This window comes from Hyperoodon ampullatus, assembly GCF_949752795.1.
Source record: "Hyperoodon ampullatus genome assembly, chromosome: 4".
NCBI lineage: Eukaryota > Metazoa > Chordata > Mammalia > Artiodactyla > Ziphiidae > Hyperoodon > Hyperoodon ampullatus.
The window spans coordinates 152,611,127-152,683,215 of NC_136917.1; the positions used below are offsets into that span (position 1 = coordinate 152,611,127).

General features: G+C 33.2%; 1 pseudogene across 1 annotated transcript; it reads right to left on the reverse strand.

The window, feature by feature from the left end:
* Positions 1 to 43,914: 43,914 nt before the first annotated feature.
* On the reverse strand, positions 43,915 to 44,337 carry LOC307052390 (profilin-1-like; annotated as a pseudogene). The gene has a single exon. The product of its transcript is annotated as a profilin-1-like (transcript).
* Between the last annotated feature and the right edge of the window lie 27,752 nt (positions 44,338 to 72,089).

Consider the following 72,089-nt stretch of genomic DNA (forward strand, 5'->3'; position numbering starts at 1 on the left):
TGTAGTGTGTGGAAACCTTTCTTCCTTCACGGCTCCCTCCCACTGGTGTAGGTCCCGTCCCTATCCTTTTGTCTCTGTTTATTCTTTTTTCTTTTGCCCTACCCAGGTATGTGGGGAGTTTCTTGCCTTTTGGGGGGTTTGAGGTCTTCTGTCAGCGTTCAGTAGGTGTTCTGTAGGAGTTGTTCCACGTGTAGATGAATTTCTGATGTATCTGTGGGGAGGAAGGTGATCTCCGCATCTTACTCTTCCGTCATCTTCCTCCGGGACTCCCTCAGTCCTTATTTTCATGATGGGAAATATTAGGAAATTATATATATATATATATATATATATATATATATATATATATATATATATATATATATATATAATGTATATATATACATATATATAATGTGTATATATATATACATATATTTATATATACATTGTATATATATATATATACAGATTTACCTACATAACAATTGTTTATTCCAATACTTTTTGAAATAGTGACCCTTGAAAGATTTTTGGAGATGGGTTTTGTTGTTATTTTGTTAAAATATTTTTTACTTATAAGGCAAGTTAAATAATTTTTTTAAGAAGTAAAGTTTTATCATCACAATTTCAAGCAAAACAGCTCCAATTTACTAATTACAAGCTTTTTTTGTCAGACAATATCATATGAAAAAATTTTGAACTGCATGCCATATTTTGAAAAACTGAAAAAATGTGTGTGTGTGTGTGTGCAAACTCTGAGTAAGAGTGATATTCATGTCAGGGGATTACATTAGTCAAAGTCTCTAGGAAAATATTTTTATCATGAAGGATCCCTGATTTTGGTATTGAATCTCCATGTAAAATTCAATCACCTGATTCTACCACTTTCCAGATGATGATCCTTTACATCCTTCTTCATCACCCACTACCCACTGACAACTCTTAGCTTCTTCTTTTGGCAAATCAATACACATTTGTTAAATTAAATTTTATACACCAATTTTATTTATTTTCAATTTTATGTTTATTACTTATATAAGATTTATTGTTTAAATAATACATTTTATTATCTTTGAAAATCATTTGGAATCTTGTCTTGGCATGGAAGACGTGTTTATTTTTTCCCCATTAAGTTTATTGTTCTCCACTTAGTGGCAAAGTTTACATGATTAATTTAAGTCCTTAAGAGAAAATAGAAACTACACAATATAGCTTTTTTTCTTTATTTCTTTTCTTTTACAGAAATAAGCTAAACATTTTTACTGCATATATTCATCAAGATCCTCCAGAGAAAGAGAACTAATAGCATACATACAGCTATAGATGCAATAATAAATTATTATTGTTATTATATATAACAATAAATCTCTTCAGATAGATTTATTATAAGGAACTGGGTCACAAGATTGTGAAGGCTGGCATGTCCTGAGATCTACAGGATAAGTCAGAAAGCTGGAAACCTAGGAGAGCTGAGGGTTTACTTCCCATCTGTTTCCTCAACCCTGAAACCAAGAGAGCTGATGTAGTTCCAGTTGGAAGACTGGCAGGAAGAGCTAAACTTTCAGTTCAATTCTGGGGCCAAGAAAAAAGTAATGTCCCAGTCTGAGAGCTCTCAGGAAGGAAAAATTCTCCTTTATTTGGGGGAAGGATCAGCATTTTTTTTTCTAGTTAAGCCTTTAACAGATCACATGAGGTCTGCCCACATTAGCAACAGCAATCTGCTTCTATACACTAGCCATACACTATCAGAAAGAGAAATTAAAAAAAAAATCCCATTTAAAATTGTATCAAAAAGAATAAAATACCTAGGAATAAATCTAACTAATAATCCTGCTAATTTTAAATTCTTATCAAGAGGAAATATTTGGATTTAGAGTTCAAAACAGAAGTGTTTGTGATAACCAACAAGGACCTACTGTATAACACAGGGATCTATACTCAACATTTTGTAATAACTTATAAGGGGAAAGAATCTGAAAAGGAATATATATATATATATATATATATATATATATATATATATATATATGAATAACTTTGCTATATACCTGAAATTAACACATTATAAATCAACTATACTTCAAAAAATTATAGAAATAAAAAGAAACAGAAGTACTTGTGATATAAATTTAAGAAAATCATCAGAATGTAGATGGTATTTAAAAATGTGGGTGATATTAGGTAAGATCAGCTTTGGCAACAGTAGACACAGAGGAAATTTAGAAGGAATCAAGAGCCTTATCTTTCTCACCCAATTTTAATTGGGATCTTTTCTTTCCACATGTAACTTAGATACTTTACTCTCTTCATTATGTACAATATGATGCATAACACATACCAGTTAGACAAACTCAACAAATATATATTAATAAATAAATAAATAATATGTCATTATAAAAGGAGTAAAATGGAAAAATAACATCAAAATATGTGTGGTCATGAACTGCAAAAAAAGAAACCATGGTAATTTTCCTAATGTGCCAAAGAATCAGAGTTGAAAAAGAGGTCAGAAATCACCTTTTCCAATTTGTTGGCATTTGGAAAAGAAATGTTGGAATACCCAAAATTAGTCAGCTATTTAGTGAAATGTTATTAAGGCACTAGCTCACATTTCTTGAATCCTAGGCAATGTTTCTTCTATTCCATTTAGCACAGGACAGACATCTCTAGACATAAAAGTTATTTTAAAAACAGAAAAAAAACCATTTACATTAAACTGGGAATAATTAATAATTTATTTGAAGCTTAATAACAATTGTATTTTCTATTTTATGAATATATACTTTTCATATATTTTCTTCATGGAAAAATACTTCTGAAACTCTAATAGTGAAACAAATGTGAAGATTTTTCTGAAGTATTTTAATGCTCAAAAAAAGTTCTATGTGTTGACTGCATTCTATACTGTGTATAAGTTATTCTCTTTTTAATTTTTTTCTACTTTAAATTTAATGTTAAAATTGTTCCTTAATTCTATTTCATAATTTTACTGTCGCATGCTACAGAAATATAGAATAAGCATTTTGAAAACTATGACTTTGGCATGAATATGGATGAAAACCTAATGGAAATTTTTCATATGAAAGTACTTGATGTACCAAAAACTATAAATAGAAAATAAAGTGCACAAAAATTCAGAAGAATTGAATTTATCTATGTGGGTTTTCAGCTAAATAACAAGATAATGTGACAACATCACACATAAAATATTACTAACACATTTAAACATTCCAGATTTCCACCACTGAATATATAAGTAGTGATTAAATAAACAGGTAGCATAAAGCTTCTTAATGCCAACATCTGTACAATGTTAAAACTGCTTTAGATGTGAATTTTTGAAGGTGTGTGGAGTCATACTGAAAGAAATATGCTCTAAAAGATAGTGTTACATTTATTTGGTCTTTGACCTTGTTTAGGGTAGTATTTTCCCCTGGAATAATGACACAAATAGATTTATATGTTCTGTTTTATTTCATGTTGATGGCTTAATTTGTCATTGGCTTCCTATCAATAAAATACAGAATTGGTCAAAACTTAGAAAAAGAAAATATTCAAAAATACTAGCATCTCATTCTATTTTGGTCTTAACAGTATCTCTGAAGAATTTGTCTAAGCCTCTTGACATGTACATCTCACAAAAAAGATGATGCTTACCTAATGCTATCTGCAGAGATTTAATCTTATTGTAGAAGTTATTTGATCACTACATTTTAAATATATAAAACAGACTTTAAAAAGGATATTGAATTTTTCATATAATACAGTGAATCCTTAGTGAATTACTGTACTGAATATATAAATTCTATATTCCTTAGTGTGTTAATATTTTTCCATGAACTACTGTCTTTCTAGAAAAATTTGCCATTTTTGTATTTTGTTTTGTTTTGATATTCCAGTAACACTGCTGAGACTAAAAATAACACTAGAGGAAAAATATAAATCACTTGATTTAGCAAACTGTATAAATACCTATTGATGGTAACTCATTATCTTTCTTCAGGTTTTAATTTTCACTTCAGCACATATTGTTTGAGCTATTTCTTATGTGTGTACCATAAAAGAATTGAATAAATAAATAGATAAAACTGTCATTTAAATTTTATCTAAATCTCATTATAAAAAAATCAACTAAATAGAATAAATATGTCATCTAGGAAGGTGGGGAGATTTAAAAGGTGAAAGTATGCATGTTTTAGAAAGTACTAAACAGTCTATAAGCTAAATAGTGACTCTGTATTTACACATATTTATATGTTTATATTCTGTTTTATTCTACAAAATGTATCTATTAATATGTCTTGCACTGTACATTCTCTTCAGATTTTTACACATATTATTGACCCTCAGAAATTCAGATGTTTGAGCTCTTTAATTCTACTTGTTTTGAATAATTTGCATAATTTCTATGTGGAAAATATATTTAAGACACTTGTTTGTTCAGTAACACAAATATGTTCATGGACACAAAATTATTAATATAAGCAATTATATAATAGCTATTCAGAACTCTAAAACATTAGAATGATCATTGTTCCTATTGTTAGTTGTCATTTTAAAATTTGAAAATACAATCATAGGAATGAGAATCATTTGAGATCATTTGAGTGACTTTGGCATGTGCAATATAGAAGTAGAAAACAAAAATACAAGACAAAGAGCAACCTGGAACCTGAGCTTTAGAAGTTAACAGCCATCACTTATCTAAAAAAAATATATCCTGTGACCAATAGTGAAGGTTATAGAGGTCAGTTCAAACAATTACACTTAATTTAAGTTACCTTCCATTTAAAATACATTAAAATTTATCCCAAAATGCATCCAATATTATTCTGTCAAAATGATTTTACAGAATAAAATCAAAAGTCCAAAAACAGTCAAATTTTCCTGTTCAAATTAGAATATTTCAGTGGTAGAGAAGGAGCATCAGACATTGTGAGAATCTGTAACCCTCTTCAATGATGAGTATTTCCATATTTAGAGAACATTATATCCTTAATTGTTTTACTATGGCTTAAGTCTAATTCATTCAGACTGCATTTTAGTTTTGCTCAAACATTTTTCAAAACTCCTAAATATCTCCAGCATCAGTTACCTTGTTTAAATTTAATCCAATTTTTTTCCATACCCTGGCTTTGTTAGATAATAAAAACTATCCATTTTGTTCCATTTTAATGACTCCTTTTCTACAGTTATTAACTCTAAGTATCTTGCCTTCTTACTCTCACCAAATAATTTATTCATACCCCACATATCTTCTCATGCAGGGATTTTGCATAGTGCTAAATTTCACTTTAGATACTAGTTATCATAACTGGATTAATGAATCAACCCTCTGAGTTCAAGTATTTGCTTTGACATTTTACCTGACTTTTTTGAAGAATGTAGCTTTCTTCCCTATGACCTGGAATCCTCCTTCTAAATCTGTTCCTATAATGGAATGATTGCTTCCTGATTCCAACTCATTTATGCTAGTTTCCTACGAAAATTTTTGCTTTGTTTCATTATGTCTAACGTCAAATTACTCTATATCTGGTTGTTCAAGATACAGACCACCCACCTCTCTTTTCTAGGAATCTAAGTCAGGTGGATCTTTCTTTCCTGACCACTTACTCCTCAGATTTTGTGCTCTTATATATCATATAAGCCTTGTTTTTTTATCTTTTTCAGCAAATATCCCCCTCAAGTAGATAGTTCTTGGTTCTAAAAGTCCCAGATCCTTTGATTTTTGACTTACTCTCTAAATAAACGTGTTCTTGGGTAATCAACTTTGAATAATGTGGAAGCATCACTTAAATAATTGATATATTCAATAAGCTGAAAAGCAAGTCATTAGGATTGAAGAATATAACAAGAAAACACCAGAACATATAACTTCACCATTGTGCAACTATCTGTGGGTTAGGACCTTAAAATCTTACCTCATTCCTTACTTTCCCATGTGTGAATTTATGGCAAAACATTCCTAAGTTCTAAAAAAAAAGTATTTTTAAAATTACTTTTATAACATATGTGTATATGTGTACTCCATGACTTCATTCATTATCATTTCTCTGTGTCATTCTTTTAATGACACTTTATTATTAGGGATAAAATTTTTGTTCCAGAAATCATTAATATATAAATAGAAACACAGTTTCTATCTTGCTTTTAGACATGATTCATAACTACCAAATATTTGTCCTTCTAATTTTGTATTTATGTCATTATAAATATCAAGGAAATACTTAATAAGATTAAAAACTATATATATATATATGAAATATACATATTTGCAAATTTGAGAGATCATTTGCATAATTCTATGTGGAAATTATATTTAAGACACCTGTTTGTTCAATATGACTAACATAAATATCTTCATGGACACAGAAATATAAAAGTAAGCAATTATGTAATAGTAACTTAGAACCCTAAAACATTAAAAAGAACATTGTTCTTATTCATATATATGATTTTATATATAAATATATATGAATATATATCATATATGTGCGTGTGTGTGTGTGTGTGTGTGTGTGTGTGTGTATATATATATATATATATACATATATATATATATATACATTTTTAATTCATGCCCTTCCTCAGAAGAAGATCCTGACCATAACTGATATTTAGTAAGGTTTATCACTTAACTTCCACAGTGTTGGTTAAAACTCCATTTCAGTGTCCAGCTTGAGTGTTCCATCTGGAATTCAGCTTGCTTTTCAGAACTCCTCCAGAATGTAGAGCTGCTATTTATTTGAGATTTGCTAATGTCCTCACAGAGTCAATTAAAAAAATGCTGTGTTTGTGATTTTTGAATCAGAAAACTGCTGACACTGAAAAATAAAGAACAAATCCTTGCATTCTGGCAAGCTCCTAACAACACTGAACTATTAACACTAAATCATTTTGAGCCAAACTTACTTTCCTAAGATTTGATCTCTTTCCTGAAATGATGTGGTTTGTCAAAAAAAGGCAGGTGCGTTTTTAAAGAAGGAAAGTAGATGTGAATTTTTTAAATGACCACAAGAACTTTAAGATGACTCAATACATAAAAGTAGCAAATGGTATTGCTTGCTAGAGTTAGCTTCACTGTTGTAATCTTTTGATTTCTACATTGAAATTCTGATACAGCTAAAATTAGCCTCTATTATGATGTTTTTTGCATCTGGGATGTTCTATTTTGTGCATTAAATAGAAAGCAATGTGAAGTTGTGTACTTAGTATAATCAGACACATCCCAATTCCTCAATAAAAAAAAAATTGACTAAAATAATCTGAAGAAACTTCTTTATTATGTACGTATGTGTATATATGTGTGTAAAGGTAACTTTAAACACCATTTTATCAATGCTGTGATACCATTTTAGTGCCTTATGTTCTGACTAGTCACAGAACAGCAGCCAAGTGGAAATGACAGTGACTGACAATTGCAGAAGAAATAAAATGGCTTCCAGAAGTGCACGGAGACCTGCGGACCTCAATCAATTGAACTACAAATCCATTAAATAACTTAATTTTGTGTATCCAACTGTAAGATGTATTTACCACTACACCAACAAGAACTATAGATAATAAATGCATCCTGTAATACAATTCATCTACTAGTAAGTGTGTTCCCTCTGTGGAATGATCTGTCTAAAAATCTGACACTGTTTATGGGCAAAAACTGATAACATATAGAGCTTAACAGAAAACAAAGGCTAACTAAGGTAAATGACTAATATCATCATTCGTTTAAAAAATAAGGAAAAATTCAAATTAAAAAAAGGTAATCACCGCATTAAAATGCAGGTATACCTTGTTTTATTGCACTTAGTTTTACTGCACTTCACATATATTACATTTTTTACAAATTGAGTGTTTGTGGCAACCCTGCATTGAGCAAGACTATTGGCACCGATTTTGCCACAGCTTTTGCTCTTCTGTGTCTCTGTGTCACATTTTGTTAATTCTCACAATATTTCAAACTTTTTCATTATTATGTTATCTGTGATCAGGGATCTTTGATAGAACTATTGCAAAAAGGTTACAGGTCACTGAAGGCTCAGATGATGGTTAACATTTTTAAACAATATTTTTTAGTTAAGGTATGTACATTGTGATTTTATACATAGTGCCATTGCACACTTAATAGACTACAGCAGAGTGTAAACATGACTTTTTTTGGGGGGGGGGGCCATGCTGCATGGCGCGGCATGTGTGATCACCGCCAGGGATCGATCTCACAACCTCTGCGTTGGAAGCACAGAATCTTAACCACTGGATCACCAGAGAAATCCCCTGAACTTTTATATGCACTGGGAAACTAAAAACATTTGTGTGACTCACTTTATTGCGATATTTGTTTTATTGTGGTGCTCTGGAATAAAGCCGTGCAATATCTCCAAGGTGTGCGTTTATTCTGATCAATCTAGTATTAAAAAGATATGTTGGGGGCTCCCCTGGTGGCGCAGTGGTTGGGAGTCCACCTGCCGATGCAGGGGATGCGGGTTCATGCCCCGGTCTGGGAGGATCCCGCGTGCCGCAGAGTGGCTGGGTTCGTGAGCCATGGCCACTGAGCCTGCGTGTCTGGAGCCTGTGCTCCGCAACTGGAGAGGCCACAACAGTGAGAGGCCCGCATACCGTCAAAAAAAAAAAATATATATATATATATATGTTGAATCATTTAAAATCAATGTCTGTTTTAAAATTGGCGAGGTCACAAAAGAGGAAGAGGTGGCCAGCCATTAACTTTAAATCAGGCTTACTCAAATTCCTTATGTCTTGGAGATTGGGACATATTAGAAATGTTGCATTTGTCAAAGGATACTTTCCTTAATATACTATACTATAACATATACTATAACATATAGTATATGTTTCCATAACATACACTATAATTTGTACTAAAAGCTTCCAGTTGATTATCTTATTTTCCTTTTTAAAACATTACATAGAAAATGAATTTTTCAATGATAGAACAAATCTGAATGTTCAATAGTTTATAACATAAAGAAAATCATTCATTCACTCATCCATTTATTCACTGAAAAATATTCATTGAGATATCAGAGTGTGCCAGGGATTTGTAGGAGATTCATTGTTGAAAGAATCCATGAGAATACCTCAGATGATTTTAAGAAAGTGTCTTTAAAAATGACAATGAAAGCTCATTCATTCAACAGAATAAAAAAGTTATGCCAAGGAAATTTAAACTTTAAGAGTGTATTTTTTCACAGGTATACACAACTCAAGTGGAAATAATATATATAGACGAAAACCCTGCTTAATTTTCATCAGTAATTTTTCATCAATAATTTTGTATGATGAATGAGTCTTATGCATGAGGTAATTTACTTGACTGTTTTTCCAATATGTCTGTACTAGAATTTCAGCAATTATCATCAATTTTTACCTCAAAACCTGTAAAAATATAATTTAGTTTAATTTACTTTGGCATTGTAATTGCTGACTGGGAAGCAAAATAAACAGACTGCAGCTAATGCACACATCTTCTACACTAGAAAGCAGCATATGATGATTAATTATTAGAAAAACCTTACAATAAAATGAGGTGTAACCAAAGAGATGATGGAAAATTTATCAGTGTAAAGTTTAGGAACAAATCCAAAATAAGCATAAAATGCCAGAAGACAAATGGGAATATGTGAACGCTATAGTATAAATATCTAGTTAATGACACTAAATGATTAAGTTGGAGCTGCTAAAGAAAAAATATAACATGAGCACTAAAATATTTAGTGGTCTTTCAAATAATTTGTTTAAATAATCAACTTGCATTTTCTATATATTTATAAAAATATGTTTATATATGTATATACACATACATGTATATACATTAAAACTGTATGTGTGTATGTGTTTGATAATGACAATTGATGTTATGTTATGAAAATTTTATCTGATCTTTTTAAAATATGCTTTTCCTTCTGTATGATATGTCTTCCTAGAATGTGATTGAGAACAGTAAATGAATGTTTACATAATATTTATATATTATATTATAGATTCATATTTATATAACATTCTCTGAGCACAATGTTAGGGAGATATCACATGTAGAGTTTTGTACATTTACAAATGACACTAAGAATAGAAGACTAAAAGTATTGTTGTCTATATAAAATAGTGTTTGGCCTGGAATTAAATTTGAAATCAAAACATGAATGCAACTATTGCTTTAGAAATAAAAACATAAGTGGAATTCTAAGAAAGAAGAAGCTACGTTTATTAAGCACCCACTATGGTTTGAAAGTATTACATAGTTTTACTTTCAAAAACACTTTTTTAGGGAGCTTAATACTATATTTTTATTATATAATAAAATAAAGCTGAGCCTTAAAAAAGTTAAATGACTTCCTGAATATGAAGTAGTAATTAACACAACCATTAAAAAAAATAGACATTATTGAAATCCAGTTCGACAAATCAGTATTCTATTTTTTTTTTACAGGTCTGTATCCTTTTTTTTTTTTTTTTTTTTGGCTGTGTTGGGTCTTCGTCTCTGTGCGAGGCCTTTCTCCAGTTTTGGCGAGTGGGGGGGGGCACTGTTCATCACGGTGCACGGGCCTCTCACTGTTGCGGCCTCTCCCGTTCCGGAGCATAGGCTCCAGACGAGCAGGCTCAGTAGTTGTGGCTCATGGGCTTAGTTGCTCTGCGGCATGTGGGATCTTCCCAGACCAAGGCTTGAACCCGTGTTCCCTGCATTGACAGGCAGATTCCCAACCACTGCACCACCAGGGAAGCCCCTCTTTTTTTAAATTGATGTGTAGTTGACATATACCCTTATATTAGTTTCAGGTACAAACATAATTTTGCAATATTTGTATATATTTCAAAATTATTACCATAATAGGTCTAGTTAACATCCATCACCATTTATAGCTATAATAATTTTTTTCTTGTCATGAGAACTTTTAAGATCTACTCTCTTAGCCTCTTTTAAATATGCAATACAGTATTATTAATTATAGTCAGCATGTTGTACATTATATCCTCATGACATTTATTTTATAACTGGAAGTTTGTACCTTTTGATTCCCTTCACCTATGCTTTCTGTGTTTAGCAGGATTGCTGTTCTGACTTCATGCTCTCTATCAAAGTTATGTCTGTTTTCTGCACTTCATTTCTATTATCTATTGAAGTACATTGGGAAGCAGAACAATTGAGAAATAAAAATGCAAAAACGGTTGAAGCTGTGAACCCTGTCAGCACCCATGTTCTATTACTCCTTGAAAGATTGGGTTTATTTATAGTAGCAACACCTCTCTGAGCACTTTTCCTATGTCCTGCAATGGAAACATGATGCAGAAAATATCCTATGAATAATCCTGTTTACAAAAAGTCTGCATCTACTCTTTATCTAAATTATGCATTGCCAGTGATTTTTACTCCATTGCCAATGATCTGTTTAGTACAACCTAATCACAGAAGACCAAGATAACTCATATGACAATACATGTATATCTTTAAACTTTGATCCTAGTTGGAAAATAGATTTTCGCCCTGATGCTCTAATAATCATTTTTAAAGACCTTGATTTTAATCTTTATATAAGGTATTATCTTTATAGTTAAGTTTTGTATGCATTTTTAGCATGTACACTTATATTTTATATATACAATTTAGGAATTTAGTGAAATGTTATTAAGGCACTAGCTCACATCTCTTGAATCCTAGATCAATGTTTCTTCTATTCCATTGAGCACAGGACAGACGTCTCTAGACATAAAAGTGATTTTAAAAACAGAAAAAAACCATTTACATTAAACTGGGAATAATTAATAATTTATTTGAAGCTTAAAAACAATTGTATTTTCTATTTTATGAATATATACTTTTCATATATTTTCTTCATGGAAAAATATTTCTGAAACTCTAATAGTGAAACAAATGTGAAGATTTTTCTGAAGTATTTTAATGCTCAAAAAAAGTTCTATGTGTTGACTGCATTCCATACTCTGTATAAGTTATTCTTTTTTTATTTTTTTCTACATTAAATTTAATGTTAAAATTGTTCCTTAATTCTATTTCATAATTTTACTGTCACATGCTACAGAAATATAGAATAAGCATTTTGAAAACTATGACTTTGGCATGAATATGGATGATATATACAATTTAGGAATAAGGATGTTATATATACAATTTAGGAATAATTCTATTATTTAGTGCATTCTGTAGGAAATAAACTAGTGTATTTTATTGATCATTTAATTAATATTCACAGAAATGCCTTTTGTAGTGAATTTGTTCCACATATGCTTATATATAAACAATTGACAGGGTTAAACCATATAAAATGTTATAATTAAAAATACAAATAAAACAATTTTTTTAAAAAATAGTACTGAATCCATAGTTATCTTTTATTATTATGTACTTTCCCAATACTGGCATACAAACAGGACTATACAGTAGAAGATTTTATATTAAAATAGAATCTTTATTTTAGATGAGGTTAAGCACCTCTAACAAGGCATAGTTATTTCTCAATATTAAATTAACAGGGGAGAGAAAAGATTAACTAAAATACAGCCTTAGGAAAGGATGTCAGGAAGTTACTTCATCCCAGAATTGTACATCTTAAAGAATGATTCCATTTGCTCTTTTACACATTGACATTCATATCCACTAGCACATAACTCATCTAATTAGATAATGCTAGATAAATACTGAGATTAGCACTTTCAACAAGTGTCATATATTTTCTAATCCATGAAGAACATCTTATTATATTATTAAATGACATAGCTTTCCTTTATTTCAGTAGGCTTTTATATTTTGCTGCCATTCCAGATTGTTTTGCTGGATTATATTTTAGGTTTACTGCTTCTCCATAATCCATAATGATACAGGTAAATCTTATCAAATTTCAAAGCCACATAGACAGCCATCTGTGAAGGCACACTATAAATAAATAACTCTATTCAAGTTGCTTTCATGTTTTTGTGTCAAGGCAGACCAACACTTTCTTGTCCATGTTTCTAGGGTTTATATTAGGTTAGGGACTGTTTTCATGTATTTAAACTCTTCAATAATTTATGCATTGCCAATTTGTCTCAAGGATTGGAATTTTCACATTTAAGATTTTTAAGTTTTATTTATAATTATTTCACTATGTGCAGTAATGACAGGAAAGCAAGTTATCTTGTGAATAGAATATTTTAAAGCAGGGGTCCCCAAACCCCAGGCTGCAGACTAGTGCTGGTCTGCAGACTAGTACTGGTCTGTGGCCTGTTAGGAATGGGGCTGCACAGCAGGAGGTGAGTGGCGGGTGAGTGAGCAAAGCTTCATCTGCTGCTCCCCATTGCTAGCATTACTGCCTGAACCATCCACCCCCACCTCCATCCTGGCAGCGGAAAAATTGTCTTCCACGAAACTGGTCCCTGGTGCCAAAAAGGTCAGGGACCACTGTTTTAAAGAGTTTGTTCAGAGTTTTTGTCTAAGAAAGGGAGACATAAGAGTAATGCAGGGCAGAAAAGATCACTACATATAATTTAAGTTCAATATGGAGAAGAGAAAAAAATGCACTAGAAGCAGTATTTCAACAGACAAGAGCTGATGTAAAAAATCAACCTAAGGATTCAAGAAATTCTGCAAGGACCAGGCTAGGAAATTATATAGCACACCACACCTGGATACATTATAAAAGAATAAATGAAAATCTAAAGAATAAAGAAACATATAAAAAGTGGTCAGTAGAGCAAAAACTAGACACCTTATATTATTATCTTCAAAGCAACAATACAAAGTGTGAAAGCTGGCTTCTGAACAGAAATGATGAAAAGCAGAAGACAAAGGAAGGGCATTTTTAAACAGCTAAAAATAATGTGAACAAGAAATTCTACTCCCAAACTTCCCCCGCAAATTCCTTTGAAAATAAAGTAAAAATAAAAGATCCATTCAGTTGAATAAAAAACGAACAGTATTTATTACTGCATTCAGAGAAATTTTAATCATCTTTCTAGTAGGAAAAACATCTGAGAGAGAAGTAGAGAAATACTGTATAAAATAAAAAGTAGCACAGAATATGAAAATATAGATAAGTAAAAAATGAAAATGGACTCCATTGAAAAAATAAAATAATGAAAAGTTAAAATTTGGGAGAACAATAATACCAAAGACAATAATGAGGTAAATAAAATCCAAGTGAACTAAGGCTCTAGCATTATGAATAATAAGATATAATTATTCTGCCAAAACGTAAAAAGTTAAATTATTCATGTTGTAATATCTAGGCATCCCCCCTAAAATTATTTTACAAATAAGAAATTACAAGTTAATAGAAAATGAAATAATAGGGAAAGTTTGATGAATACAAAGGAAAAAAAAGATCAAGATATTCAATACAAAATGACCGACCATTCATAAAACAAATACTAGTGTCATAGTAGATATAAACTAAAGTATGTAAGTAATTATACAAAATATGATAGAATAAATATTCAAGTAAAGGACTAAAATGATCAGTTAAAATATGAAAACCCTTGTATTTGCTTCACACAAGAGACACATGAAAGAGAAGTTGAAATGAAATGATGGAAAATAACTACACTGTCTAAACTCTAAGCAAAGAGAGCTGGTGTAAATATGTTGATATTTGACATAATAGATTTTAGTGTTAAAAATATCATACCATATTAACTGAGACAGTATGTAATTAAATTCAGCAGAAATACTTCACAATTTTAAATATGGATACATAAAACAACTTACCTTCAAATATTTTAAATTGACAGAGTTAAAGTAGATATAGAGAAATCCACTGTCTTTAAGAAATACTCTTTAAAATAACACATGGGCCAAAGAATATATCAAAATGGAAACTAAAAAATATTGTTATGTGAATGAAAATAAAAGTATATCATATCAAATGTAATTAAAGCAATGCTGAAAAGTAAGTTTACTGGTTTAAGGGTATATGTTTATATTAGTTTGGACTGCCATTACAAATCACCATAGAGTGGTGAATTAAACAACAATAATTTATTTCTCACAGTCTGGAAGCTGGGAAGCCCAATATCAAGATGTTGGTTCCCAGTGAGAGCTCCCTTCATGACTTGTGCAAGGCTGCCCTTTTGCTGGTTCCTCACATGATGTAGAGAAAGAAGAAACATGCTCTCTGGTGTCTCTTATAAGGGCACCAATCTCATCATGAGATATGTACATTCATGATCTCATCTAAACCTAATCACCTCCAAAGGTGCCATTCCAAATACCATAACTTGGGCATAGGGCTTCAACATATGAATTTTGACAGTAGACAACCAGCCACAGCAATATTAAAACAGAGGAAATTCTAAAAATTAGTGAAATAGGCTTCTATTGCATGAGTCTAGAAAAAGCACAGCAAGTCAAACTCAAATTTTAAAAGGAAATGAATAAAGAACAAAAATCAGTAAAGAGCAAATATCAATAAAAAGGAAAATAGTACACAGTACAATAAAGAATATTTTTAAAATAGAAATTTAGTTTATCTTAAAAGCTGATGAAATAATGCAAGACAGACTGGTCAGAATAAAAAAACAGAAATTAGAGTTACTTATATAAGCATGTAAAAGCTATCATGAGTAATAGTTACAATGGCAACAAAGATAAGTTGCTAAATTATGCAAAATTTTACAGTGATAACTTTGGCACTTTAGATAAAATGGTCAGACAGATTCCTAGAAAAATAGAATTTAACAGTGATATAAAAAAGAAAAAATTCCCTGTGTATTCCAATACCTATTAATTAAGAGTGTTTTGAGGAAAATTCTTGGCTCAAAAGGATTTACTCATTTAAACTTGCAGATGTTCTAAGCATTCTTCCAGGAATTTTTCTGAGGACAAATGTTGATTTGGCATCCAGACTCAGAGAGAAATTGAAAAGAGACAAAGGAGACTGAAAAAAGAGACAGATCACTCCAGATTAGTAGGTGGCAGTTTTAATTGGCAAGAGGACTTACATAGGAGGTTTTTCTTGGGCAGCCACAAGATGAGTTGATCTCTGCACCCATCCACCAGCATCTTAAACGCTTATATAGAGGACTTAACTAGTTTCAGTCACAATTACAGTCTAGATGGTCTCAACAACACATTACTCTCTCAAGGCTACATTCTTGAAATGGCTATGACAATGGTGGGTGGACCATTCATTCCAAGGACAGGGGTAGGGGTGGGAAACCTCTGATTGCCTGGATCTAGTTCACAAGTCAACCAGTGGTCACATCCTATCCACAACAGCCTCCAATAGCAAAAATACTTTTTCTATTTTCTGTATTCAAGGAAACAGGAAAATGAAACACATCTTACTTCACTCTATGAAGTGATCAAAACTTTCATACCAAAACCTAAGAAGTACATATAAGAATGGAACATATCTAATACAGACACGTGAAAAATCTTAAACAAAATATTAATAAATAATCATATAAGAAAAAGTTGTGTGTCTCCATCACCGTGCCATGAAGACTGTACTACAGGGACGTGTTATAGACTCAGGGACCATGCCTGACACCCTGGACACTCAATGGATGTAGCTGTGTGGCAGTCAGCGTCTTGGTTCTCTGGCCAGGTGTCAGGCCTGAGCTTCCGAGATGGGAAACTGAGTCCAGGACATTGGACCACCAGAGACATCCCAGTGCCACATAATATCAATTGGTGAGAGCTCTTCCAGAAATCACTGTCTCAACACTAAGACCCAACTCCACCCAATGGCAAGCAAGCTCCAGTGCTAGACGCCCCATGCCAAACAACTAGCAAAACAAGAACACAACCCCATGCATTAGCATACATGCTGCCTGAAAATCATATTAAGTTCACAGATACCCCAAAACAGCAACCAGACACAGACCTGCACACCAGAAAGACAAGATCCAGGCCAATTCACCAGAACACAGGCACCAGTCCCCTCCACCAGGAAGCCTACACAGCCCACTGAACCAACCTAACCCACTGGGGGCAGACACCAAAAACAACAGGAAATACGAACCTGCAGCTAGCAAAAAAGAGATGCCAAACACAGTATGTTAAAGAAAATGAGAAGACAGAGAAATATGCAGCAGATGAAGGAGTAAGGTAAAAATCCACCACCAAAGAAATGAAGAGGAAATAGGCAGTCTACCTGAAAAATAATTCAGAATAGTGATAGTAAAAATGATCCAAAATCTTGGAAATAGAATGGAGAAAAAATAAGAAATGTTTAACAAGGACATAGAAGAACTAAAGAATAAACAAACAAGGATAAACACACAATAAATGAAATTAAAAATTTTCTGGAAGGAATCCATAACAGAATAACTCATGCAGAAGAATGGATAAGTGACCTGGAATATAAAACAGTGGAAATAACTACTACAGAGTAGAATAAAGAAAAAAAGAATGAAAAGAATGAAAAGAATTGAGGACAGATTCAGACATATCTGCGACAACATTAAACACACCAACATTCGAATTATAAGGGGCCACAGAAGAAGAAGACAAAAAGAGAGGGTCTGAGAAAATATTTGAAGAGATTATAGTTGAAAACTTCCCTAACATGAGAAAGGAATTAGTCAATCAAGCCCAGGAAGTTCAGAGTCCCATACAGGATAAATCCAAGGAGAAACAAACCAAGACACAGATTAATCAAACTATCAAAAATTAAATACAAAGAAAAAATATTAAAAGAAGCAAGTGAAAAGCAACAAATAACATACAAGGGAATCCCCATGAGGTTAACAGCTGATCTTTCAGCAGAAACTCTGCAAGCCAGAAGGGAGTGGCAGGACATATTTAAAGTGATGAAAGGGGGAAAACTACAATGAAGATTAAGCTACCCATAAAAGATCTTATTCAGATTTGATGGAGAAATTAAATCTTTACAGACAAGCAAAAGTTGAGAGAATTCAGCACCACCAAACCAGGTCTACAACAGATGCTAAAGCAACTTCTCTAGGCAGGACATACAAGAGAAGGAAAAGACCTACAACAACAAACCCAAAACAATTAAGGAAATGGTAATAGGAACATACATATCAGTAATTACCTTAAATGTAAATGGATTAATTGCTCCAACCAAAAGACATAGACTGGCTGAATGGAAACAAAAACAGGACCCATATATATGCTGTCTACAAGAAACTCACTTCAGACTTAGGGACAAATACAGACAGAAAGTGAGGGGATGGAAAAAGATATTCCATGCAAATGGAAATCAAAAGAAAGCTGGAGTAGCAATTCTCATATCAGACAAAATAGACTTTAAAATAAGGATTATTAAAGAGACAAAGAAGATCACTACATAATGTTCAAGGGATCAATCCATGAAGAAGATATAACAAGTGTAAATATTTATGATCCAACATAAGAGTACCTCAATACATAAGGCAAATGCTAACAGCCATAAAAGGGAAAATCGACAGTAGCACAATAATAGTAGGGGACTTTAGCACTTCACTTTTACCAATGCACATATCATCCAAAATGAAAATAAATAAGGAAACATAAGCTTTAAATGACACATTAACCCAGACGGACTTAATAGATACTTATAGGGCATTCCATGCCAAAACAACAGAATACACTTTCTTCTCAAGTTCACATGGAACATTCTCCAGGATAGATCACATCTTGGGTCACAAATCAAGCCTTGGTAAATTTAAGAAAACTGACATTGTATCAAGTAGCTTTTCTGACCATAATGCTATGAGACTAGATATCAATTATAGGAAAAAAACTGTAAAAAATACAAACACATGAAGTCTAAACAATACACTACTAACTAACCAAGAGATCACTGAAGAAATCAAAAAGGAAGTCAAAAAATACTTATAAACAAATGACAATGAAAACACTACAACACAAAACCTATGGGATGCAGCAAAAGCATTTCTAGGAGGCAAGTTTAAAATACAATCCTAACTTAAGAAGTAAGAAAAATCTGAAAAAAACATCCTAATGGTACACCTAAAGCAGTTAGAGAAAGAAGAACAAAAAAATCCCAAAGTCAGCAGAAGGAAAGAAATCATAATGCTCAGATCAGAAATAAATGAAAAAATAAATGAAGGAAACAATAGCATAGTTCACAAAAGCCAAAAGCTGGTTCTTTGAGAAGATAAACAAAATTGATAAACCATTAGCCAGACTCATCAAGAAAAAAAAGGAGACTCAAATCATCACAATTAGAAATGAAAAGGGAGAAGTAACAACTTACACTGCAGAAATATAAAGGATCATGAGAGATTACTACAAGCAACTATAGCCAATAAAGTGGACAACCAAGAAGAAATGGACAAATCCTTAGAAAAACACAACCTTCCAAGACTGAACCAGGAAGAAATAGAAAATATGAACAGGCCAAACACAAGCTCTGAAATTGAAATTGTGATTAAAAAATCTTCCAACAAACAAAAAGCCCAGGACCAGATGGCTTCACAGGTGAATTCTATCAAACATTTAGAGAAGAGCTGACACCTACCCTTCTCGAACTCTTCCAAAATATAGCAGAGAGAGGAGCACTCCCAAACTCATTCTAAGGGACCACCATCACCCTGATACTAAAACCAGACAAAGATGTTACAAAAAAAGAAAACTACAAGCCAATATCACGGATGAATATACACGCGAAAATCCTCCACAAAATACTAGCAAACAGAATCCAGCAGTATATTTAAAGGATCATACACTATGATCAAGTGGGGTTTTACCCAGGAATGCAAGGATTCTTCAATATATGCAAATCAATCAATGTGATACACCATATCAACAAACTGAAGGATAAAAACCATAAGAGAATCTCAATAGATGAAGAAAAAATTTCGACAAAATTCAACACCCATTTATGATAAAAACTCTCCAGAAAGTAGGCATAGAGGGAATCTACCTCAACGTAATAAAGGCCATATATGACACACCCACAGCCAACATCATTCTCAGTGGTGGAAAAATTGTAACCATTTCCACTAAGATCAGAAACAAGACAAGGCTGCCCACTCTCACCACTATTATTCTACACAGTTTTGGAAGTTTTAGCCACAGCAATCAGAGAACAAAAGGAAATAAAAGGAATCCAAACTGGAAAAGAAGTAGTAAAGCGGTCACTGTTTGTAGAGACATGATACTATACATAGAGAATCCTAAAGATGCTACCAGAAAACTACTAGAGCTAATCAATGAATTTGGTAAAGTGGCAGCATACAAAATTAATGCACAGAAATCTCTTGCATTCTTATAAACTAATGATGAAAAATCTGAAAGAGAAATTAAGGAAACACTCCCATTTACCACTGTAACAAAAAGAATAAAATATCTAGGAATAAACCTACTAAGGAGACAAAATATCTGTATGCAGAAAACTCTGAGACACTGATAAAGAAATTAAAGATGATAAAAACAGATGGAGAGATATACCATGTTCTTGGATTGGAAGAATCAATATTGTGAAAATGACTCTACTACCCAAAGCAATCTACAGATTCAATGCAATCCCTATCAAGCTACCAATGGCATTTTTCACCAAACTAGAACAAAAAATTTCACAATTTTTATAGAAACACCAAAGCCCCTGAATAGCCAAAGCAATCTTGAGAAAGAAAAAAGGGAGCTGGAGGAATCATGTTCACTGACTTCAGACTATACTACAAAGCTACAGTAATCAAGACAGTATGGTACTGGCACAAACACAGAAATATAGATCAATGGTAAAGGATAGAAAACTGAGAGATAAACCCATGCACATAAGGTCACCTTAACTTTGATAAGGGAGGCAAGAATATACAATGGAGAAAAGACAACCTCTTCAATACATGGTGCTGGGAAAACTGGACAGCTACATGTAAAAGAATGAAATTAGATCACTCCTTAATACCATACACAAAAATAAACACGAAATGGATTAAAGCCCTAAATGTAAGGCCAGACACTATAAAACTCTTTGAGAAAAACATAGGAAAAACACACTTTGATATAAATCACAGCAACATCTTTTTTGACCCACCTCCTGGAGTAATGAAAATAAAATAAACAAATGGGACCTTATAAACTTAAAAGCTTCTACACAGTAAAAGAAACCATAAACATGATGAAAAGACAACCCTCAGAATGGGAGAAAATATTTGCAAATAAAGCAACTGACAAAGGATTAATCTCTAAAATATACAGGCAGCTCATGCAGCTCAATATCAAAAAAAAAAAACAAAAAACAAATAACCCCATCAAAACATGGCAGAAAACCTAAATAGATGTTTCTCCAAATAAGACATACAGATCTCAAGAGGCACATGAAAAGGTCCTCAAAATCCCTAATTATTAGAGAAATGCAGATCAAAACTGCATGAGATATCACCTCACACTAGTCAGAATGGCCATCATGAAAATATCTACAAACAATAAATGCTGGAAAGGGTGTGGAGAAAAGGGAACCCTCTTGCACCATTGGTGGGAATGTAAACTGATACAGCCACTATAGAGAACAGTATGGAGTTTCCTTAAAAATACTAAAAATAGAAGTACTATATAACCCAGCAATCCTACTACTGGGCACATACTCTGAGAAAACCATAATTTAAAAAGACAAGTGAACCCCAATGTTCACTGCAGCACTCTTTACAATAGCCAGGACATGGAAGCCACCTAAATATCCATCAACAGATGAATGGATAAAGAAGATGTGGTACATATATACAATGGAATATTACACAACCATTAAAACGAATGAAATTGGGTCATTTGTAGAGACTTGGATGGACCTAAAGAGTGTCATACAGAGTGAAGTATGTCAGAAAGAGAAAAACAAATATCGTATATTATCACATATATGTGGAATCTAGAAAAATGGTACAGATGAACCCATTTGCAGAGCAGGAATAGAGACGTGTACTTAGAGTATGAATGTGTGGACATTGAGGGTGTGAAGAGGGGTGGGATGAATTGGGAGACTGGGATTGACATATACACTAACATGTGTAAAACAGATAGCTAGTGGGAACCTGCTGTATAGCGAAGGGAGATCAGCTTGGTGTTGTATTGTAACCTAGATGGGTGGGATGGGGGTTGGAGGTGAAAGGGAGGTCCAAGAGGGAGGGAATATGTGTATACATATAGCTGATTCACTTCATTATACAGCAGAAACTAACACAACATTGTAAAGCAACTATACCCCAATTAAAAATAATATGTAAAAAAAAACCCAAACATCACAAGTCTACAACTGTACCACCAAGAACAAGCCCCATCTTGTCTAATCTTAGAAGCTAGGTAGGGTTGTGCCTGGTTAGTACTTGGATAGAAGGCAGTCTGGGAATACCATGTGCTGTAGGCTTTAAAAATAAAATCATAAGTATTGTTTGATAGAGCAGACATGCTTGATAGAAACAGTGACTTCCTCCATTTTCTACCTTATAAATCTCCATTCATTCTTTAAAATTCAGTACCAAAGTCTCTGTCCTTAAAGTGACCACATTTTCTTACTTCACTGGCTCCAAAAACACTTTATAAGTAAATATAAATAATTTTCTTACCTCCTGTTGTAATTAACTGCTTATGAATTTTAATTTATATCTTTTTTTCCCAGTATAGTACAAAGAAGATGGGATATAATAAATCCAGATGAATATAAGATTTTATAGGCTTACATTTCTTTATAAAAATAACTTTGAGAGAATATGTGAAATAAAAATAATTAATTCAACTGTGGTGAATTTATAAAAATATATGTGTGCATGTGTTTACTGAGCAATATAATAAGGAATGTTGTTAAATACTGGATATTTTTCAAAATAACTATTACTAAACTAACCCAATTGAATATCTTCTTCCAGAAATTAAAAACTATAAAATAGAATTAGAGAAAACTAAACCAAAATCAAATATATATAATCTATATTTACCTTTGTATACATTCCCATTTAATTATTTATTAACTGCCTGTGTACAAATACTATATTTTAGCTATATATAGATATAGATATATATAGACAGATACACACACCCTTATATACATATATAAATAGTGTGTGTGTGTGCATGTGTGTAATAAAGACACAAATATTGTGTTCCTGTGTAGTTGGACTCTCCCACCTCTGGTCAAAATTCTTTCCTTATTTCTCAAATGGATAATATCTACAATTGATTAATGCTGACTGTATAATGCTTATCAAATTCTCCCAGTAAGGCAGGTGTCTTCACTCATTAATCATTATATTGGGAAGTATAAGTATTCCTCTTTTCTTCTGAGAATTCCAATGGTTATTAAGCTGAGTGGGCCATTACGTGAGTTATGGCCATTTTTGTCCTTTATGATTTTTCACTTTATTACTCTTTCAAAGTTTGATTTTGTGTAAATGGATATTTAAAAAAATAACCTTACATATACACATTTAAAATGGGAGAATGGGAAATTTTGACAGCTGACATAAACCACTGAGACTGCATTTAAATAACCACAAAAATCCTGACTCTTTAATAGGTGGTTAGTCATTCCTGCAAATATGATTCCTTATTTTGATTCAGTACAGCAGTCCTTCCCACAAAAACCTACATTTCAGAACTTCTGATGGATTTGGCAGATCATAGAGAATTGTATTATATGAATGGAGGAAGGTAGTAAATATAGATTATATTTCATTTATTATTTTGCATAAGTAATTTTAAATAGGTGTGTATCTTTTATAGAACATGATTACATTATCAATATATGTAGTTAAATCATAATGCTTTATGAATTATTTAATAATAGAAATTGTATAATAGTTTTCAACAGCCAAAAAAATTTCCCTGTGGTTACTTAAATCAAAACCGATGGAATACATTTCCTTCAAACTTCCTGAACTATTTCATTCTAGGTTAAGAACCAGCATGATGAAGTTTATCCCCAAAGGTACTCAGTGGAAAAGCTATAAGCCATGGAAAATGGGACTTAAATTCAAAGTGCCATCTCAGAAAGCATAATAAAAATAGATTTTCAGTCTGCCCCAAACACAAATAGTAATGCCATAAAATATGAAATATTAGGAGGATGGTATTGCCATCTTTAATTTTTATAGTGGAGTTTTTCTCAGATTTTCCTCTATGCTAGAAAATAAACTTATATCCTGTGAAAGTCATCCACTTCTTTTAGCAGACCTAGAAACTTGGATGAAATTTCAAAATGTGTGAATGAAAATATGTGATGATGTTGAAGATTGGAAAACCTTGTTGCAAATTATATTACCAAAACATTTTTAATGGCAAATAATTAGAAATCATCCTTTCCATGTAGCATTCATCTGTAGGCCACACTCCCTTATGTAACCAAATTAAATTGTCTTTTAATTTCTTATGAAAGGCATCCCCCTTGTCTCACTGTTTCCCTGACACCTATTTTTATAACATATGTCATGGTGCTGTATAATTTTTCAATTAGCAAATATCAATAAATATCTAATTGCAAAACTCCCATAAAGCAATAGTGGAGAGTTTCCAAGGTTTCATTCTATAATAATCACACATGTCAATAGTAACAGCAGCTCTGACACTATTTACTACAACTAAGTTTGTAATAGAACTTATACTTAAGTTTTATTATATAAAATAGGCAAGGGTAAAAGGTAGGGGACCCTAAATCACTGGGACAACCATTTTCAATATTTCCAACATGAAGGCTAGTTACTATATGCCAGATATGAGCCCTTATAAAACACCTCTGGAATTTAAATCTAACAGGGATTATAAATGATATAAATGGGAAATATGTGTTAATGGATAATGTAACATAAAGCCCTGCCCTAGTTTTGGATGGGAAATCTGACACTTCAACTGAGGAATTGGTTGTTAAGAATGAGTAAGAATTAGACTGGAAAAAAAAATTAAAAAGCAGTGGAACTTAATAGAGATACTGAGAACAATGTGAGAAAAATCACATAGGAAATAGAAGCAGGAAGTTGCAGAGACAAAAATGTTTATGTGACTGGCCTGTGAGAAATGTAGAGAATAGTATTATATGAATGGCCCACAGAGGTAAGCAAGGCATGATTGGCAAAGTTGAGAATTTTTATCTTAACACTGATAGTAATTTGGAGTCAATTATAAGTATTTAAAACAGAGAGTGTGACTAGATAACATACTCATTTTGTTAAGATTACTTTGATTTTAACAGGAAGCAAACAGGTTTGAATAGAACAAGAGTTAACTTGGAAAAACTACTGCTGTATAGATGGGAGGTGATTATAGGTTGAATGACCAAGGCAACAGGGGAAATGTAGATGTGGATTATATACATGAATTATATTAATTAAGACTTAGTCATGATTTAGATATGAATGTTGAAGAAAGTAGGTTTTTAGGAAGACAGGTTTCTGAGAAAAGGCTGTCTTGAGATAAAATTTGGGAATGATTTGTATTTCATTGAAGTTGAAAGTGGTATAATGATTATAATAGCATAGGGAGAAAGTAGAGTGAGAGGACTAGAAGGACAGGGTGGCAGTTAGGAGCCTCCAAAGATGACAGCAGCATAAGAGAAAGGGCGTGAGGAAGAAGAATTAGGTCTAAATTTCAGCTTCTCTGTATGTACCTGATTCATGAAAGGAAATGAGACACTATGAAAGGCATATGTTCTCAAACTGCAATATAAAACAAAATCCAGCTATACCATATTCAAGTGATATAGATAAGTGTGTGATAAGGAACATAAATAACCATAAAAGGAACAATACTTTACACATGAGGAAAAAAGAGTAAAGAAGTGTCAATACTGATGTAAGTTCAGTAATACAAAAGGGGGCAAATAGGTATGTCAGAACAGATTAGTATATACAAATATACAAGCTGAGATATAAAAATCATAACTACTTATTGGGAATAAAAAAATCAATGTCTACTAAGAGAATAGAACTTAAATGTTTTCATTCACATGTTTTATATATATATATATGTATATATCTATGTATATATATAGTGTGATGGATGTTTTAATTAACTAGATGGAAAGAATCCAATAACAATGTATATGTATCAAGTCATCAACATGCACACTTAAAACATCTTACAATATTATTTGCCTACTATATATCATTGAAGCTGAAAAAGCACTTAAAAAATCTTTATTAACAGAAGTAAACTTGCTAATGACCTCTGTCTTCAAATTTTAACGAATATGTTACTATAAAGTCTTGTATTATTTAGTAGTTTCTATAAGAAAAAATGAAATCTATTTCCACATATTAATTACTGAGAAAATTTCCTATTTCTCTCCAAACATTTCTTGTATAGGTTCTCCATTCACTGTAATTTTGATTTTTAACCTGGTAATAAATCAGTAGAAATTAAGAAAACAAAACAAACAAATAAAATATATCAAATATATGAAACACAAAAGAAAAACATAAGTCAAAAGACTAAAGACAGGAGTTGTTTAGATGGAGGACCTTCAAGATGTCAGAGGAGTAAGACGTGGAGATCACCTCCCTCCCCAAAAATACATCAGAAATACATCTACATGTGAAACAACTCCTACAGAACACCTACTGAACGCTGGCAGAAGACCTCAGACTTACCAAAAGGCATGAAACTCCCCACGTATCTGGGTGGGACAAAAGAAAAAAGAAAACACGGGGACTTAATAATAGGGATGGGATCTGCAGTTCTGGGCGGGAGCTGTGAAGGAGGAAAAGTTTACACACCCCAGAAAGACCCTTCACTGGTGGAGACAGGGGGTGGGCGGGGTGCGGGGGAAGCTTTGGAGCCTTGGAGGAGAGCACAGCAACAGGGGTGCAGAGGGCAAAGCGTAGAGATTCCCACACAGAGGATAATGCTGAACAGCACTCACCAGCCCGAGAGGCTTGTCTATTCACCCGCTGGGCCAGGTGTGGGCTGGGAGCTGAGGCTTCGGCTTCGGAGGTCAGATCCCAGGGAGAGGACTGGGGTTGGCTGCGTGAACACAGCCTGAAGGGGGCTAGTGTGCCACACCTAGCCGGGAGGGAGTCTGGGAAAATGTCTGGACCTGCCAGAGAGGCAAGAGACCATTGTTTCAGGATGCATGAGGAGGGGAGATTCAGAGCACCACCTAAATGAGCTTCAGAGATGGGTGCAAGCCACGGTTATCAGCGTGGACACCAGAGATGGGCATGAAACGCTAACTCTGCTGCTGCAGCCACCAAGAATCCTGTGTGCAAGCACAGGTCACAATCCACACCACCCCTCCCGGGAGCCTGTGCAGCCCACCAGTGCCGTCCAACTTCCCTGGGAGAACACATGGCACTCCTCAGGATGTTGCAATGTCATGCTGACCTCTGCCACTGCAGGCTCGCCCCACGTTATGTACCCTCCCTCCCCATGTTATGTACCCTCCCTCCCCATAGCCCGAGAGAGCTAGAGGAAACTAATCAGCCACTCCTTTAGCCCCCTCCTGTCTGGGCAAAGAACAGATGTTAGAGGGTGACCTACATGCAGAGGCAGGGCCAGATCCAAACCTGAACCCCAGGAGTTGTGTGAACAAAGAAGAGAAAGGGAAATTTCTCCATGCAGCCTCAGGACCAGCAGAAAAATCTCTACAATCAACGTGATGTACCCTTCATCTGTGGAATACCTGAATAGACAATGAATCATCGCAAATTGAGGTGGTGGACTTTGGGAGCAACTATAGATTTGGGGATTGTTGTATGCGACTGACTAGTTTCTGATTTATATGTTTATCTTAGTACAGTTTTTAGTGCTTGTTATCATTGCTAGATTTGTCTATTGGTTTCGTTGCTCTCTTCTTTTATTATTATTATTTATTTTAACATTAATTTTTTTATTTCAATGACATTATTTTATTTTATTATATTTCTTTTTTTCCCTCCTTTTTCTTCTGAACCACGTGTTTGACAGGGTCTTGGTGCTCCAGCCAGGTGTCAGGCCTGAGCATTGGAGGTTGGAGAGTCAAGTTTAGGACACTGGATCACCAGAGACCTCCTGACCCCACGTAATATCAATCGGTGAGAGTTTTCCCAGACATCTCAGCCTCAACACTAAGACCCAGATCCACTTAATGATCAGAAAGCTCCAGTGTTGGACACCCCATGGCAAATGACTAGCAAGACAGGAACACAACGCCACCCATTAGCAGAGAGGATCCCTAAAATCATAATAAGGTCACAGACACCCCAAAACACACCACAAGATGTGATACTGCCCACTAGAAAGACAAGATCTGGCCTCATCCATCAGAACATAGTCACCAGTCCCCTTCAACAAGAAGCCTGCACAGCCCACTGAACCAACCTTACCCACTAGGGACAGACACCAAAAACAATGGGAACTACAAACCTTCAGCCTATGAAAAGGAGACCCCAAACACAATAAGTTAAGCAAATTGAAAAGACAGAGAAATACGCAGCAGATGAAGGAGCAAGGAAAAAACCCACCAGACCAAAAAAGTGAAGAAGAAATAGGCAGTCTACCTGAAAAAGAATTCAGAGTAATGATAGTAAAGATAATCCAAAATCTTGGAAATAGAATAGAGAAAATATAAGAATTGTTTAACAAGGACCTAGAAGAACTAAAGAGCAAACAAACAATGATGAACAAAACAATAAAAGAAATTAAAAATTCTCTAGAAGGAATCAATAGCAGACTAATTGAGGCAGAAGAATGGATAAGTGAACTGGAAGATAAAATAGTGGAAACAATGACCACAGAGAAGAATAAAGAAAAAAGAATGAAAAGAATTGAGGACTGTCTCAGAGACCTCTGGGACAATATTAAACACACCAACATTCGAATTATAGGGGTCCCAGAAGAAGAGGAGAAAAACATAGGGACTGAGAAATAATTGAAGAGATTATAGTTGAAAACTTCCCTAATATGGGAAAGGAAATATTCAATCAAGTCTAGGAAGCATAGACAGTCCCATACAGGATAAATCCAAGGAGAAACATGCCAAGACACAGATTAATCAAACTATCACAAATTAAATACAAAGAAAAAATATTAAAAGCGGCAAAGGAAAAACAACATATAATATTCAAGGGAATCCCCATAAGGTTAATGGCTGATTTTTCAGTAGAAACTCTGCAAGCCAGAAGGGAGACGAATGACATATTTAAAGTGATGAAAGGGAAAAACTTACAACCAAGATTACTCTACCCAGCAAGGATCTCATCCAGATTTGACAGAGAAATTAAAACCTTTACAGACAAGCAACAGCTAAGAGAATTCAGCAACACCAAACTAGCTTTACAACAAAGGCTAAAGGAACTTTTCTAGGCAGGAAACACAGGAGAAGGAAAAGACCTACAAAAACAAACCCTAAACAATTAAGAAAATGGTAATAGGAACATACATGTCAATAATTACCTTAAATGTAAATGGATTAATTGCTCCAACCAAAAGACATAGACTGGCTGAATGGATACAAGAACCATATATATGCTGTCTACAAGAGACTCACTTCAGACCTAGGGACACATACAAACTGAAAGTGAGGGGATGGAAAAAGATATTCTATGGAAATGAAAATCAAAAGAAAGCTGGAGTAGCAATTCCCATATCAGACGAAATATATTTTAAAAGAAAGACTATTAAAAGAAGAAAGGAGGGACACTACATAATGATCAAGGAATCAATCCAAGAGAAGATGTAACAATTGTAAATATTGATGTACCCAACATAGGAGCACCTTAATACATAAGGCAAATGCTATGAGCCATAAAAGGGAAAATCAACAGTAACACAATCATAGTAAAGGACTTTAACACCCCATTTTCATCAATGGACAGATCAACCAAAATGAAAATAAATAAGGAAACACAAGCTTTAAATAATACATTAACACATTAACAGTTGATAGTTATAGGACTTAATTGATATTTATAGGACATTCCATCCAAAAAACAACAGAATATACTTTCTTCTCAAGTGCTCATGGAACATTCTCCAGGATAGATCATATCTTGGGTCACAAATCAAACCTTGGTAAATTTAAGAATATTGAAATCCTATCAGGTATCTTTTCCAACCACAACACTATGGAATTAGATAACAATTACAGGCAAAAAACTGTAAAAATTACAAACACATGGAGGCTAAATTGCACACTGATAAATAACCAAGAGATCACTGAAAACATCAAAGAGGAAATAAAAAAAACCTAGAAATAAATGACAATTAAAACACAACAGCCCAAAACCTATGGGATGCAGCAAAAGCAGTTCTAAGAAGGAAGTTTATAGCAATAGAGTCCTACCTTAAAAACAAGAAAATCTCAAATAAAAAACCTAACCTTACATATAAAGCAATTAGAAAAAGAAGAACAAAGAATCCCCAAAGTTAGCAGAAGGAAAGAAATCATAAAGATCAGATCAGAAATAAAAGGGAAAAAAAATGATGGAAATGGTAGCAAAGATCAATAAAACTAAAAGCTGGTTCTTTAAGAAGATATACAAAATTGGTAAACCTTTAGCCAGATTCACTAAGAAAAAAAGGGAGAAGACTTAAATCAACATAATTAGAGATGAAAAAGGAGAAGTAACAACTGACACTGCAGAAATACAAAGGATCATGACAGATTACTACAAGCAACTATAGCCAATAAAATGGACAACCTGGAAGAAATGGACAAATTCTTAAAAAAGCAAAAACTTCTGAGACTGAACCAGGAAGAAATAGCAAATATGAATAGGCCAAACACAAGCACTGAAATTGAAACTGTGATTAAAAATCTTCCAACAGACAAAACTCAGGACCAGATAGCTTCACAGGTGAATTCTATAAAACATTTAGAGAAGAGCTAACACCTATTTTTCCCAAACTCTTCCAAAATATAGCAGAGGGAAGAACACTCCCAAACTCATTCCATGAGACCACCATCACCCTGATACCAAAACCAGAAGAATATGTCACAAAAAAAGAAAACTACAGGCCAATATCACAGAGGAACATATATGCAAAATTCCTCCACAAAATACTAGCAAACAGAATCCAGCAGTACATTAAAAGGATCATACACCATGATCAAGTGTGGTTTTTCACAGGAATGCAAGGATTCTTCAATATATGCAAATCAATCAATGTGATACACATATTAAAAAGCTGAAGGATAAATCCATACAATAATCTCAATAGATGAAGGAGAAGCTTTCCACAAATTCCAACACCCATTTATGAAAAAAAACCCTCCAGAAATTAGGCATAGAGGGAACTTACCTCAACGTAATGAAGGCCATACATAACACACCCACAGCCAACATCGTTCTCAACGATGGAAAAATTGTAACCATTTCCAATAAGATCAGAAACAAGACAAGGTTGCCCACTCTTGCCAATATTATTCAACATAGTTTTGGAAGATTTAGCCACAGCAATCAGAGAAAAAAGGGAATAAAAGGAATCCAAATTGGAAAAGAAGAAATGAAACTGTCACTGTTTGCAGATGACATGATACTATATATAGAGAATCCTAAAGATGCTACCAGAAAACTGCTAGAGCTAATCAATGAATTTGGTAAAGTAGCAGGATACAAAATTAATGCATAGCAATCTCTTTCATTCCTATACATTAATTATAAAATATCTGAAACAGAAATTAAGGAAACACTCCCATTTACCAATGTAACAAAAAGAATAAAATACCTAGGAATAAACTTACCTAAAGAGACAAAACACCTGTGTGCAGAAAACTATAAGACACTGATCAAAGAAATTAAAGATGTTACAAAGAGATGGAGAGATATACTGTGTACTTGGATTGGAAGAATCAACATTGTGAAAATGACTATACTACCCAAAGCAATCTACAGATTCAGTGCAATCCTTTTCAAACTACCAGTGGCATTTTTCACAGAACTAGAACAAAAAAATTCACAATTTGTATGGAAACACAAAAGACACTGAATAGCCAAAGCAATCTTGAGAAAGAAAATTGGAGCCGGAGGAATTAGGCTCTGACTTCAGACAATACTCCAAGCTACAGTAATCAAGACAGTATGGTACCAGCACAAACACAGAAACATAGATCAATGGAACAGGATAGAAAGCCTAGATATAAACCCATGCACATATGGTCACCTTATCTTTGATAAAGGAGGCAAGAATATACAATGGAGAAAAGACAGCCTATTCAATAAGTGGTGCTGGGAAAACTGGACAGCTACATGTAAAAGAATTAGAACACTCCTTTACACCATACACAAAAATAAACTCAAACTGGATTGAAGACCTAAATGTAAGGCCAGACACTCTAAAACTCTTAGAGGAAAACATAGGCAGAACACTCTATGACATAAATCACAGCAAGATCCTTTTTGACCCACCTCCTAGAGAAATGGAAGTAAAAACAAAAATAAACAAATGGGACCTAATGAAATTTAAAAGGTTTTGCACAGGAAATGAAACCATAAACAAGATGAAAATGCAGCCCTCAGAATGGAAGAATATATTTGCAAACAGACAACTGACAAAGGAATAATCTCCAAAATATACCAACAGCTCATGCAGCTCAATATCAAAAAGCAAACAATGCTATCCAAAAATGGGCAGAAGACCTAAATAGACATTTCTCCAAAGAAGATATACAGATCGCCAGTGAACACATGAAAGGTTACTCAACGTCACTAATCATTAGAGAAGTGCAAATTAAAACTACACTGAGGTATCACCTCACACCAGTCAGAATGGCCATCATCAAAAAATCTACAAACAATAAATGCTGGAGATGGAGTGGAGAAAAGGGAACCCTCTTGCACTGTTGGTGGGAATGTAAATTGATACAGTCTCTATGGAGAACATTATGGAGATTCTTTAAAAAGCTAAAAACAGAACTACCATATGACCCAGCAATCCCAATACTGGGCCTATACCCTGAGAAAACCATAATTCTAAAAGAGTCATGTACCACAATGTGTATTGCAGCTATTTATAATATCCAGAACATGGAAGCATCCTAATTGTCCATCGACAGATGAATGGATAAAGAAGATGTGGCACATATATACAATGGAATATTACTCAGCCTTAAAAAGAAACAAAATTGAGTTATTTGTAGTGTGGTGAATGGTCGTAGGGTCTGTCATACGGAGTGAAGTAAGTCAGAAAGAGGAAAATAAATACTGTATGCTAACACATACATATGGAATCTAAAAAAAAAAAAAAAGGTTCTGAAGAACCTAGGGGCAGGACAGGAATTAAGATGCAGATGTAGAGAATGCACCTGAGGCCATGCGGAGGGGGAAGGGTAAGATGAGAGGAAGTGAAAGTGTGGTACTGGCATATATACATTACCAACTGTAAAATAGATAGCTAGTGGGAAGCAACCACATAGCACAGGGAGATCAGCTCTGTGCTTTGTGGCCACCTTGAAGGTCAGGGTAACGAGGGTGGGAGGAAGATGCAAGAGAGATGTGATATGGTGATATATGTATACATATAGCTGATTCACTGTGTTATACAGCAGCAGCTAACACACAATATAAAGCAATTATATTCAAACAAAGATGTTTAAAAAAAAGACAGGAAAATAATAAAATAAGGTATATATAAATAATTTCTAGAATAAATAATAACAAGTAACAACCAGGTTATAATAATAGCTTATTTTACAATATTGGTTCATCTAATAAGGTCTACTTATCAGTTTAAAGTGGAAACATAAAGCATTAGGTTCATGGATTCAGCAATGTGTACAATTAAAATTTTACTGATTTTTTCATGACTGTTGGTTAGTATTCTTTCATCTTTGTCAACATGATAGAAATATATTCATTGCTTTAATTTTTATTTCTATGATTATTTACAAAGGAAATATGTTTTCATGTGTTAATAAATTATTTCTTATTACATGAATTATATGTTTTATATTTTGTTCACTTTAATCTTCATAATTAATCTGAAAGGAAACTTTTATAGTAATGTTATTAAACTTCTATTCATAACTGGTTTAGAATTATTTTTCCATGGTGATATTTTGATGGTGTTTGTAATATAAATGCTATGAAATATATTCATTTATAAATCTTCCATTAAATACAAGGCATTTTTAAAACATTCTCTTATTAACATATGTTCACCCATATTTTCTAATATTTTCCTTTTAGCTCTCTAAATTTAATATTTCAAATATAATATGGATATATAACAACTCACTGAAAAGTCCATCATTTCTTCATTCAACACAATATGTTTCTTTTCTTTTGTCCAAATTACTAGTCAATCTGCCTATTTTAAGGGAAGAAGATATCCTTTAAAATTGTAAATATAAAGAACATTTAATATCATTAATTTTTGCCTTTGCTATTTTCATATATTTATCTTACACTGTGATTTTAGAAAATCTCTGCTTATAGACATTATGCAGGAAGACAAAATAATTTAGAATTTCATTGTAAGTATAGGAAAAATTGATAACAGTTGTTTTTCATGATCAATTCATTGTAAACATCTGTAGTATAGTCTGTATAGAAATTAAAATCATAATGCTGATATTTACCAATTCCAATGATAGCTTAATATTTGTGTTATGATTTTCCTTTTAAAACATTTAATTTCTCTTAAGCACTTCCATTTTGTTCTTTTTTCTTTACATTTCAAATTTTTATGGAAAATATTGATAAAATAAAGCAAAATACAATCACTTTCCAAAGTTTCTCCCTCCATTTTTTTTGAGTTATTATGTACATTATTTGTATATCATCCATTTCAAATTCCTTCTGGGATACATTATACCTCCTTTCTTCTGAGAAAGAGGCTTGGCTTACAGCATTTGTTTTATTATGTGATACTCACTGCCCTGACCATAATTTCATTGGTTTGTTTTAGTTTCTGGTTTGTTCTGTTTTTAACAATGTTTTATAATCGAGCAATAGGTATTGAACTGAAAGGGAATCCACTTTCCTAGAGCAGGAAACATCTTCAAGATAATTTAGAAGAAATAAAATGAATTTTTAGTAAATTTGTGGGACAAGTTTACAAGTCATTGAAAACTTATGGCCAAGCAGATGAATTTAAAGAACCAAATTACAGAATGTTTGAATTTTTACCAACAGTTGGTGAGTCTAAAACATGTTTGGAATTTGAGAACATGGAGCAGGTTATCTAAAACAGAACTGGATATACCACACCTCCAGTTTCCTCAGCTATTGAACTGCTTCCTTTTAATGATAATGGTATAATTTTAAAGCTTTATGCAAATTTAGTTTGTAACAAACTATTTTCTAAGTACTTCCTCCTAAGGGCAAATCTGAGTAGGAGATTTAATTGGAATTTCACAGCAAATACTGAGATCTGCAGGAAATAATTTGGGTTAGGTACAAAGAAGTTAACTTGTATCTGTCTGCTCTGGAAATTCCAGGGATTGTAGCCTGGTTACATTATGAAGAACTGTAATTATAGTCATTGTATACAATAACTTAAATTTTTTGGATTTACACTGCCACAACCACTAGGTCTTTTGCTCTGGCTGGGTGGAAAGGAAAGTCAGTAGGGACAGATTGATGTCAACTTATTCATGGACTCATTTATCATGTACTTCAGTGTGCAAAACAGGACGTTTAAGAAATGGCATCAAGAGTTTCAGAGCCTCACACCGATTTTCTGGGTGTTTTTGTCCCTATTTCTATATATGGCCACTTACTGAGATATAGTAAAAAAAAAAAAAAATGACTTGTTTGTTTGCTTAAATAGATGTCATTTTAGGGCAGTTTTAGGTTCACAGCAAAGTTCAGCAGTAAGTATAGAGACTTCCCATAATTGGCACAGAACGGATTCTCCTCTGGATCCTCCAAAAGGAACACAGCTCTGCTGACAGCTTGGTTTTATCCCCGTTAAACCTATTTCAGACTTCTGACTACTAGACTATAAGACAGTCCATTTTTTTTTTTTTTGTCTTAAGACCCAGTGTTTGTGGTATTTTTTTGCAGGAGCAGTAGGAAAGGAATACACTAGCATATTCCACAGTCCAGTGAGATCTGTGATTTGTGTGAGTCCATTTCACAGTACAGTCCTCATTTATCAGTCATTGTATTTCCACAAAGTGCCATAGAGATTACTTACAAAAAAGAATTATTTGGTATCTTATGAAGTCTTGAAATTATATCACTTTTTAATATATTTCTTAATATGCAGAATCAAGTATATTCTGCTAGTGAGTACATGTGCCTTTTTTTTTTTGTACTTGTTTATCTTCATTTTGAAAAATAACCAGTGTCTCACTATGGTGGGGACACAATTTAAGTAATTTTATCACCATTTCTTCCAGTGTGACTTCATTTTCACAAATATTTTTCTCTTTATGGCTAACTTAAATTTCTCAGGTTACTATTTTACAAGAAGATACGGTTCTCTGTTCTGAACCTAATATATGCTGGTCAAAGATTTAAAAAGTAAGAAGAAACAAAAAATTCCATGTTTATAAAACAGATTAAATTAACTACATATATAGAGTGTTCTGTATAAAGAGTAAATTAATTTTCTCTGTTTATGACATTTTCACATAAATATTGGTCTAAAACTACCTTTTGGAGACAGACTTTGCATTTTGACATGTGGCTCTTCAAATTATTTTTATATCCAAATCCTCTATAATGTGTAAGTTGGTACTTATAGAATTATATTTATTGAAGAGAAAATTGTTGCTGGACATTTTAAATCTAAATAAATGTTTTTGAATTCTATTATATAATATGAGAAATTGTAGGAAATTTTGTAGCCTATGTAATTTAGAATTTTTCCTGTAGTGGATTTTATTGGACCACAATGTAGCAAGCTCATGTTTATATACAAAATGTAGTTCATGGTTGATTATAGATACTAAGTACACAGTCATACCATTCTTACTTTATTTGAAGCAAATAAAATTGCTTCAAAATTTTAAGTTTTTGAAATACTTGCATTTTGCGAAGAGATGTGCATTCTTCTCAGGCTTTGAGAAAAAGAGTAAATCCTATTTTTACTTTATTCCATATCTGGACATCTGAGGTAATTTTGCTTCAATGCCGCTTTGAAAGTAAGAGGTCTTGTCATTTCCTTCCATCAGCTGAAAGCAATGAAGCATTACAATTCTCTGCCCATCCTATTAATAGATTTGCAACAGAAGCAAAAGAAATACAAGGCCTTTTTTAGATCTTGGAGAATTTTACAACAGTATCACCAGCAAAAGTCAATAAAATAGCACACAGAGCAAAGCACACAAAGCAAAACATAATTTTTGATGTGATAGGAGATTTAGTGTGCTTATCAAACTGTTTAAACAGATGTAGCATTTTTCTCAAGCTAATAACATAATGTATACATTGTCTTTTACTCATATTTTTAAATTAAGAGAAAAAATTTAAATGTCAATATTAAGAGAACAAATGAACACTTTAATAATTCAAGAACATATAATTTTAAATGAATATAAATTTCCATTGGATTTCTATCCTATTGAAAAGGAGCAGGACCCTATGGACCTTCCCCCTAATGTCCTCTGCCTGCCTTTTGTCTGTGAAAAACTTCAGCCAAAGAATAAGTTTAATCAGAGAAGTGAGGAAATGCAGACACAAAGGAAAACAGTCCAACAGGACTATATAATAATAGTTTAGTCATTAAGCATAGTCAAGGAAGTTTAATTACTCCACAAGGGCTATAGATAATATTCTGAGCCATATCCTGTGAGCTGTCTCGTAGATACTGAGACCCCCACCAGGTGGAAGAAGTTAACTACATGATGACAAGACTGTAACCATGACATAAGCTGCTACAGTTCTGAGAATTGGCCTCAAGGAAATGTGAACAAACTGACCCTGGAACTGAAGATTAACTGTACTTAAAACAATCAAGGTGATGCTTGTCAGACAACCACATGACCAATTTCAAGATGACTGTCAGAGCTGACTGTGGTTTTTACATGTAGCCCCCTCCCTCCATGTATAAAAGCTCTTGCCCACTGATTGTCAGTGGCAAGGAGTCAGCCTTTGGATAGTCACCCTCACCCTGCTCCCCAGGTTGCTGGCATCCAAAATAAAGCAAACTTTCCTTTCCACCAACCTTGCCTCTTTAGTGGCTTTTGAGGTGTGAGCAGCCAGACCCTACTTTTGGTTACATCATGAATGTAGCATAATTTATTATTGTCAAAATAAAAACTTATTGGGGGGAAAATGATTATAAACAATATCAATTAGTTCTTTTTTTTACTATAATTTCTCAAATTTACATTCAATCAACCAATTCTGTGACTCTTTAACTTAATGTAATTATGGAAAGTATCTCAATATTGCATCTTGGATTGTCTTTGCAAAGATTCCAAAACTAAATCAACTGTACACTATACACTACTGAAGATGAAATAGTGACAAAAAAGAATAAATTATGTTGCCCTACTTGAACTAAGGTATTTACAAGTTGATTTTTGCCTCCTCGATAACTTTCTCTCCTACTACTGAGAAAAGTAGAGAAAGCTCTACTTTCTCACTAGCCAAACTTTAGTGTTCAGTGAGATGGGATTAAATCTGATCCACAGTTATAAGTGTGATCTCTAAAGGACTAAATCTAAACCTAAGGGGCTATTAGTCTATGCTATACAACAGAGTATTTGAAAAGATTTTTTGAAAATATTCAGGTTTGGAGATTGATTGAGTAGATCTAAGACATGATTCCTAGCATCAATATATTTTGTTCACACATGATTCTAATATAATAACCAGTATTGAAAACCACCGAACTATTCAACATAATCATATCTTGTCACGGTGATTTGTTCAGTATGCACCCTCCTAAACCAGTCAAAGGGATGAGATGTATAATTTAGTCTGCAAATTTTGATACAAGAGTAAAAATCAGTGTGGATATCAGAACATTATGTGGTAAGTCTGAGCCACAAATAGTCTTCCCCTTAAAAGTTTGGTGTATAAATACAGTACATGAAATTGCTTCAGTCACTCAGAGGATGAAGCCAGCACAATGATGATGAAATTCCAAGAGGATCACAGAAATGATAGTTTAGTCTTGATTCTGCATCACTTGCAATATGTCCAACCTTAATTATTTGCAGTTAAGCCAATAACTACAAAAATTCTTTTTAATTTTTGATTGAATTTAAGTTAATATTCTCTTACATAAAACTTAAAGTACCTGACTGATATAAAAATAAAGGTCTTTTAGGCCTTGCTGTGTCATTTAATATTGCTTTAAAATGTTTTTTGGTCTTAATCATTATGCTTATTCTTAATTCTAAACTGCATCATATTCCTTCAGAAGGACTGCTATATTTAATCTAGTCAGAAAAGGAAACTATGGGAACATAGTGAAAAATAACACTCTGTGGTAGTCTGATAATATCTAAACAGTAACACGAAAAACTCCCTCCATAGTTAGAAGAGAAGAACAAAGATGAAGTACTGGATTGCAAATTATTGCTACTATTATTCACCAGAACATTTGACATTTGATCTGCATCATCAAGAAAAAACATAGATGTGAATATTGGAAATTAAATTACATAGAATCTAGAAAGATATTGACAAATGTGGGAGTCAAAGGAAAGGGAGAATTTATTTTTATACCTTATTTGGAATACAAGTTAAACATATGGCACTGTAGATAACTTCAAAAATAGGGATCAGTCATAAAAATATCAATCATGTATAATCTAAGACCAAGGAGAAATCACGTGTGTCTGGGTGCATGCATGCCTGTGTGTATGCGTGTGTGTCCATGATAAGCACCGTATAGTGAATGGAACAAATGGTCAAAATATATACTTAACTTGGATTATTAAATAATAATACTTAGGGTATTATTTATTTAATATATATATTATTTTTAGATTACACATGATTGATTCTACCTCCAAAACATATTTGAGTCCATTCTTTTAATTTTCACTCTTTCTCTCTTAATCCAGGCACCTATTATTATAAATTTAGATAGCAGCTAAGTTACCCACCTCCCTTTTTCATCTCTTCTGACCCTCCAATTAATTTCTAAGAATCTCATCTGTTGAACATATTGTCTTAAGTCTGGTAAACCAGATAGGTAAGGTCCCTGGCTTCACGAAATTTAGCATTCCATGATTCAGACAATAAACAGGTTCTAAGTAGAGAAAAAAAACAATAATAAACAAATGTGTAATTACACATTGAGTGGTGTGCTATGAATTTAACCAAAAAGGATTATAAAATAAATATTACAAAGTCATGTCAAATAAAAGAAACTTAGTGAAGTACTTAACGTAAGCCTTGAAAGATGTAAAGGCAGAAAACAGGCAGACTTGTGAGCAATGAATTCCAAATAGATGGAACAGTATGCCAATTGTCTTTTAGTCTTCAAAGCACTAGTGTGCTCAGAAGTTAGTCTAGAAATTAATGAGTAAAAGAATGGCTGGCCTTTGATACATTCAGAAAGGTAAACAGTGGCAGAATATTCAGGGTTTGGTAGGCTCCTGTAAGGAGATTAATTTTTTTTCTAAAGCAATGGAAAATCTTTAAGCATATTAAAAGGGAATGGCATGAAAACTATTCTAATCTGTTTTAACAAATCACTCCTCACACTTGGAAAATATAATTGCAATTTTATTAACTTTCTTTATTAGACAGCATGTATTTTGTTTGTTTATTACTCATTTTTTATGCTTTGATTTTCACATTAGTTTTAACAGAATACTTTTCAGATGAGGGTAATTATTTGGTTTTTATTTTGCTATGGGTTTTTTTGTTTGGTTTTATGAATTCTACATTAATACTTTTGATCTGTAGACAAAAATTTCTCCAATTTTAATGTTTTGGTTTTACACTGGTTTTAATTTTATTCATCTTTTTTCAGCTTATTCATATTAAATAGGTGACTTGATAAGTAACATCCCTTGATTGTGTTATCTTTTCTTCCATCTTTCTCAGTATTTTTTTCTTTAGAAGATATGTAATCTAATTTTTTAAGTAACCTTTTGGAAAGCAAGTATTATATTCATTCAGTCCTCATTCTACTGAGGACTTTATTCTAGCCCTCCTGTTCTTTAACATTATGAACACGTTAGGTTGTATAATTTTACTTTTTTCAAAGTATAGCTTCTTATTTTTGGATACAATATCCTAAAATTTTACTGAGAATACAAATTAGAGCTTTTATTTGGTAAAATTATAATTTATTTCCTGTGGTAACTGTGTCTTGCTGAAGATCATTTACCTTGAAATGAAAGTCACAAATGTCTAAGATAAAATGAGAATGAATCATGATGTGTTATGAAATGTAGTATATGACTAAATCAATAGCTTAGAAATAATATGGTTTAGAAACTAAACTTCTTTCAAGTATAAAAAAACAAAATAAAATTTTAAAATGCAAAATAAAATTATTTGTAAAAGGGAAAATAAAGATTTAAATATAGGAAACAGCATTAAAATACATACCTATTATGTGATATTTTTAAATGATTAATCACAAAAACATGAAAATCATTTTTTTTGCAGAAATGGTGCTCCAGAAAAGTAGTAAAGTAATGTTTTAACAATTTCTGATAATATAAATAACATTTTGTTAATATTTTTATTTTAATATATGTGCTATATCTACAAAAATGAAATGGAATGAAATATTTTGAGATAAAATGTCAACAGTTTTGTTACACATGCCATTTTAATTTATCTAAAACAAAACACATATGCCGACTTGGGTGTACCCTGTACCACTTTATTTTTTTAAATTAAACACACATACATGATATTATAGAAGAAAGTTAAACTATTTAATGGTACAGAGCACCACACACAAAACTAATTAAATAATAGAATAATACATTTTATACATACATAGGAATTAACTGTCACTCAATCTATAACCTCTAGAGAATAAAGTATTTTAACCACAGTAAGGAAATTCCTGTGGCATTAGCTATGGCTATTTTAAGCCCCATGAAAATAAACTGGTATGGTTTGTAAGCATTATAATAGAGGGTAACATATCCACAGGAGCTATAACTCCCAAAATACAACACTGACAAAGATTACCCATAAATCATATGAACCATGGCCATTCCATTCAAAAGAATAACAACCAGAGTCTATGGTGTCATGAGGTTGTAAAGGAGCTCAGCACTCTTATGAATCATATCCATTTGTTTTACAGGGAACATGTATCAATACTTGTTCTATGGGATTTATGAGCATATAAATAGAAAGACATTATATTAATGCATAATCCTTGCAATAGCTGTAATATCTTTAATATTAAATTATGCAGAAATCTCCTCTAATCTACTTATGTAAAATAATACATCTACCTCTTAATTCTTAAGAATATTAGCTAAACACATTTCTCTATGCCTGCTATATGTACACCACATTAATCTATTTCCTGAAAACATTTGAGTGGAAATATATATTGTAAAATCAGCAATTAATACTTTTAACTCTACCTCTCCACAGATATTAGAATTTATATCTCCTAAGGAACTGTCAATTATTTTTTAAAAATTACACATAAACCTTAGATTTTTGGAATCAACAAATATTTATAATCCATATATTTATTGAATATATTGACGTTTTTAAATAATCTGACCAACCTCCTAGAGAAATGGAAATAAAAACAAAAATAAACAAATGGGACCTAATGAAATTTAAAAGCTTTTGCACAGAAAAGGAAAACATAAACAAGACTAAAGGACAACCCTCAGAATGGGAGAAAATATTTGCAAATGAAACAACTGACAAAGGATTAATCTTCAAAATTGACAAGCAGCTCATGCAGCTCAATATCAAAAAACAAACAACCCAATCCAAAAATGGGCAGAAGACCTAAACAGACATTTCTCCAAAGAAGATATACAGATTGCCATCAAACACATGCAAGGATGCTCAACAGCACTAATTATTAGAGAAATGAAAATCAAAACTACAGTGAGGTATCACCTCACACCAGTCAGAATGGCCATCATCAAAAAATCTAGAAACAATAAATGCTGGAGAGGGCGTGGAGAAAAGGGAACCTTCATACACTGTTGCTGGGAATGTATTTGATACAGCCACTGTGGAGAACAGTATGGAGGCTCCTTAGAAACCTAAAAATAAAACTACCATACGATCCAACAATCCCACTACTGGACATATACCCAGAGAAAACCATAATTCAAAAAGAGTCATGTACCACAATGTTCATTGCAGCTCTATTTACAATAGCCAGGACATGGAAGCAACCTAAGTGTCCATCGACAAATGAATGGATAAAGAAGATGTGGCACATATATACAATGGAATATTACTCAGCCATAAAAAAGAAACAAAATTGAGTTATTTGTATTGAGGTGGGTGGACCAAGAGTCTGTCATTCAGAGTGAAGTAAGTCAGGAAGAGAAAAACAAATACCGTATGCTAACACATATATATGGACTCTAAAAAAAAAAAAACAAAAACAAACAAACAAAAAAAAACAGTGGTTCTGAAGAACCTAGGGGTGGGACAGGAATAAAGATGCAGACATAGAGAGTGGACTTGCATACACAGGGGAGGGAGAAGGGTAAGCTGGGACGGAGTGAGAGAGTGGCATGGACACATATACACTACCAAATGTAAAATAGATAGCTAGTGGGAAGCAGCAACATAGCACAGGGACATCAGCTCCGTGCTTTGTGACCACCTAGAGGGGTGGGATAGGGAGGGTGGGAGGGAGATGCAAGAGGGAGGAGATATGGTGATATATGTATAGGTGATTCACTTTGTTATAAAGCAGAAACTAACACACCATTGTAAAGTAATTATATTCCAATAAAGATGTTAAAAAAAGAGACATATATGGGTACAGTTGGATTTTTATTTTTATTTTTTTAGTATAATCTTTTTATTAGAAAAAAAAAACAGAAAAGTTTTCAAACCACACACAGGAGAGGCATGGGTTGGGGGAAGGGTGTCTGTCCTTCCTGCCTGGGCCGCCAGCCCATGTGGTTTTGGCAGCAATAAGGGGTGTGGGATAATGGGCCCCCAAATAAATATGGTGTACATGTGTGTGGGATGGAGAGGCGTGCAAAAGCAGTGGGGAGTGGGGGGCGGGGAGGACAGATGAGGTCAGTATTGGGAACGCTGCAGGTGGGAGGCCATTTCATAACATTTCTGGTTGATCATACCACCCTGTACACCTTCTTTTCCCATCAGCAGGACTAGCGTCTTGGCATTCAGGGTAACAATGATATTGAAAGTGGCGGTTCCACAGGTGCTCTTGGTATGAAGGTCCATGGTAAATTCCCCATCCTGCAGCAGTGAGTTCTGTTCCACAGATCATTTCTGGCCCCCAAGCATTAGCCCATTCACGTAAAAACTTGACCAGTCTTTGCCAACCAGGGAACCAACCTCAGCTGGCATGATGTTGATGAAGGTTTTCCCGGGTACGGCTGCCCAGATGGAAGGCAAGTTCTTATAGCCCACAATGACCACGTACTGACAGGTTCCTTCCACCATGAGGCTGTCATTGTAGGCGTTCCACCCGGCCATGGCGCTGCCACTGGTGTGCTCTCGGGGCTGCTGCTGGGGCCAGGGCCTGGGCTCGGACTGCCTCAGGCTGGCAGGTGGGGGAAGGCGGAGAGCTTTGGGCGCGCGCTGCTGTCTGGACCACGGCTCTGCTAGCTGTGCCGCAACCCTCGCACTGCCACTTCCTCTGCATTACTTTTGAATTGAAGGATGGTAACATCTTCATACCAATAAATTTTAAAACAACATTTTGCAGGAATACTGTACAAAATTATGGGTGTCGGCACAGTATAAAAGTAATCATAGGGCTTCCTTGGTGGTGCAGTGGTTGAGAGTCCACCTGCCGATGCAGGGGACGCGGGTTGGTGCCCTGGTCCGGGAGGATTCCACATGCCACGGAGCGGCTGGGCCTGTGAGCCATGGCTGCTGAGCCTGCGCGTCTGGAGCCTGTGCTCCACAATGGGAGAGGCCACAACAGTGAGAGGCCCGCGTACTGCAAAAAAAAAAAAAAAAAAAAAAGTAATTATATTTTTCTTCTTCCTAACGTGTTCAAAGTTGAAGGGCATTTAAAAAATTTCTTAAGCATCCATTAAATATAAGACAAATATCTGAAATAAAATACAATACTCTATACTTGGCTATTTACTCAAATTATTGGTGTTTAAGAAAATTTTTCAGCTTTTTATTGACAACTTGGAGTTGCATGCATTCTGGTAGGTTGGTTTTATAAGAGAATAATTTGCACAAACGTAATTTTAATAGAGCAATAAAAATGTGGTTATATAAATTGTATATTAGTTTATTACTTCATTATTGTTTTAAAAATTATTTAGTTGTTCAATTTTTTCAAGATATTTTGAACTCAGGCATTTACTGTATCTTCTTCCTGATATTTTGATAAAAATACCCCACAGGCATGTAATATGAAGAAAAATTCAAATCTAAGACCTGGAATTGAAACAAAAACAAATCAGAATATTAGGAGGTATTTTAAAGTGAAGAATGTGTAAAGAAGTGAGAGAAATGTCAACTAGTGTGAACTGGCCTTGGTCTTAACACAAACTATAGAAACCTGTACAGAGTACATGGATATTTGCTTTGATGTGGGAAAATGTAGACATTACTCTCAACGAAAAATACAATAGAAAAAAACATAAAATATCAGCTTTTAGAAATCATCAAATAATATGTGAAATAGTAATCATTAACTCACCTCTGTAAGCCAGTTGTTGTGAAAGTTAAAACTCTTGGTTTAAAGCACCTGACCATTTAGATTATCTAAATGTATAATTATCAATAGTCATAGAGGTATAAACAATGATGTATCCATAGTATGGTATACTACACACTATTAAAATCAGTAAAATTTATATTAATGTTTGTATTCATTTGCTAGGACTGCCATAGCAAAGTACCCCAGACTGGGTGGCTTAACAGAAATTTACCTTCTCACAGTTCTGGAGGCTAAAAAAGTCTTAGATCAAGGTATTAGCAGATTTATTTTCTTCTGAGACCTCTCTCCTTGGCTTATAGATGGCCATCTTCTTGCTTTATCTTCTCGCGGTCTTTCTTCTGTATGTGTCTGGATCCAAATTTCCTCTTTTTATAAGGGCCCACCTCAATGACAACATTTTAACTTAATTACCCCTTTTTAAAATTCTAAATACAGTCACATTCTGAGGTACATGGGGTTAGGACTTCAATATACAAAGTTTGGTGAAATACAACTCAGACAATGACAATATTTTAACATGGAATAATCACTATCAAATACTGTGTGTGGGAAAATCAAGTTAGTAAAACTGCACAGAATTATTCTAAATATATTAAATACAATCATTTTGAGTGATAATCAAAGGGACTTAGTGATTATTTTACCATTTTAATTTTATGACAGGTATGTATTTTATGTATAATTAAAAATTAGACTATAAATCATAGCTTCTGAAATTGTTGAAAAGGAAAATACACTAAATAAAAAATTGATAATAGAAATAAAAGCAGAAATAAACTCCAAACTCTAATGAAAGTACTGTTACCATCAAATATAGGTTATTCAAAGGCAAATTATTAATAATTAAACTTGGTAGCACTTTTAAATATAAACAGAAATATAGACTGGCCTGTAACTATAAATGATATGAAGGTGAATTTAGTTTATAAACAAGTGGGTGCCAGGAAAGTCCACCTTTAAGAAATAATTTATTCAAATTAAATTCCCTTCTCGATTTTTCTCCTGTGAAAATAGTAATAATTTTAATATCCTTGGTGTGATAGGCTGAATAAAATCCCCAAAGACATCAATGACCTAATCCTTGGAACCTGTGAATATGTTAATTTACATGGCATAAGAGTTTGCAAATGTGCATAGATTAAGGATTTTGAGATAGGAAGATTATTTTGGATTTTCTGGATGGGCCCCAAATAATACAAAGTGTCTTTTAAGAAGGAGACACAGGGGCAATGTGATTAAGAAGCAAAGAGAAAATGGTAATGTGATGACAGAAGCAGAGAGAGATTTGAAGATGCTACATGGCTGCTGGCTTTCAATATGTGGGAAGGAGTCACAAGTCATGAAATAAGGGTAGCCTCTGGAAGCTGGGAAAGGTAAAGAAACAGCTTCCCCCTGCACCCTCCAGAATGAACTATCTCTTCTAACAGCTTAGTTTTGGACAGTGAGACTGATTTTGTACTTCTGACTTCCAGCACTATACTTTAATAAATTTGTGCTGTATTAAGGCGCTAGGTTTGTGGTTATTTGTTACAGCTGCAATAGTAAATTAATGCACCTGGGAATTGGAACATACCCCTTTCTCAAGGCCACATGGAAATGTGGGATTCCTGCCCCCGTGCTTCGAGACAACAGGGAGTCTCATTTCTAGTCTATCATGAAATCTTCTGAGTCCCTTTCCCAAATCTGAAAACCAGTGGTTCTTTACCCTGTCATTCCTTGATTGAACAGAAAAATCTTCAAAATGGTTGTATTTCAATACCTAGGATCTAACTCCCCTAGGTAAACTGTGAGCTATTCTTTCAGAGGTTATGCTGCTGACATTGAGTGTGGGTACAAAACCTGGCTCTGTTCTCGGCCCTGATCCTGACAAATACTCAGTCTCTGGGTATTTTTTGCATTACCTTTTTTCCCCCTCATCATCAGTACATTTCTCCAGTCTTTCTCCTCTAGGATATATAGTATACTCCCTTGAATTAGTGAATAGGAACCATCCCAGTGCAATATGTTATTGGCTTGGGCAAGAACATTAAAGGAAAAAATAATAATAATTTGGGCTAGCCTAATAGGAACAACTAAGACATATTCTTAATCCCAGAGATATTGAATTTGTTACCATCTTTATAGCACTAGGGAAGTTTTCTTCCTTCCTCTTTTGCCAAGGAACATGCCGTAATTATACAACATGGTTGAAGTTTATGTGTATCAGTAATTATGAGTCTGAGAATTGATGTAAACATTCTCTGACCTCCTTTTTTATCAAGCAAAGGAGGATGGCTTTGCCTGAATAGGCTTTGTTTATTTTCTTCCTAATTGACTTAAGTAAAATGTATATTAACCTGTTTCCAGACTTTAGTTTTACTTAGAGCATTCCATGGAAACAAATCTATAGGAAGAATATAGGAGCTAGATATCACCTCATCCTGAATTCTTCACTCTTCATATTTGTATGGTAGAGTCATGGCCTGGATAATGCCTGAGACCCAGAGCTTCGGAGTGCTTTAAATAAAATAAATTGTCTTAAGTTTCAAACTGCTAAAGCTCCCTGTTCTTGCAATCTCATATAGTTATTGCCCCAGGACTCGAGATAACATAATACATAAGTAGAGTGGATTGGGTTGGACAGTGAGTCAGTGAAGGTTAACCTTATTGGTATCCAGGATTTATAGGTTTGGGATTCTTCGATTTTAAATTATGTAACCAAGCACGGTATAGGCATGACATTTCAATGATATTTAAGAAATGAATTTATTGTATTATAGTTGTTGCTTATTTGGTAAAACATTTCAGCAACTTCGTTAAATAATAATTTGAAATTTTCTATCTAATAAATCAATCTAAAATATATCACCATTTTGTGAAATTTTATATTTATATATTTTTCATCAAACTGGCACTTTTAATAAGATGAATGATGGACTGAACAACTAATTATATTTTTAATCTTTGACCCTGGCATCCCATTCCATTTATTTCAATTACAATACTTTGTGGATATTATGAATTCTTTATATGATATATTAGCTTATGCATTTTTAACAAGACAAATTGTGCTGTAAAGAGGACACTATTATAATGAAACTTCCTTAAGCTAAGAGCAGAAATTCTGACACAAACATATATTTTTCAAAGAAAATTAAGAAATATTTTATTTTTGTTGGTCATTCTTAACACAATATATTTACTAGCTTTTAAGAGAGTAAAACATAATTTAAGGATTGCCCAATGTAATTAAATAAAACAGTTCAATATTTATGAAATGCATTTATCTTTTACAGTGACATGTTATTTAGCAACAACTGAGAAAAAAATCAAACATAAGCTATTTATTAAAATTATAAGCACTTAAATGAGACAGTACAAAAAATAAAGTGATTGCATTTGCCCATGTGAGTGTCTTTTCTGGCTTGTAGAAATTTCCTTTTCACTCAATGATTTCATCTTTTTGTGCATGGAAAATATGAATACAAAATGAATCAATTCTGATGAAATGAAAATATTTCCAGTAAAATATCTTGATCATTCCAAATATGATATATATGTGTGTGGGTAGTTAATGAAGTCATTCATTTCTGCCATCATTTCTATTACTTAACACTGTCTTATTAAGATAAATGGATTAAGAGAATAAAAATAAGTATGAGGTCATACCAGTAGAGAGAAGAATATATAAGCATTATTTTTTATATAGGCAGTTATTACTTATACAAGAACAAAAAAAGGACAGAAGAAATTATCAAAAATTATTTTAATTTGTATTAAAATTACAAAGCAAGGAATCTACTACATACCTATTAAACAACAAAGCAAGCTTGCAATTGTGGTAAATGGAGAAAATGACCACAATTCTTCACATCTCTGTCTCTGTGCCCTTTACAATGTGACTTTGCAGCTCCTCCTATGAATAGGTTGGACATATTTTTTTGCCTCTTGAGTGATGACTCTGTCAGATAACCAGATTTGACCAATGACTCAAGAGCAAATATGATACATGCAGAGACTTGAAAAGCATTTGCACATTTGAGTAGTTATCTCTTTCTGCTCTTGGGCTAGCCTGCTGGATGACACATATCACCCCAACACATATCAAGCCAACAAACGGAAATATAAGTAAGGTCATCCTAAAAAAAATTCAGCCCCATCAGCTAAGCTTGGAGGCCAGACAAGTTGGACTATACCAGCATTTTTTGTTGTCAGTATTCTGGATTTTGGCCATTCTAAGTAGGTTAGTTGTGATATCTCATTATTTTAATTTGCATTTCATTAATGACATGTGATGTGGAACATCTTTTCATATGCATTTTTGTCACCGGTATATCTTTTTTGATGAAATGTCTGGTCTGTTCGTTTCTTTCGACCATCCCACAAATTTGATAAGTTTTAATTTTCATTTAGTTCAAAATATATTTATTCTCCCTTGAAAAATTTTTATTTGACTTGTGTTATTTAGAAGTGTGTTGTTTAATATCCAAGTATTTAGGGATTTTCCAGTTTTCTTTCTGTTAACGATTTTTAGCTTAACTTCATTGTGATCAGAAAGCTTACATTGTATAATTTCCATATTTTAAAATTCGTTAAGGTGTATTTTGTGGACCATAATGTGATCTACCTTGTTGTATGTTCTACGTGAGCCTGAGAAAACGTGCATTCTGTTGTTGTTGGAAAACATAGTCCTAGATGATGATTATACCCAGATGCTTGATGATACTCATGAGTTTCTCTGTATCCTTACTGATTTTCTGCCTTCTGGATCTCTCCATATCTGATAAAGTGGTGTTGAGTCTTTAACTATAAGAATGGATTAATTTATTTCTCCTCGTAATTCTACCAGCTTTTGCTTACTGTATTTTGATGCTCTATTGTTAGGCACATACAGATAAAGGATTCTTGTGGCTTCTTGGAGAATCAACCCCTTTATCATTATATAATACCCCTCTTTGTCACTGGTAAATTTCCTTGCTCTTATGTCTTCTCTGTCTCTAATATAGCTACTTCCAGCTTACTTTTGATTAGTGTTAGCATGGTATATCTTTCTCCATCCCTGTATTTTTAAAATATATGTCTTTAAATTTAAGGCTAATTTTCATAGACATCATATAATGGGGTATTGTTTTTTTATTCACTCTGAGAATATTTGCCTTTCAGTTGCTATATTTAGACCATTGACATATGAAATGATTATTGATATGGTTGGATTAATATCTACTATATTTGTTATTTTCTATTTTTGCCCTTGTTCTTTGCTTCTATTTATATCTTCCACTGTGTTTCTTCCACTTATACTTTTGATTGCGGTTTTTATGTGTTTTGATTTTCTCTTGTTTTTTAGCATATCATTTATACTTTTTTAAACTTTATTTGTTGCCAGAGATTTTGTGAAATATGTTTAAATTAATTCAAGACCTCTTTCAAATAACAATATACAATTTTATGCATAGTGTGAGTACTGTATAATAACAAAATATTTCTAACCACTTCCTCCTATCTCTTGTATCATGGGGTATTATATATACCCATAAAGATATATAATTATATATATTGTTACTATTATTATTTTGAACTGTTATCTGATCAATTACAATTGATCAATTAAAAATAAGAAAAATGAAAGTTTTTATTTATCCTCACTTTTCCTTCTCCAATGCTTTTCCTTTTTTGAAAGTAGATCCAAATTTTTGATCTATATCAATGCCCTTCTCTCCAAAGCACTTCTTTTAACATTTCTCCCAAGGCAGGTCTACTGGCAACAAATCTGTGCAATTTTTTTTTTTTTTTTTGTCTTAGAAAGTCTTATTTGTCCTGTACTTTTGAAGGATAAGTTCTCAAGATACAGAATACCATACAATGGTTTTATTATTCTCTCAATAATTTAAATATTTTATTCCACTCTCTTATTGCTTGAATGGTTTCTGATGAGAAGTCCAATGTAATTCTTATCTTTGCTCCTCCATAGATAAGGTGTTTATTTCTTCTGTCTTACAAGATTTTTTCTTTATCTTTGATTTTCTGCAGTTTAATTATGATATGTCTAGGAGTAAATTTTTTTTGCCATTTTTCTTCCTGGTGTTCTTTGAGATTCCTGAATCTATGGTTTGGTGCTTGACATTAATTTGGAAAATTTTCAGTCATTTTTTTCAAAAAAATATTTTCTTAGAATGTGCTTCTCTCTGCTTACATTGCCCATATAATCTTGCATGTTGCCTACTTTATCCATTAGACCCCTGAGAATAATAATTATAGTTGTTTTAAATTCACTCTGATAATTCCAACAACGTTTCCATATCTGAGTCTGGTTCTGGTGTTTTTTCTGTATCTTCAAAATTCTCTTTTGCCTTTTAGTGTGAGTATTTGAATCAGTAGACTGAGTAAAGAAGCTCATCCTCACCAATGCATGGACATCATCCAAACTACTAAAGGTCTGAATAGAACAAAAAGGGGAAGGAGGGGTGAATCTGTCCTTCTACTTGAGCCAAGAGATCCATTTTCTCCTGCAGTTAGATATTGGCACAACTGGTTCTTGGACTTTGGACACAGACTGGGATATACACCATCCACCCTCATTTTCAAATTGATATAGACATGTTTAGACAAGACAGTCATGCTTACCTTGTCAAACCTCTTTCATAAATTCATCTAACTCTAACAGACAAGTTTCACACAGAAATTGCTCTTTGTATTATTTTATTAATGATAGTTTCTGATAAAATATAAATGTGTAATTTTGATTTGCTTAGATGGCTCCTAGTTGGGACACATAAAATATATTTGAGAAATTGCTCTCCATGTACCATTATTATCTGTTTATTAGTTTTTATGGAGCCAATTAGCTTACATAAAATAACATTTTGAGTTCACAATTCTCTTTTAAGTTTTTTATGTGATTAATTAATGACACAATGGTTTTATTAGTAGTCCCTGTGTTTAGCCTGAATGAGGAGGGCTAAGTCAGTAAGAGTTAAGCCAGCACTCGTCTTTACTGTCTCCCTTGGAAACTGATCAACATCTGGCTAGAAATTTGAAGATTATCCATCACTGAAGGATCAAAGTAGGCTTTGGATCACTCTCCATTCCATTCAGCATCCTGAATGATTCTCTCATAGGTAGCAGGATCATACTTTCATTTTGTTTATTTTAACTTTATAAGATCTATTCCAGTTGTCTTCCCATTGGAAAGCCTTAGGCATTGCTGCTGCTTTTAAGCATGCCAGAATTAAACACTGGGTGATACCTCGAAGTGACCACCGAGTGACCAATTTGGACCCTCTGGAGTTTACCCTCTTAATTAAGCAGTAAAAAAAAAAGCACAGTAAGTATACTCCACTGAAATAATTTGCTACTATTCTCAGAGGCAAATTTTTCCTGTTCACATGAAAGGATAGTTCAGTCAAATTTATAGATCTCAACTTTCTTGATTCCCAGAAATCTTACTCAGAGCTTGATTTGAAGACATACATAGAATCCTGCCATCAATATTTAGAGAATGCACATGTGGTAAAATACTGCTGTCACTAAAGATTTTCACATCCCAACTTCAGAACTTATAAAAAAATGGATTACATTACATGGCAAGGACTTGCAGATATGATTAAGATCTTGAAATGTGAAGATTATTTTGGATTATCAGGTGAACTCAATATAATAAGGGAAAGAATCAGGAGAGTCACCATTTGAGAAGAAGATAGTATGACAGTAGCAGAGGTCAAAGAGTCTGAGAGAGATTTAAAGATGCTAGGCTGCTAGACTTGAAGATGGAAAAAGGGGCAATGAGCCAAGGAATTCGGGTGATATCTAGAAGGTGGAGAGGGGAAAGAAATGGATTCTTACCTAAAGCCTCCAGACAGGACCAGCCTCTCCAACACCTCTATATTAGCCCAGAGAGACTGATTTCATACTTTTGACTTCCAAAACTGTAAGATATTATGACCCACAAAATAAGTCATAGAACAAGTATCACATTTCAAGGAAATTGCATGTAAAGATAGATAATTAACTTGAAATCAGTGGTGAAAAAGATAAATAAATATAATGCTTTAGGAAATTTGAAAGCAGTCTACTGAATAATTCATGTATCAAAGGAGAACTCAACATTAATATGTAAAAATAATTAAAGCAGAATGTAGTGAAAATAAGAAGGAAATACATAGCCTTAAATCGTATATTAACAAAATAAGAAAACTTGAAAAATACTGATCTGTCTTCAAATTAAAGACTTAGAGAAATATAAAAAAACTTAAAAAACCTAAAATAAGTGGAGGAAATGCTGAAGATAGGTGAAAAAATTAATGAAATAAGAAAGAAAAATACAGTAGCAAAGGATTTGTTTCCTGGTGAGCAAGAAGCCCTGTGGAAACAGTTGACAGGTAGTTAGAAGGCAAGTGAGAAAGAAAGAATAAAAATGTATATAAAACTTTATTTTTCTACTTAAATATTACTTTTCCTTGTCCAATGTCCCTTCTGCTTTCCCTTTACCCAGTTCATGTTCTTTGCATGGTCCTCAATTTATGAAGATGAATTTAGCTAAACATGTCCTAGAGTCATGATGGATCGTGCTTAAGTGTAAGTATATCTTGGGGAGACACACCTTCCTCTTTTTCCTCTTTAGATTCTTCCTTTTTTCCTCTCTGGGCTACTTCCTATAAGGAAAATCTTGGTCCTGGGACATTCAACACACTGTCAAAAAGGTTATCAACTGACCACCGTTCTTCCTTAGCTTAAATTGTCCTGCTTCTATTTTAGGGTTCTTATTTGGCTCAGTCTGGTCTCCTGATATCAATGAAGATGGCTTTGGCTTTTTGTAGTTTGTGCACAGGTCACTGACACTGAACTCTTTCCAAATTTTTTTTTTTTAATGAAGAAGAAAGGAAAGGGTGGAAGGAAAGAAAGCAAAGAGACAAAACAATGTCCAAAGTGTTCATTAATAGAGAAGATAGGGAGAAAGTACACGTAAACAATGTTGTAGATGAAAAATATGTCAAATAACCAGGCATTTATTTAATGTAATAGATTTTGTATTAGGAGAAAGATCAAGGTGTTGGGGTGTGTGTTTAGTCTGAAAAACATTCTAAAGTATTATATGATTTAGTAAAGTACTTAATATACTGTGAAATGTTATGGGGCTCTTAGAAAAAATTGTAAGCTCTTGTTTATGATTTCTTTAGGATTCTTCTTCTAAGATGGTATGCACACAAATGTTGGGTAATAGACTTTTGATATTGCAGACAAACATTTACCATATATATGGTATATATATATATGTATATATGTATACATATATAATAACACATGAATTCATAATAACTTATCATATTTCATATAATATATAGATATAGCTGAATGGTACTCAAAAAGCAAATAACTATTTTTAAGAAAACTTTAATGAATCGGTTCTACATATAAATATAATATCAAATTTGATACATAAATCTATGCTATAAGCCTACATGCATTGTGCAATCCCTCCATTTTCTTTCTAAGTTAAAATAAAATTAGACATTATATAGCTTATGATAAATAATAAACAAATATCTGTTTTAAATATTTACTTTCTCTAAAACTCACCACTCATTTTATTTGTTTTCTCTATGGCATAGGATTAAAAGAAAACTTCTAAATAAAGTATTTAATATTAATTCTATGAAATTTCACTACCACTACAAGTGTGATTATTTATACATTTCTTATACTTTTTTCATTTTTTTCTAATTTTGAGATATATTTGCTCACCAGAATAATTTATCTCCTAGTATTGGAAAAATTAATCATAAACTATTTATTTCTCTAAGAAAAATGCAAAAAGCATTTATTCATCTGAAATCTATTTACTTCTTATTGGTTGTATAAAATCCTATTGATGCAGAGCAACATTATTTCATGAATTTTATTATTTCAGATAGCTCTTAAGTTTGAAGAAAGTGCACATGTATGTTTTGTTCTTTACAATCACACTCAAATCTCCAGAAATGCAGTGAAACCAAGAGCATGATTCATGTCTTATTTATCTTGAAAAGATGTTTGTTGATAATATAAATTTCCATTTACATCATATTCAAAAATGTTGAAAATCACAAACTACTCTTTAAGAAACTCTTTAACCACAAAGCCAGTAATTTTTAAATTAATTTCTTATTTATTCAAAAATAAATTATTACATAATTCTCAAAGAATTACACATTATTTATGAATGTATCAACACCAAAATGACCTCTGCAATTTGTTCATATCATTATATGAGGGAAATACAAAAGGACTTTTACCTAAAAGAACAGAGAAATGGAGAAAGGAGAGAGAAAGAGGGAGGGAGAGAAAGAGGTATCTTTCCTCATCTCAGTTGCCTCCTCTTCAGATTTTCCCAAACATTTTTTGAGCCCACATACCTAAACTTTCTCCTTTGCACATTTAGAAAATGGAAAGATTTATATTTCTCTGTTACTTCACTTATAAAATAATAATAAAGTTTTCTGGCTTCTATTATTCACTTTTAGTAGTTTAACTTATTCCGGGAGAAATTGCTCATGGTGCAACCATACAATCTCTATATGTTTTTTCAGCTATGTCTATCCTTCAACAGACAATTGACTAGCAGCTTTAAATGGACTGTGGATTTGTCATCCACCAATAGCCACCATCTATTCATTTTAAATAAGAGAAGCATCTCTTTGGTCTGAACTGTGTTTCTTCTTCTACAGAGATGGAATTTTTCAACATACTAGATAAGTTGCTCAAGTTGTATCAAAGAGAAGCAATTCATCTGTGACAACCCAAGATCCATAGCAGAGTTAAGACTCACACTACCTGCCTCTAATCCAATAAGAAAGTTTGGGCTTATCCTTCATGGATAGGAACAAAGAAAGTAACTGACCCATGAAATGAGAAACATAACTGAATAACTTCTGGTTGTGAAAGGAGAAAATCTGTTGACCGAGTATCACACAACTTTGAAGCACATAATAATAAGGTTCAGTGAGGGTGATAGGACACCCAAAATGCCTGAATTGGTCAGGAAAATGTGGTATACTTTTATATAAAGTGAATATAATTAAAATATCACTAAACTTCTGAAATAAATAACATCTTTCACTGATATATTTTAATTTTTCTTACACACATGCATGTACCTACTATCTTTCTTTCTCTATATATATATACCTGAACAAATGTATATGTCTGTGTAGCATTATGAATATGAAAAAATCATCCTTCAGTTTTTTAAATATCTAAATTTGTACATTTATACTTATCTGAATTAAAATAATATTAAAAATAACACTTACAGTATAAAGACATCTGATGCTTTCACAGTAGCCAGGCATACATACCTTATAAAATTTGCTTAATCTTCAGAAAAATTTTATGCAGTGGAAACAATTTTATCCACACTTTACTGCCTAGGAAACTGAGGAAATAAAAGGTTGAAATAAATTTACACACATCACTGAGCCAGGAAACTGTGGAAAGAGTCTTCAAATCCTGGAAGTCTGAATTCACAGGACAGGATTTAACCAGTGTGATAAACCACATTTTAGTTTGACTACCATCGATTCTTGAGTCAAAATGAAAAATGAAAGTATTATTTAATCTACATCTTTGCTAAAGAAAAAAAATCCAGTCTACAGGATACTACTAGAAAAATATATTGTACCAACAAATTCTCAGTGAGTAATTGTTAAGGTAAAACAAAACAAAACAAAAGACTGGATAAATAACTCTTAAAAATGAAAATCAATCCTATTTCAATAAATCTGATGATTGTGCGACTCATGAATCCAAGTAATATTCCAGTCACTTTCTAGACAGCTCTGATAGAATGCCATTGCTTATTTGGAATAGATCTGGCTCCTACAATAACTCAGTGGTCATGATTTTATCCTCTAATTTTTATGCAAAGTTTTCTAAAATTTGAAGAAGTACCTTAAGTCTTCATTTCCAATCTGAATTTATGTAGATGCCTCATTCTACTCTATAAGTATTATAAAATATTTCTAGGATATTCATTTAATTTCACAGTGTCTTTTATGAAAAGATACTAATCTTCTGATGTATAGTCATGCATCTATGTGGCTATCAAATTTGATTACATCTTATATGTAATGTTTAATTATATGATATATTGAAAAATTCCAAATTAAGAAATAGCTATTTCTAGCACACAAGAAACCACAAGTACCATTGTAGTTATTAGCCTATCCCCAAAATAACCACTATTTCAATTCTAACACCATAGATTAGTTTTGCTTTTTGTCTATTTGTAAACTCTATATATGTGTGTGTTTGCATCTCTGTGTGTATACATATAGTGATATATATTGCTAGTTTGTGTGTGATGTCATTAGCTAAATATTATTTTATGATTCATCTATGTTGTTTGTTCGACAGCAATAATTTTTTCATTGCTACAGTATTGTATTTTATAAATTCTCCAACGTTTTTAACAATTTTGGTGTTTGTGGGCATTTGAGTTGTTTCAAAATTGGGAGTAATAAGAATGGTTCTGTGACTATTTCAGTCATTTCTTTTGCTGAATATATGAACACATTGTTTTAAATATTTCTCTTGAAGTATATATACTATTTAAATTTCTAGTATACACTGACTTGCAGTGCTGTGTATGTTCAGCTAATGTTAAGTACTGACAAAATGACTTCTGCACTGGTTATAAAAATGTATACTCTGAACAGCAGAGTATTAGATTTATAGCTGTTACTCATTTTCACCAGCACTTAGTAGTATTGTCTTCTTTTTTTATTAATAGAGCAGGTACCACATTGAAGGTTTAGCTTACTTTTCTCAGGTAACTAATGAAGTTGAGTACATTTTCATGTGTCTATTGATTATTCTGAAATATTCTTCTCCAAAATGTCATTCTGAGTCTTTTGCTAATTTTTTTAAGGTTTTCTGCATTTTGCTACTTGATTTGTAAAGTTATTTGTATATCTTATATATGGGATGCTTTATAAAATGTATGTGCAATTACCTTTTTATGGTGTTGTTTAATGAAAAGCAATTCTGTTTTTTTATTTTATATAGTTAAGCTGTATAACTTGGTGATTTGATACACATACACATTGTGAATTTATCAGCACAATCAAGATAATTAACATCTAATTACCTTACATAGTTAACTTTTGCTTATTTTTTTTAATTTTGTGCTAAGAACACTTAGGATCTACTCTCTTAGCAAATTCCAAGTATACAGCATGGTATTGTTACCTAGAGTCACCATTATATACATTATATAATGTGAACTTTTTCATCTTGCATAACTGAAACATTTGTGTCTTATTAAAAATATTTGCCTACTTCACTTTAATTTATTAAAGGCAATATTCGTGTTCCCATGCAACTATAAATATTATTATGCTTCATATGATTTTAATAGTAGAAAGCAATTTGTCAGTGATATCACAATTCACTAAAAAAATTCATTCATTCGAAATGAATCCTTTCCCACTTACTAATTCCCATTTTGGAACTAGGCACTGTGACACACACGTTATCTTTAAAAAGTCTGAGGGACTTCCCTGGCCATCAAGTGGTTAAGACTGTGTGCTCCCACTGCAGGGGGCATAGGTTCGACCCTTGGTTGAGGAACTAAGTACTCTGCATGCCATGTGGCACTGCCAAAGAGAAAAAAAAAAAACTCTGAGAAAATATTTCTTCTTTTTGGTACAGTTTTTCAGATTTGTTAACTTTAAGTTGTATTAATATTAATTAATGTTTAGTGAGAGACTATATTTATTCTTCAAAAAGTGTCCATAAATAGCATGCAATCTTGAGAGTGTGTGATTCATCCAATAGAGATTAAGAGCAACTGTCCTTGAATAATCTTTCTTGTTAAAATGTAAAAAATCATACTGAGTAAATAAGGCATGCTGTTAGTTATTGCCTGCCTATTTCTGACCACTGTCTTGCTGGTGTTATTTTATATCTCTACATTTATATTCTCAGAATGAATCATTTTTGAAGAGTGATAATCAGAGATACAGAATAGCACTTAATTAAATCTTCTACATTTTGACATTTCAAGTTTGTAAGTTTCTTGTAAAAGTCACTGTCATTTCCCAACAGTAACTATTATTAAACCCTTTGTTATACATTAGTTTAAAACAAATTAGTAAAATGGAAAATACTAAATAGCCTCTGATGTTGATCAAAAAAATATCATTCTATTTCTTTTAGGTAACAGTTTATGATGAGTAATTATGTGGTATAGCAAATGAAAGAAGTGAAAGGAGGGACTAACTTTATTCATATTCCAGACCTATGTAATTAGTTTTCAAATATTAAAATTAAGCAAGTGTACTATAGTAAAGTAAAACATTGACAATCAAAGAAGCAGAATGCAGGATTTATGGGCATATTTGCAATTTTTACATAATTTTTAAAGTATACTAATTTTTTTAAATATGGAAAATGAAGCCCTGTCATTAAAGACAATATTTTGTTAAAAAAATTCTACAAAATTAAGACTCTATGGCTGAAAATGTGCAAGGGTTTAAGAAGGGGAAAGGTTAGCAGTTTTATCAGAACACATTATAAAAATTATCTCTAAGCAACTTGTATGATGACCCTTTTCAACTTTCAAGTTAGAGTATTCTATAAATGAAAGAAATGTTAAGAGAAAAAAATAGCAATTTTTCCCCATGCATGCTGATCATTTGCCTTCTAATAAAACTTAGTATACTCATGCTTTTTTTCATAGACAATGTGAGTTGATCCCTGCTAAGTATTTTGTGCAAGAGAGTCAATAGTAAAATAAACCAAACCCATCCTTGCCCTAAGGAAACTTAGACTAGTGAGAAACCTTGTTATCCATAAAATGAGCATGTAATTAAATGTAAATTTGCATCAATGATAGGTGCTAGAAGGAAAATGTATTCAGGGATATAAAATATACATAAGTGGTTTAGAAGAGATGGAGTTTTTCCTGTTATGTAAAATCATAAATTTTCCTTTTTTTCTTTTCTTTTTTTTTTTTTTTGTGTGGTATGCAGGCCTCTCCCGTTGCGGAGCACAGGCTCCGGATGCTCAGGCTCAACAGCCATGGCTCACGGGCCTAGCCGCTCCGCGGCATGTGGGATCTTCCCAGACCGGGGCATGAACCCGTGTCCCCTGCATCGGCAGGTGGACTCTCAACCACTGCACCACCAGGGAAGCCCTAAATTTTCTTTTGAAGAAAGCTAATAGAGAGCTGAGTGTATTACAGGCAACTTGCCCAATAGGTTCATGTAAACTGGAAGTGGACTTTCAAGGTGTCTTAGTTCACTAAGGGCTGGCCCAGAAAGAAAGTAAAGAAAGGAAATATTCCTAGCAGGTAGGACATTAAACAGTTTATTTCATTTCCCTCTCTTTTAAATCGAGGATAAATGATCTGAATATAGGTTATAAAACGGTAATATTTTGGCAGTTATTTACAGAAATAGTCTGGGACTAAATAAAAACATGAAAGTGGGTTTTAAGAAGTTATATGTGGATGGTCTTCTTGAAAGCTTCAGTAGTGGGTGCTGGTCCCCTATGGGGACCCGTGGCGAAGGCAAGGCCATAGTTTGCATGCACCCCATCATGCTGTAAACAAAGGACTCTATTCCCTCCCTACCAGGAACAGATATAGCCTGGGGTTGACCAGTTGCTATATGATGCACATGCTTAAGCAGAACAAAGGAGTACACATTGAGTCTGAAGAAGGAAAAGATATTCCCACACCAGGGGATAAACCCAGGATGGGCTGTGAGGGCGTTAGGTCTATGTAAGGAATAGTTACGAGTTCAAGGCCCATTCTTCTGTGCCGGAGTAGGGGTAGAAAACCTGTGAACATGAGACTACCTTTTCCATCACCCATGTAAATGCTTTCCAAAGGCCCTACTGCAGAAGAGATTCTTCACAAACTGTCCTGTGGATGTCAATCAGCTTCTACCTTTCATGATTCAAGGATTTGATCAATGGGCCCATGAACAATGTGGAGAGAATTGCTGAAAGATTGATTCTAAATGTACTAAATATCATGTACTTCCCTCTATAAAGTCTGGCCTGGGAATTGACTATTCTGAGTGTCCAATATGGAACCCACTCTATCATCCCATCACCTGAAGAGGCTAGTCACTTTCTTTATAGCAAGTTGATGGCATTGGGTAGATTCCAGCATACAAGTAGGAGATGAGAGGATGAACAATGATCTGTTCTGCTGGATAGCATATGTATTCTAGATTTAAATTTTTCTTACTTTCATGAATTGCTACTTGTAGTCTCACCTTCTGTGGTATTTCACATATGAACAAAAAGTGGAATTCATAAGGCAAATGTAAAGCAACATGTTAATTCCCATGGGTTAAATGGTTATTATTTTAACTTATACATCAGAGGCACCTGGATCTATAGAAGGAAAATGTCCTCTTGAAGAATCAACGATAGCATCACTTGTGGGGGAAAGCACCTTTTGAAGTTGGGGTACTGTAGTAAAGAATATTTTATATACTGTAAATCAATATATTCCATCCCTTTCATCACTAAAATAATTAAACTTAATGACCCACGCATAAATTGTGGCATCTTCCTCATGACTGTGAGCCTTGCTGATTTTTTTTTTTTTTTTTTTTTTTTTGCGGTACGTGGGCCTCTCACTGTTGTGGCCTCTCCCATTGTGGAGCACAGGCTCCAGAGTCGCAGGCCCAGCGGTCATGGCTCACGGGCACAGCCGCTCTGTGGCATGTGGGATCTTCCAGGACCGGGGCACGAACCCGTGTCCCCTGCATCGGCAGGCGAACTCTCAACCACTGCACCACCAGGGAAGCCCTGATTTAGTATTTTTAATACACAAACTAGAATCTATCCTTCAGGTGTACCAGCAATTGTTACTTGTACTTGCTATTTTTTATTGTTTAATTTTATTTTTTTGGTAAACTCCTTAACCAAGGGAAAATCATTCAAAAATAGGATATAAAAATTATTTATCTCTGCCTCATAAATCTGGAAACTTCACTAGATTTACATCAATAAAATTAAATGAAAGGAGTTCATAGTAGGAAATCTCTATTTTGCATACAAAAGTGTCATGATGTTACTCAAAAGTTTTAAAACCTCAGTGACCTAAAATAATCTAAGGAAAGTTAAACTAGGCTGAACTGGATTTCTATAGGAATGCCTATATTAATCAGGCAGAATAACAAAATGATCATATTCTTCATAATTTTAAGATATTTCACTAAAACTAGGCAAAATATGACTCCATAAAAATCCAAAATTCTAGACAACAAAAAAAATGTTGTTTATAGGCTAGTCAATCTAGAAGTCTTATTAATTTAACAATAGTTCTTTTATAGAAAAACAAATTAGTGGTGTGATAGGTTATAGCCGGACCTGCTATACAGAAACCCGAAGAAACCCTAACGATATAGCAGTGAATATTGTGGACAATGGATAAATGGACTGCAACATATATTGCGAATTTGCACACTTGTTTAAACAATGCCATTTAAGTGACCATATAATATAGTGTATTGAAAAATTATGAAGCCAGAAGCCAGAAATTATGTGTGGGTAAATAAGTTTTAGAGGACTCTTTTTCAGTGATAATATACACCCTCATGTAGCCCCATTGCAGCTCAACAGGCTTCAATGTTTCCCCAGTTGAGGCATTTCCAAACTTTGGTGTTCTGGAGATAAATTTGGTGTTGTGGGCAATCTTGTTGCAGTTCTAGATGGTAGTGTGAGAGACTGAATCTTCAGCCAAGAGCGGAAAAGTTTCTATGATGGGTGATAAAAAAATGACAATGACAATGAGTGAGAGGAAAGAGAGATAGTGTGGTTTGGGTACATTTTCTCTGCAAAGCTCTTCATGAAGATGTGCATGTCAACACACTGTTCTGCCTGTAGGGCACTAGGGCCCAGTGTGTCTCTGACAACAACAAGGGGAAGGCCACGTTACTCTACATATAAGAGAGTAGCATAATGGATAATGAGGTCCATGCTTAATGGAGAGTGAGGTCCATGCGTAATGGCATAAAGTGTTAAGACTATTTCAGGATAGTATGAATTTAATTTCTCTTTCTGATCTTTTGTTGTTAGTGTATAGGAATACAAGAGATTTCTGTGTATTAATTTTGTATCCTGCAGCTTTACTGAATTCACTGATGAGCTCTAGTGGTTTTATGGTAGCATCTTTAGGATTTTCTATGTACAGTATCACGTCATCTGCAAACAGTGACAATTTTACTCTTTCTTTCCTAATTTGGGTTCCTTTTATTTCTTTTTCTTCTCTGATTGCTGTGGGTAGGACCTCCAAAACTATGTTCAATAAAAGTGGTTACAGTGGGCATCCTTGTCTTGCTCCTGATCTTAGAGGGAATGCTTTCAGCTTTTCACCATTGAGAATGATGTTAGCTGTGGGTTTGTCATATATGGCCTTTATGATGTTGAGGTAAGTTCCCTCTATGCCCACTTTCTAAATCACTGGAGCTTCTAATACTTGGGTGGTATGAATTTGCACTGATGCAGATGAATGGGTAGACATCTCTGGGGAGGAGTTAGGATGACTTGATTTAAAATCATGTAGATATAATTATGGTTTATTTAGAAATATAGGGAAAGTAAAGGAGAGACATTTTGACTCATTGTGTTTAGTTATAGGTAGTGTTCTTTAAGCTTCATATTTGGTTATCTTTTCCAGTTTCTCTGTTTCAGGACTATTTCATGATGTTAAAAAAGTTATGATTTTGGTATTTTTAAGTTTCATTATTTTAATTTATTATATACACACAACTATACACACTAAATACTATGTGTGTTTGTGTGTGTGTGTCTGTGAACCCACGTGTTACTGGAGAGCTTACTTCTAAAAGGTATGTTCACTGTTTCTGGAAAGCTGTTTGAAAATATGTAATAAGAGCCTGAAAAAAATAACTAACATCTTTTGATTTAATTTATATTCCAAGAGTTTTGCATGAATTAGTTTCATCCTCGTAACAAGTCTGTGATGTAGGAACTATTTCTATTCCCATTTTACAGATAAAAAATGAAGATAGAGAGAGATTGAGTGATTTGTTTACTCAGCTGATGGAGACAGAACCCGGAATCACACACCTGCTGTCTCCTCAGCTCCATGCTACACAGCCTCATGAATTTAACACTATACATTCACCTCTAGAAATCTATCTTATATCAAAGTGCATTATGAATATCAGCTACATATGGGACATAGCTATGACTGATATTCACAAAAATCCCATATATTAAAATGAACAGGAAAAAGAAAAACTTTGGAAACATATTAATTATGGCTTCTGCTGGATGACAGGAGTACAGTGGATTTTATTCTTTATATGTTTGTGCACTTCCTGTGTTTTCTCCCCCAATAAACATATTTTATAAGGAGCAAAGCAAAAATAAAAGCTCTTTTATCCATGACTTTAGGGCTTAGTTCAGTCTAGCTAAAATATTAATTACCTTCAATGGCTGCACAGGGGAAAACAGCAACATTTGAAACCTTCTATTATTTTCATTAAGCAGGTTTGTAACACCAAGAACAAAATGTCGCATGTAAATGGGTTTTTAATAAATGCTAGTGAAAGGGACAATTTTCCTGCAATAGATAACTGTGGCCAGCTGTACACTAAATGATGATTTTTATGGAGAACTACATTGCATAAGCCACATTTGCCTCGTAGATGGAACTGATATAAATATAGAGATATCCTGTTTGGATTTGATTGTCATAAACCAATTAAGACATTGTTCTCTTAAAGTTATTTTTGTATTATGATAATAATTTAAGATTTTATCAAGTAACAAATACAGTGTTTTTTGCTTCCATGATTTAATTTCTTGGTAGTCTTGCTATTTTGCATGCAGAAACATAGAATTTGCAAGCACATTATATTTTTGTAATTTTCAAGATGTGCAACTTCATGAATAAAACACACTTGAAGGTAACTTAAAAGGATTCATTGTAGTCAAATTTAATTTGACTCGTTCAAAATTAGATGCATGATATTCATCAAATTTCAGTCAGATAATTCTATTCAACATGTGTGTTATTAATAATCTAAAGCTTCTTTTAATCCTTTCTGGGAAACGTATCACTAGAAATTTTACTGAAAATTGCACCACTATATTTAGTAGTAATAAATCTGTCTTAATTTTAATTGAGTTCTAAGTATTTTATATATTGTAACAAAGTATACAGATGATTATAGTGAAATAAGATATATAGCTTTCAAATTACAATTATGAAAATTTCCCAAATGATAATTAAACTGTAAACTAAACTAAGCCTAATAATTCTTTGGCCTGGAAAGTAAACAATGACAATGCGTCCCAAAAGTACATTCTGCCTTGAAAGACAGAGAGTTTTGCTAAATGTCTGACATCTGTAAATAATCTTGCTTGAGTCATTAGAATATCTTTATATTTTTATGTTTAATTTTTTGAGTCTATGTTCTATTTTATGCCTTCCTAGAAACATACCAAGGCCCCTTATGCATCAAGGTCTTTGTCCACAGCCTCACTTTCATGGGATATTTTGTTGTTTGAATTCTCCCTATCGCGCTAGTCATCAAAGCCCCAGTTGATGTTTTCCTAGACTCCTCATGAAAGCACATTTTGAACTTTGAAAAAAAAATGACAAATTGCTTAACAATGGTATTTGAAAATGATGTCTTTTTCTTACATTCTTGAAAATACTAGGTAGAATTCAATGTCCATCTTTAACCATCTCCCCAGAAAAAAAAATGTCAGTACTTCAGTTTTGTTTTGTTTTGAATTTCTGGTAATTTAGTCATTCATTCAACTGAAAAGTGAGCTACTGTGTGTCAGGCAGAATTTTAAGTATTAAAGAGAAAGCAGTATCCAGAATATACACACCTTTTACATTAATTATTTGTTTGGAAACATATTTTCTCTTTCTTCATTTTATATATAGGTTTATTAAACATAATGAACTCTTTATTTATGTTTAATAGTGAAAAATAGTTTCTAGCTTGCATATCCTTGTGAAGGTTTTCGTTTCAATTGTATATTAAAAATGCATAGGGGCTTCCCTGGTGGCGCAGTGGTTGAGAGTCCGCCTGCCGATGCAGGGGATACGGGTTCGTGCCCCGGTCCGGGAGGATCCCACATGCCATGGAGCGGCTGGGCCCATGAGCCATGGCTGCTGAGCCGGCACGTCCGGAGCCTGTGCTCTGCAATGGGAGAGGCCACAACAGTGAGAGGCCCGCGTACCGCAAAAAAAAAAAAAAAAAAAAAAAAAAAATGCATAGAAAAGGTCTGGAAAGAAATATGTCAGTATGTTAACTGCAATAATATTATGTAATTAAATTATATATCCATTGCTATTTTATTAAGAATTGGATTTGACCTTTCATCAAAATTCTGTCTAACATTTAAGCATCTGGTAAAATGTTTTTCTTATACTTTATATAAGGTATTGAATATTAAACTATGCTTTTATTTTCTTGTCCTAAACTACTCTCAGTACTACTGATTGGCCAACACATTCAACAACTGAATTTTCATTACTGGCCTCCTCTGCTTTTTTGCATTATACTATAGCTATAATTTCAGGGACATTTTTAAGAAGAAAAATCCTTTCAAAATATTTCAATGTGAAGGGATAAATTATTTAGGTATTGCTGCATTAAGAAACTATCTTAAATGTCAGTAGTTTAAAATAATAACCTCTAACAATTTTTAACAAGTCTACAGGAGTTCTCCTCCAAGTTGGCAGTTAACTCTGGGTCAGGTAAGTGGTTCCACTCATCTGGTAGGGGTTCTCTGTTGGCAGGCTGACTGGCCTAGAATGGTCCCTATTCAGACTGCGAGAATCTCCTCCACATAATCTCAGACGGAAAACTTTCCAATTTACCTACAATTTAGTGCAAAATAAAAGTCATCATTTTTTTAAAATTGAAGTTTGGGCAAGTTTGTTATACAGCAACAGCTACATGATTCAGAAATTGTTCAAGTTTGGGATGCTGCCATATAAGAATGCTATAATATATGGCACTGACCATGACCTTCAGTGGGCACAGGCTGAACAAATGGAAAGTCTATCACTAGTGAAGGCTGCAACAAAGTGAGGAAAACGTAATTGGGTGATGGTAAGATGGTAACCTGTGTTATGCAGTAGCCAAGCTGTTGGTAAAACTATTACCAGGAAATTTGAAAAATAGATATTGTACATAATGAATATTTCAGTTTGACTAGGGAATCTGCAGGTAGAATATGACAACTGCAACAAAGAGAAGGGCTAGAGAAAGTGGTTGTTTTATATTTATAATACGAAAGAAGTGTAAAGAGCCCAGGTCTTCTTAGGTTAGAAATAGTTTTTCATTTGCAGCCTCTCAATTCTGCCTTAAGGGCCAAAGAGATTCCTCAACATTTAATTAGAAAAACACTTAACATAATACCTTATGTATATAGTGATAGGACCTCCGTTAGTAATTCTTAAGGAAATTAGTGTGATGAGTTGAGATTTCCATTTTTTAACTACAAAAGATTAAGGTAAGATGGCTGGATGAAAAACTTTTTGAAGTTTCTTCAAACATATCAGACATAATTCTGGCCATCAACTGCGAAGATGTCTTGGTTTTTCATTTTGACTTTATCTCTTTTAAAGCTTAATTCATTCATTAATTCATACACTCTTTCAATAGACATTTATTAGGATATGTTGGAATAAAGTGATCAGGATAGAAAAACATGTAAAATTAATGACTTCATTCAGCATACGGCATTCTAAAAACGGGAGAAAATCATGCTATAAAGGCTAAGATAGAAAACTGAATAAGGTGTAGCTATGTTTCTGAGTGACAGAGCAGAGTTAAATCACACGTTTATTATAGTAGTTAATACTACCAAAAAGCCAAAGGTAACTTAGAATACTGTGTGAATTTTATCTCAAATTTTCATATAACTTTGGCTTGTAATCCACAGATATACAGGTTGACTTTGCTATAAGTAGAATGTTTTAACTCCATGACTATTGAGACCTTTAAGTAACAACAGTGTAGAAAAGTACCCAGAAAATAATTTTACTTTGGAAATAAAATTTCATGTAAGACATATTATCTATGTTCAATATTGTATATGTAGTAGTATGCAGAAAACAGAAGCCAGAGCATAATAAAAATAATAACAATAAAATGTATTATTACATGCTAACCGGAGTTTTTAATATGTTTATTTACGTTAAGTGATGGTCCCCCAACAAATACATTAATTAGTTACTATTTTTACCATTTTATAGATGAGAAAACTAAAGGAGAGGGTAGATAAGCATATGGTAGAGGAAAATAGAGTAAACAGAGCCTGAATCTAAACACAGTAAGATTCCCATGTTCCCTGAAGATACAAAAATAAACATTTTTTATTGATCAAGATAGTATACTTGTCCTGTGTGAAATAAAAACACAATAAATGTTATTATTTTTTCTTTATTTTTAAAATTTTCTCTTTTGACTAGTCATCAATTTCTCTGGACTTTTCTCCTACTATGTCCATTTTGTTATTATATCTGCTAATTCTTTATTAATTTCTTTTTGTTGTGTTTATATATTTTTTACTTCTTTTTTGATATACTCCATCTTATGCTTTTTGCTCATCTTTCCTTCTTTTAAAATCTTTTTTTGCTAATTCCAATGTCTAGATTATCACTGGCTCTATGTATGTTAATTACTTTTTTTTTTTTTTTTTTTTTTTTTGCCGTACGTGGGCCTCTCACTGTTGTGGTCTCTCCCATTGTGGAACACAGGCTCCGGATGCACAGGTTCAGTGGCCATGGCTCACGGGCCCAGCCACTCTGCAGCATGTGGGATCTTCCCAGACCAGGGCACGAACCTGTGTCCCCTGCATCGGCAGGCGGACTCTCAACCACTGTGCCACCAGGGAAGCCCTGTATGTTAATTAATTTATCTTTTTATATTACTTTAATCTTATTTTTCAGAATATTATAAAAATGATTTCAACAATTCAAAATTGTTGAAAATATATTGTAAAGGTTTTCCTAAAATGTGTTTTGGTTTATTTTTTCTGGTAGATAGTTTAGTTACTGGCAATTCTAATTAATCTTCCCAAAGCCTGGTTATAGTTCTTGTTATCAAGGAACTACAGAAGGCTTCCTTGGTTTGTTTGGTTTGTTTTGATTTTTCTAATCACTCATGGGAAATATGTTTTGCTTTAGGGTGTGACCTGGTTGCACTCTCAAATAAGTGTGTGGGGTGTCTGAGGCATCTTTATTCTGTCTGGGTCAAAATTCTATCCCACACCATGTGTAACTGTTGAAATCTCCACTCAGCTGTGTGCCTCCCAGCAACAATTACCTACCAGATCTCTTCAAGTCCATGTGCACATACAATCCAAAAAACCAGGAAAAAAATCCAAAGTCCAAGGAAATTTTTCACATAGTTTACTGGGGTTTCCTTTTAATGACTTACCCTGTCTGGTACCTGATTTCCAATTTCAAACGAGTTTAGTTGTCCTGGAATCTTATCTTTGCCTCCTTTGCATGGAAAGACTGACTATTTCTATTTAGGCTTCATCTCTCTGCACTGCAGACCAAGAAATACTCCTCAGAGAAGCCTGGGTGAATAATTGCCTGATCCAATTTTCCTCTATTATTTTCAAGCATACTGCTTTGCACTGATTTTTGCTCAACACTTTCAGATTTTTTTTAATGTATACTTAATTTAAACTTTATATTTTTCTGGAGAAAAACAAGTTTAATCCAGCCAGTCTGCCATTTCCAGAATAAAAAATTGTTGAGCCTTCTTTTGATCAATTTCTAGATTGGATGTATTTAATGTAACCCATACACTTTTAATATCCTTTGAAATATATAGTCATGCTGCTTTAAATACCTTCATCAATGAATCTTTTTGTTCTTCTTTCCTTTACTTATATGTCCAGTAAATTTCTGGCTTACAAATTTGACATAATAAGTCAATTCAACACAGCTATGTGTTCAAGTGGCTCAAAACCTAGGCTTGTGTCTCACAAATCTTTTTGTTTGATTATTTGGTGTTATCTGTGTTTTTTTGTGTTAGCATCTGCAAGCTAAATATTTTTCATTTTTCTCCACAACCTTCCCTTTTTCCCAGGTCACATTTTACTTTTCTATGTGTAACAAATTTTTATGTGTAAGAATGTTTTTTTAAAGTGATTAACTTACTTTCTTTGAGCCCTGATGGAACCTGGTTTTGGCTGTGCATTCATTCTAAGTATAGTATCAGTGGATGAATCCTCCAGGACAACTTCATTTATTTCATTTATTTTTCACAAGAATCCAGACCTTCTTGGGATTTTAATGTTCCTGTTCTGTTTGAATCCAAATTTATTTATATTTATTTTTGCCAGAAGGACTTCACAATAGTGCTAAGTATTTCATTTTTTAAAATGAAATATTTTCTCTTTTCCTATTTTTAAAAATTTTGTATTGTTATTTTTGTCATCCAGGAATAAAACTTCATTAGACTTTACTACATTGAAACTATTTTATTGAAAAAATCATTGTTAGTAGATTTAAATATTTTTTATATGTATGGTCAATTAAACTCTGCATTTTATTTTTAGTTAAATAGTATTCTTATTACTCTTAACTTTCCTGACTTTTATCAGAATATTTGAATTTTCTTTCATACTTTGTTTTCCTTATAATAATTTTAAGTTGCATAACAAATGCTTTTTTCAATGCTATCCTTATTTGTTTGTTTTTAACTTGCAACAAATTATTATTCACATTTAGGGCATAATAATCAGTAATATAATTAACATTAGAAAACAATTTTTCTCATAAAACAGGATTGGCCATATCCAATACATTTTTATATGCAATTTTCTCATGGTTACAGAACAGATTTTCTAGTCCAATAACAAGTTTAAGCAGCGTTTTACTTAATACTCTGTTAACTGCCTAATTCCCTGGAAATTTTAAAAGATACGGCCAACAATATACCCTAAATCTCAGAATGCATTGTCACTAGGTTTTTTTCTATTTTCAACTGTGATTATAAGTTTTACTTATGCTGATGCCTGGAATTATAAAAATGGAATTCCCACTACCAATGTCAGTCTCCCAGTTTTTCCAGAATTTGCAATATTTTCCTGAGATTTTTTTTAAAACCACCATAAATTTTGTAAATATCAGAGTCTCAATGAAGAATATATATAGATTTTCCATTACTACAGGCCCATAGTATCTAAGTACCAAAGGTAAAAACAGTATTTTATATTTTGAAAATCTATATTCTAAGGTTCAGGTATGCCATGATTTTAAGACCCTATTTGTGTTGTTGCTGTTATTGTTTCTCATTTATTTGTTTTTTCATGTGTTTTGTTTTGTTTTTGTCTGTTTAAACATGTTCCAACATTCTAGACTTGATTTTTCTCTTTAGATAATTTGAGGAGGGATTTCTTTTTTTTTGTTGTTTTTTTTTTTTTTTTTTTTGGCAGTACGCGGTCCTCTCACTGTTGTGGCCTCTCCCGTTGCGGAGCGCAGGCTCAGCAGCCATGGCTCACAGGCCCAGCCGCTCCGTGGCATGTGGGATCTTCCCGGACCGGGGCA